The 70,101-nt window shown below is 46.1% G+C and overlaps 3 protein-coding genes across 3 annotated transcripts; all 3 read right to left on the bottom strand.

Moving 5' to 3' along the window:
- Positions 1–5,399: 5,399 nt before the first annotated feature.
- Positions 5,400–25,196, bottom strand: LOC118086831 (solute carrier family 2, facilitated glucose transporter member 5-like). The gene is made up of 12 exons (XM_060276475.2): positions 25,076–25,196; positions 24,287–24,382; positions 22,373–22,518; positions 21,042–21,166; positions 18,011–18,163; positions 16,214–16,339; positions 13,139–13,326; positions 11,861–11,971; positions 11,040–11,156; positions 9,838–9,913; positions 7,566–7,693; positions 5,400–5,659 (listed from the first exon to the last, which is right to left on the bottom strand). Exons 1-12 carry the CDS (start codon positions 25,142–25,144, stop codon positions 5,444–5,446), a joined length of 1,551 nt encoding a protein of 516 aa, XP_060132458.2. The 5' UTR covers positions 25,145–25,196; the 3' UTR covers positions 5,400–5,443.
- Positions 25,197–29,785: 4,589 nt separating this feature from the next.
- Positions 29,786–50,792, bottom strand: LOC118086832 (solute carrier family 2, facilitated glucose transporter member 5-like). The gene is made up of 14 exons (XM_088671564.1): positions 50,562–50,792; positions 48,437–48,520; positions 46,112–46,210; positions 43,255–43,421; positions 42,301–42,425; positions 41,639–41,791; positions 39,146–39,271; positions 38,234–38,421; positions 36,843–36,953; positions 35,994–36,095; positions 34,947–35,022; positions 31,911–32,038; positions 30,295–30,477; positions 29,786–30,170 (listed from the first exon to the last, which is right to left on the bottom strand). The coding sequence occupies exons 1-14, from the start codon at positions 50,661–50,663 to the stop codon at positions 29,922–29,924; spliced, it is 1,893 nt and encodes a 630-aa protein (XP_088527690.1). The 5' UTR covers positions 50,664–50,792; the 3' UTR covers positions 29,786–29,921.
- Positions 50,793–52,877: 2,085 nt separating this feature from the next.
- LOC118086920 (solute carrier family 2, facilitated glucose transporter member 5) lies at positions 52,878–68,784 on the bottom strand. Its single transcript, XM_035119001.3, has 12 exons — positions 68,718–68,784; positions 67,682–67,780; positions 66,315–66,475; positions 65,169–65,293; positions 63,529–63,681; positions 61,722–61,847; positions 59,033–59,220; positions 58,580–58,690; positions 57,223–57,324; positions 55,907–55,982; positions 54,699–54,826; positions 52,878–53,759 (listed from the first exon to the last, which is right to left on the bottom strand). Exons 1-12 carry the CDS (start codon positions 68,751–68,753, stop codon positions 53,586–53,588), a joined length of 1,479 nt encoding a protein of 492 aa, XP_034974892.3. The 5' UTR covers positions 68,754–68,784; the 3' UTR covers positions 52,878–53,585.
- Positions 68,785–70,101: the final 1,317 nt, after the last annotated feature.

Raw genomic sequence — 70,101 nt, 5'->3', positions numbered from 1 at the left:
TTTTACCTAGCTCTTCACCCGAAAAGGCTCCCAGATTGGCATGCATGGAATCAATTAAAATGAGACAGCCTCTGCCCCCAGGTGTACAATCTAAAAAAGTAAATTAAAAAAATGACTTAAACCAGGTAGCATCTATCAACCACTTATTTTTAAATATATACTTTTAATCAAAGATTTCCTTAGGTTACAAAAGTATGTGCCTTGTCTCTTTTTTTAGGTTGTGTTTTCAACAATCAGTTACATTTGTTGTGAGACATTAGTGTTACTGTATATGGAGTATTAAGGTTGGGAAGAAAGAGGTGGTAAAACTGATATTATTTTCCTTAGTGCTTGTGTGGGGTTTAGTGTCAGCATCACTTGGGTAGGTTCTATTTGTTATATTTGTTATATCTTGTTATATTTCCTTGGCAGTGAGAGAGGTTGGGGGTGACCTCTAGGACATGACAACCGTAGCTCATTTTATATTACTTAAGAATACAGCCAAAGGGTTAATTCCATGGAGATGCTTTGCCGGCTCTTGTACATAAGACTTTCGATCAGCCGCCCTGGTTCTCTGGTCCTCTGGCTCCGTCTTGAAGCCACAGAGCTTTCAAAAAATCACCTTTTCCTTAAACTGGTATAGGCTATTTGTGGATGTGAGAATTTTGTAAAGCAAGCCTGCACCCTAAAAAGCACTAGAGAGGACTGATTAGCAATAAATAATGATAATGAAAATACTGCTCACACTTTACCAGTAGGTCCCCAGGCAGGCTACAACAATTTAAAATTAGATTTTTAGCATTAGACTTGTGGACATCCAGTGATGATGAATGTTGGAAGATGGGCAGGGTATAAACAATTAACAACAACAACAACAACAACAACAACAACAACAACAACAACAACAGGACAGATAAAAAAAGAACTTCTTCATGCAGCACATAGTTAAACTCCCACAGTGATGGCCACCAAATTGGATGACTTTAAAAGAAGACTAGACAAATTCATGGTGCAGAAGGCTATCAATGGCTAACAGCCACAATGTCTGTGCTCTGCCTCACTGTTGGAGGCAGTAATGGATCTTAGCACCAGTTGCTGGAAGCTGCAGGAGGGCAGAGTTTTCTTGGGCTTGAATTTCCCACAAGCATCTGGTTCCCCCCAGTGAGAACATGATGCGGGACTTAAATGGACCATTGGACTGAACCACCCCCACCCCCATTTCTCTCCTACTATAGACAGTGTTTGCCAAAAGCAACGGATAACTGGACTTTTCATTCTGAAATCCAAGCTTAATTATGTGGATTGTGAATTGGATTATACGCTTGATTGAGGTTTGCCAGTTTAGACGGCTTTTGAAAACAATTCATGGAGAATAAGTCTTATCAGTGTGTATTAGCCACATAGAAAGGCAAAATAACCCCTAAAGGTTGTTGGCGACAGACAGCAGCGAATGTTTGTCTCCATGTTTGTGGGGGTTCAGAGGCTGTCTACTACTGGAGAAAGACTGTGAAATGAGATGGGTGGGTGAATTTCCCCAACGTATAAATGCCTTTTCATATGCTACCTTCTATAATAGGTACGTTTTAATGCACACTTTATATGCATTTTTGCACAATGCACAACAGCATTGCAAAATTCAGGAAATCGCCAACATCAAAGGATGGCTGTGCTTCTGTTTGTGAATTGTTTCTGAAAGTTGGGCGTTTCATCTTTAAATGTGAACGGAATCAAATTTCTTCCCTTCATCCCTAGCCTTGGGGAAAGTTATTCTGTTCTTATTGACTCCTGCATTGCAGTTCACACTGTGCAAACTACTTCAACGAGCAATGCTTTAACGTGACATTTTTTTGGATAATGTTTGCCGAGACACTTTGAAAGACGGGCGCTCTGGGTAATAACAAACAGGCCCCACACTTAACAGTGAACCTACAAAGAAGTTGCTGCTCAGAGGCCACTGCTCACGGGTAGAGCTCATAGTTCTCATGGGGACAATCTGTGGGTGAAAAAGGAATCTGCAGACCTCACCGTCCTGAGGAGACTCAAGGGATCTAATCTGGAGCCACTTCAAGGCACTCAAGTGAATGTTTAAAGCCCTAAATGACTTCGGCCCTAAAAATCTGAAAAACCACCTCCACCCTCTTAGTGGTTTCTCTCCCCTCAGATGCTCATGTACAGGGCCGTCTTTACCAGGGGGTGCAAGGGGTGCAGGGCACCCAGGCGCCGATTTATGGGGGACACCAGGTGCCCGCCGCTGAAGCCGCCTAAGCTCTTAACTATCTACCTGTTATGAAATAATAAACAATTTTGATCAAGCTAGAAAAACAAAATACATATATACCTAGGTATTACTGAAATGTATACCTACTGTTTCACTAAAGGACTTTTGACTTTGTGCACTTATTTACCAAAGGCTAGCGGCTTGTCATTCACAATGGCTGCACTTGTCATTCTCAGCGGCGCCGTGCACACGAAATTAACTCTGACATCAAAATATTAAGTCACGTATTGTATTGAGCTGCACTGCTATGCGACAGCGGGGTCAGCAGTACCTTTGACACGATTTGTGTTTCTCCTAAGTAGGTGCCTAAACAATACTTATAAGTTTAAGTGTGATGGTGTTGCATACTGAAGTAGAAGCGTATTGTAAATAAATGAGCGCATAAAAAGTTTGTTTCTCCTTTTCTTTTGTAAACAAGAGCTAAAGCGTAAGCGTGGTGTCTGACATAAACATAATAAAAGTTAATTTGGGGGCTAAACTAAATTTGGGGGCGCTGGGAGGATCTTTGCACCCCAGTGGCATGTTTTTTTTAAAAGTAAAAACCTTTATTGGCATCAAATAAACTCGCATACAAAATAATAACAGATTAAAACTGTCACTGTGGCAAACGCTGTGCCAAGAGAGGGAAGGGAATAATCCGCCATCCGCTTTCACGACAATGGGGCTTCCGACAACTCAGACGACTGCAGAGTACAACGCCGAGAAAATAGTAAATTAAGATATTGAGCCACCATCTTGGTGAGGACCGGGTCCTTCCCCAGCAAGAGGAACCGCAAGATTTCCCGCTCTGTTCTCCCTCTGGGAATGCAGAGCCGGTCCAGGAACCGTTGACGAAGGTCGACGTAAAGGTTACAATGAAAAACCATATGTAGAAGGCTTTCCACCTGAGGGTCATGACACGGACAGATCCTCTCATCCTTCGCCTTGCCCGAGAATCTTCCCCACAGGAGGTTCGATGGATTTGCATTGAACCTGGCCAACGAAAATGCCCTTCTTTCTTGTGGGTTCAGTAGGAAGTCAAGATAGTTAGGTTTTGTTTCATGAGCCCACGGGAGGTGGGGAACATGTTGTGCCTGCTGCCGCTATAAGATCCTGTCTCTCAATGTCCCACAACCTAGTAATGACTGTGGCTTTGGCAGATTGTAAGGACATTGAGCGGAGGAGTTCTACTGAAAGCCCCAGTTGCTGTACCTTCCTATTGAAGTGTTGCAGCCCTGGGGGGAGGAAGGTGTCCGAAAGCATTACCTGGAGGAAGGGATCTCTGTCAGAGTCGAGGCAGATTTTTAGCCAGAATATAAGGAATCTTGCCCAGGCGACAGATTCCACCTTGTGTTGAGCTCCCTCTAAACATAAAACTGCATATGGGACGCATCTGGGAACAGAGAAAATCTTGTAGAGGAAGGTTGATTGCACTTGCTCTACTGTCTGGGTGAACCCCGGGATCCAGATTGGAATGCCGTAGAGCAGTTGTGAAATGGTCTTGGCATTGAAGATCTTGAGCGCAGAAGGGATATGTGAGTTGCCCCTTGTTGTAAAAAAATCGCGCAATTGCCTGCGTGGATATCTTACTGGCGTTCACCGCCACGCCTCGTTGTATGGTGATAGGTGATTCCTAGATAATTGAATTTAAAGACCTGCTGGATGGGTTTACCTCCAAAAACCCAGCTATAACTTGTGCGTAAGTTACCAAACACCAGGATTTTGCTTTTTTCAAAGTTCAAGCATAAGTTCATTTTGGCCATGTACTCAATGCAGGCAATTACCAGTCGCTTTAGACCTATTCTGGTCCGCGAGAGCAAAACCATATCGTCCGCGTACAGGAGGATGGGAAGGATCGTCCGCGTACAGGAGGATGTGAGGCCGATCTGGCTGCGACATCTGTCACCCCATTGATCGCCAGGGTTGATTCGGCTGATCTGGCTGGCTAGGCGGGTGTCCCCTTCCTCCCTCACCGCTCCATGTGCGTCCCTCCCGAAGCTGCACGCTCGGTGGAAGAGGACGACCTTCCCAGATAGGAGTGTACCGTTCTTCGGTCAAGGGTATACGATAGCTGCGCTCCCCTGCTAGAACCTCCAAACAAACTCAAGGTCCAGTGGCATGTATGCTAAACACTTGCCTGCTCATGTAAGATAGGGCGACAGCCTTCTTTGTGTCCAGTGGCGTACCGTGGGTTGATGGCGCCCAGATAGGTGTAGGCACGCCGAGGTGCGTGAGAACATGGTGGGGGACGGGGGACAATGGGGTGGGGCAGGGCATGGAGGCTAGGCTGCTTCATAAAAAACTTTTAAAAAAAAATGCCTGCTCCAAAGGTCTTTTCTTACTACACTAGGGATTATATAGCTATCTCTGAAATTTCATGCATATCAGTTAATATCTTGATCCTGCTCCACTGAATTGAAATTTCAGCCTTCACGAAATAGGAAAACGGCCAAGTAAACAGCTATTTTTGTGGAGGAGGGTCAAGATATTAACTGATATGCATGAAATTTCAGATATAGATATATAATCCCTAGTGTAGTAAGATAAGACCTTTGGAGCAGGCTTTTTTTTTAAAAAAAAAGTTTTTTACGAACCGTCCTAATGGAGGCTGAACAGAGCCTGCTGCAACATCCCAGCCCTCACCACCGACGCCACCGGAGCGACCGAGCCACAACAGTGTGACCGGAGAACGTGACTGCCCTCTCGCCCTCCCTGTCCAGGTGGAGTCTCTCACCTATTTTCAGTGGGCGGCGGCAGCAGGGCCCACACTCCTTCCCTCTCAGCCAGCCCAGGGGTGGGGGGTATGCAGGCGTTCCTTTGCTGGTCATAAGAAGAAGGAGGCAGCCCTAGCACACCTACCCTGAAGGCCGAGCCCAGGCGCACCTTGCCTTGCCTCCCAGTGGCTCTGGCCTTGATGAAGGAGCCTGTTGTGGAATTCCCTCCCCACAGCGGTGTGCTTGGCATTATGCAGGTTCTATCAAATGCAGAAGAGGCACCTCTCTACTTGAGCTTTTGACCCTTGAGATGTGTATTTTTCGGACCTCACCTACGTTTGGAGCCCATTCTTTAGGGTGAAGGGTGGGCAATTAATTAATCGAGGCAAAAACCTCAATATTGGCGTGTCAACGGTGCTGAGACAGCTGAAGGACAACCGTAGAGATTCCCTTGGGATCATGGCTCGATTATAAAAATGTTTATAATGAAATTCTACACGGGGTTTTGCCCCTCCCCCAACGCCCGCCTGGTGTTTCTCCTTGGCGTTAGCTCCATCTTCATCTGCTTTTGAGGCACGTAGATGGGCAGTTGCTTCCTGATCTCCAGAAAAGTCAGCTGCGTAGTTTCTGGGATCATCTTTAAGATGAAAAGGAAGGTGGCAGCGCATATCGGACAGCAGATGAGGAAGGTGTAGTATCCGACGTATCCCTGGAAAGGAACAGGAGCAGCAACACACACAGAGGAAAACAGGACTCAGCAACATGAGTCAAAAAACTGAGTTTTAAATGTGTTATAAACTTGCAACACCAGATGGCGCTGTAGAGCAAGAAATTTTTGTATGCGATTTTACATAGAGGTTTCCCCCCCTTTTGTTATAAAGATTTAAATTTTATGACTTATCTATACTGTAGTGGGTTTTTTCCACCCACAGAAAGGCATAAGCTTATTTATTTAGCACATTATATTTCCCAGTGCTTTTTTTCTTCAAGGATCTCAAAGCCAGGTTATCTCGTAGAATCATAGAATTGTAGAGTTGGAAGGGACCCCCTGGCAAGGGTGTTCTGGTCCCAGCCCCTGCTACAATGCACAAGTTATAGCCAGAGAATCCTCCAAGATAGTTGGTTCTACTGTCGACAGTTCTTCCTGATGTTTACCTGGAATATTCTTTCTTGCCATTTGAATTAATTGGTTTGGGCCCTGCCCTCTGGAGCAGTGGGTGAGGGTGGGGAGCTTGCTCTGTATTCTATGCGGCAGCCCTTCAGATATTTGAAGATAGCTACCAGATGACACTTGAGTCCAACTCTACAATTCTCTATCACTGCTCTGTCTTCTCTTCTCCTGGCTAAACATACCAAACTCCTTCAACTGTTCCTCATAAGGCTTGGTTTCCATCTCCCACTCTCTAGGAACACCCCAGAACAGAAGTATTGGGACAAGGTGAGGGTGGGCATGGAATGTGCATTATCCATCCTGCTTAAGGCGGGGAAGGTCTGTGGCCATAGGCGTAGCCAGGATTTATTGGCAGAAACCTACCTGTCATCATCCTCTGTCTGGCTCTGTCCAGCAGATCCAGAATGAAATGTCTCAACAGCAGTTGTTTTAAATTCCTTTCTTTTGACACCAAGTGCTTGGAAAAAATCTGCCAGTATCTTTCTACAATTTATATACTTTTATTTTTATTTAATTACTTGATTTTTGAGGGAGGACAGGACAGCTGCCCTCCCCCCAGGCTACGCCCATGGCTGTGGCTCAGGGGTAAAAGGTAAAGGTAAAGGGACCCCGACCATTAGGTCCAGTCGTGACCGACTCTGGGGTTGCGCGCTCATCTCGCTTTACTGGCCGAGGGAGCCGGCGTACAGCTTCCAGGTCATGTGGCCAGCATGATGAAGCCACTTCTGGCGAACCAGAGCAGCACACGGAAACGCTGTTTACCTTCCCGCTGTAGCGGTCCCTATTTATCTACTTGCATTTTGACATGCTTTCGAACTGCTAGGTTGGCAGGAGCTGGGACCGAGCAACGGGAGCTCACCCCGTCGCAGGGATTCGAACCGCCGACCTTCTGATCAGCAAGCCCTAGACTCTGTGGTTTAACCCACAGCGCCGGCTCAGGGGTAGGAGGCCTCAAATCCAATCCCTAGCAAGTCCAGGTGAAACTGGGAGCGGCTCCTTCTCTGAAACCTTGGAGAGCCACTGCCAGTCCGTGTAGACACAACTGAGCTAGATAGACCAAAGGTCTGGCTTGATATAAGGCAGCTTCTTATGTTCTTATTCAACCCTTTACCTAGAATTAAGAGGACTAGAATCTTACATTTTGTTTGTTTGTTTTTACAGGAAATACCATAGCTCAGTGTCAGAGCATCTGCCTTGCATGTAGATTAGAAGGTGCTCAGTTCAACCCCCGACATCTGCAAGTAGGACTGAGAAAGACTCCCTATCTGAAACCCTAGAGAGCCTCTGGCAGTCAGTGTAGACAGTCCTTAGCTAGATGGACTAGTGAGGGACAAGGCAGTTGTCCTCAACATCCTTCTGCATGCCAAGCAGATGCTCTACTGCTGAGCTACAGCCCTTCGCTGTAGAAGGTTCAGAACACCCACGGACCACCGGAATCACTCACCTGTATATTGAGGAAGACCATAATGCTGAAGAAGTTTAGGAACCAATGCACAAATCCCCCGACCACATAGGCTGAGGACCGCGAGGACTGAAGGAAAATCTCTGCTGTTATCAGGTTGGCAAGAGCACCTGCGTAGAGGAAAGGGTTCACTGCTCGTTGGGAAGAGATTTTTTTTTTAAAAAAAGAGCTATTTTTAAAGTGTTTTAATCTTGCCTCTATCTTTACTGTATTGTTTAGTAACTGCTTAACTGTTTATATATTTTATTTTCTCGTTGTTGTTGTTGTTGTTGTTGTTGTTGTTGTTGTTGTTGTTATTTATTGGCTTTATATGCTGCCCTTCATGACACGATCTCAGGGTGGTTCACAGGATAAAATACAAGGTTAAAACGCAAGTAAATAGTTAAAACAAAAAGAACAAAACAATACAAAACAAATCCCTGTACATTGAGGTATTTTGTTGGGGTCATTTGTTGTTATATATATTTTTAACCAGAAAGCAGATTTTAACAAAAGTTTTACAGTTGGGCCATACTTTGATGCTTATTTTCTACACCACTTTGTGAAGTCCGCCCCTGAAAAGCAGATTAGAAATCTTTGAAACAATCATTAATAATATAAAATCATTGCCCTCAAAATGGCATTCTATTTTTAATGGGTTTTTCATGTAAAGTGCTACAAACTATTTTCATTCGGAGATTTTCTGAACATACCATTAACAAACATCAGCAGAAAACAGGATCGTGGCACTTCTGCGGTTCACTACAAAGCCCAGTAGATTAGTGTTCTTCAGTCTTGGAAACCCATTTTCATTATTATTTTGTACCATGCTCTTTCCACAGAACCTGTGACTCAAGGGCTCTTACAAAACTGTAATCCCATATTTAATCCCATTACAATAAACTGTAATGGGATTAAAACAATGAAAAAACAAACAAGCCCCAAATCTGTTAAAACAATACAGCACATCATCAGAGATCTACAACCTTTCCTAGACAATGACAGATCTCTTTCTCAAGCTCTGGGAGGAAGACCTTTCATTGCCTACAGACAGCCACCCAATCTTAAACAACTCCTCACCCACAATAATACAACCACCAGACGTAACATGGACACTGGTACCAGAGCCTGCAATAAACCCAGATGCCAACTTTGCTGCCACATACACCCGGACAACACCATTACTGGCCCCAACAACATCCAACATACCATCTCAGGACTATTTAATAGCTCATCTTCTAACATTGTATATGCTATCAAATGCCAACAGTGCCTTTCAGCTCTCTATATTGGACAAACAGGCCAAACCCTATGCCAAAGGATAAATGGACATAAATCTGACATCAGGAATCACAAGACAGAGAAATCAGTAGGAGAACACTTCAATCTCCCAGGACATTCTATACAAGATCTCAAAGTAGCTGTCTTATTACAGAAAAATTTCAGAAACAGACTGGAAAGAGAAGTTGCTGAATTGCAACTCATTACCAAGCTTAAAACCATGGAGAGACCTGGTCTGAATAAGGACATTGGATTCTTATCTCATTATACATGATAAAGCTTTCTTTAACCATCTCACCCTTTGTTTTTTCCTGCAAGACCAATTGCAGTCGTTAACAGTCGTCAACAGGTTTACCACTCCTATCAACCAATCACCCATTCCCCCCACCCTTCTGAGTAATACCCCTCCCCACCCTCTGACTATACATAAGGGTCTGGTGACTTCTGTTTCAGTGTATCTGAAGAAGTGTGCATGCACACGAAAGCTCATACCAGTGACAAACTCAGTTGGTCTCTAAGGTGCTACTGGAAGGAATTTTTTAAAAAAATTTTGTTTCGACTACATCAGACCAACACGGCTACCTACCTGTAACAAGCCCAAAATCTGTTTAAATGCAGATAATAAAAACACTAAAAACACCACAGCCCTTTCTTTAAAAACAACAACAAAACAGTCAGTTCCCAAAGGCCTGCCAGAATAAAACAGTCTTCAGCTGTCAGTGGAAGGAGAAGGAGGGAGGCAGCCTAACGTCACTGGAAAGGGAAAAATTGCTGGGATCATTAGGCCTGCGCTGTTTTGAAAAGAGTTTTTGCTGGCACCGTGTTTTTTATATTGCTGATCTACACCTGACTCTGGCTCCTGACCCACTGTAGTGGAAGGGGCTGAGGATAAATAAAGGCTTTGGATGCCTGACCACCCTCGATCCTTGAAACCTTTTGCTCTTCACATCCTGCACATCCTCCAAGGAATTCTGCGTATCACCTGAGCACTTACTAGGTCCGATGGCATGTCCCAGGAGGAAAATATTGATGAGAAACGAGTTGGCATAAGACATCCTTTTGGCATCTCCCTGTTGGAGAGAGTTGTGGGAGAGTGTCAAGCTTGTTAGGTTTGGGCAAAGCGCTTTTGATGTAATCCCTGATACTACTGGTCATTCAGACGCTGTTTACTCATGAGAGATCACTTCCCATTGGGAAGACTCCAGAGGACAGCGGCACTGACTTGCACCCAAAATTGTGGGGGGGGGGAATGACCGTATGTGCATGATGCCACATGCATCACGCCCCCCCCCCGCAACCTGGCCAGGTCGACTTGGCCTGCGAACATGCTTCACCATGCCACATCCCTGGCGATTCTCAAAAGGACACGGCAGAGCCAAGCATCTTCGTCCTGGCGAATCCTCTTGAGGATTGCCGCAGGGTTTGGGGGAGGCCTGGCCCCCCTTCTTGAAAATGTGCAGTGCCAGAGGAGCATCTCTGATGGGATAGCAAGGGAAAGATCCGGTCCTTTTCAAGCACCTTATGCTGCACAGAAGGGTTGTTAGAAGCCAAACCAAATATGACCATTTTGATAAGGTATCTACACTGGCTCCCAGTATGTTTCCGAGCACAGTTCAAAGTGTTGGTGCTGATCTTTAAAGCCCTAAATGGCCTCGGTCCAGTATACCTGAAGGAGCATCTCCACCCCCATCGTTCTGCCCGGACACTGAGGTCCAGTACCGAGGGCCTTCTGGCGGTTCCCTCGTTGCGAGAAGCCAAGTTGCAGGGGGCCTTCTCGGTGGTGGCACCTGCCCTGTGGAATGCCCTCCCATCAGATGTCAAAGAGAAAAACAGCTACCAGGTGTTTAGAAGACACCTGAAGGCAGAGGCTTTTAATGTTTAATAGATTATTTTATTTCATTTTTCTGTTGGAAGCCGCCCAGAGTGGCTGGGGAAACCCAGCCAGATGGGCGGGGTATAAATGATATATTATTATTATTATTATTATTATTATTATTATTATTATTATTATTATTATCATCATCCCCATGTATCAACTGTGTAAATAGGAGTGATGTTAATGTGAGGCCTTGAGTCACTCACGCTCCTTTATAGAGAGCTGCAACCTATTCCAAGGCCATATCAGCCTTGCTCCACACACCTTCCTTCTGTGTATTTTTGCCCAGCTGGAAATGTGCTCTTGAACTCTGATCATACCTCTTGCATGCCAACTTGAAGTTCAAGGTTCACGGTTAATACGATGCAGAAGATGGTGCACATGCCGAAACCAATGAGCAGCAGTAACTTTCGCCCCAGTAAGTCGACGATAAATATCTAGAGAATATAACAGCAAGGGAAAGAAAGAAAGGAAGAAGAAGAAGAAGAAGAAGAAGAAGAAGAAGAAGAAGAAGAAGAAGAAGAGAGGAGGAGGAGGAGGAGGAGGAGGAGGAGGAGGAGGAGGAGGAGGAGGAGGAGGAGGAGGAGGAGGAGGAGGAGGAGGAGTTTGGATTTGATATCCCGCTTTATCACTACCCGAAGGAGTCTCAAAGCGGCTAACAATCTCCTTTCCCCTCCTCCCCCACAACAAACACCCTGTGAGGTGGGTGGGGCTGAGAGACTTCAGAGAAGTGTGACTAGCCCAAGGTCACCCAGCAGCTGCATGTGGAGGAGCGGAGACGCGAACCCGGTTCCCCAGATTACGAGTCTACCGCTCTTAACCACTACACCACACTGGCTCTCTGTGGCTCATTGGCAGACCACCTGCTTTGCATGCAGGAGGGTCTCAGGTTCAACCCCCTGCAGCCTCTCCAGGTAGGGCCAGGAAAGGCTGAAAGCCTGGAGAGCTGCTGCCGGTCAGTGTGGACAATACAGAGTTAGATGCACCAAGGGTCTGACTTGGTATAAGGTGCCATCCTGCATTCCTAAGTGCTGGCACAAAACTGCTGCTAATGTTTGCAGCACAGGAACATCCTTTGGAGCAGACTGAGCTTTGAGACTTTAAGGGTCAGGAAAAAAAGGCGAAAGTAAGGCAGGCTTACCCCAACAAAGACTGTAATGATGATGGCAGTGCTTGACGCTAAACGGATGTACGGGACATATTTTAGGTCAGTTCCTGTAGACAGGTAGATTCTCTCTGTATAAAAGTATACCTGAAATGAGACCAAAACAACTGAGACTTTTAGCTTACTGGGCGATGGTCCCGTTGCTGACTCAGGGTTTGGGGGCACTGTCTACAAAACGAAGCCCAAGATCCTTTCTCTCCAACTCCAAACTAGGGGTGGGAAAATTGGTCCATTTTTGTTTCTTTTCCAGCCTTAAATCCATCTCTTCACATTTCTTCTGCACAGACAAGAACTGTTTGCAGTTGCCAACATACATAGGCAGGCAATCGCCTGAATCTCTGGCTATATGGGAACCGGAGGTCACTACAGTCGTGTCCAAGAGGGGCGGGTGTACCCCTCGTGGTACCTGTGAAAGGTCTCAAAAATCTACAGTCTGCTTGAGATTGTTTGCTCTTTGTGCTCAGTTCCTGCAGACTCGTGCATTGAACATGCCCCCTTAAACATGCCCAAAAGGAAGCCAGGACTGAACACTCACCCTTCCTCCTCATTCTGAAAACGGGGAAAGGGCATGAGAACATAAAAATACCCCTGTTCTCACAGTGGCCACCCAGATGCCTACAGGAAACTTGCAAGCAGCACCCAAGCTCAAGCATCAAAGAGCTTCTGTCTCGGAGAGAGTTGCTGATGTAGGTGCCTTCCTCCCATCCTCCCCGTTGGTGGGGCAGCTGTTGTAACAGCATCCACACACCATCTGCTCCATTTTCTGCTCTTTTGGATATGGCAGCCATTTTGTTTCACGTCTCCTCTCCTCCCCCCCCCAACAGCCATTTTGTGACTGGTATCCACACAGCACTCCCCTCAACATTCCAAACATGGCCACTGGGCCCCCCAAAAGGCTGGCGGAGATTTGATGCAAAACAAGCTCCACCCATACTGCTTGTGACCCTGCCTGCGCCACAAATTTCGCCCCATCCTCTTCTAAAGCCATCCAAGCTGGTGGCCATGGCGGCCTCCTGTGTGGGGCCATAGTTCCATTGTTTAACTATTAAGAAGTCCTTCCTTTCACCCGTCCTGAATCTTCCAACGCTCTGCTTCATTGGAAGTGCCCTGGAATTGCCCATCACTCTCAACACCCGCAGCCATTGGCCATCCTTGCTGGGCTTGATAGGAGTTGTATGTCAGCCACACCTGGATGGCCAAAGGTCCCACTTCCCCTCTCTTGTTCTAAGCGCTTGTGGATATTGCCTTCCTTACTGAGTTGACTCCAGAGAGCTGTTGGCCGCACATCAAGATCATGACTGAGATGACTTGCCACCGCAGGCTTGGGAAGCAAAGCAGCTTAAGTGAGTTCATGTTCTTCTCTCCCTTCTCAGCCAACTTCTCCTGCTGCAGCTCTTCTATCTCCTCCTGCACGTCCTCATGGTGCCTCAGCTTCTTCAAGGCTGGAAAGAAGCAGCAATGGAAAGCTTTTGAATCGCGGGGGACGGAGGCTGGTGGGGAGAGTTTCTTTCAATACCAAACACAAGAGGTGTAGGCCAAAGACCAGTTACAATTTCTGCAGCAGGTTCCCAATCTCCAGCATCCCAGCCAGCTTTTTGTCCACCGAGAAGACATTCTGCCTCACCCGTTGTGATGCTTGGAGCCAATCTGAGTGAAGAGAGGTGAGTCGGCCACTGAGAATTGGCTCCTAGGGTCACTCTGGAGAAACACACCGAGGAGGAGCTGTTCTGAATGCACCAAAGCTAAGTGTTTGGGAGCACTGCAAACATAAGCTGCTTCCGTGTCAAGAGAATGGTGTTCTAGTTCTGTTACCTGTCAATCAATCAATCAATCAGTCGATTGATGGGTGTTCTGCTACATTCAACGGAGCTTCACGGAAAACACTGTGGGAATGTTAAAGATAGTAGGAAAGGGTATATTGAATAAGTATTATCCTTCCTTCACTCACGCTAGTGAAGTGATGTAGCAGAGCAAATTCCCCTCAATATAGCTGGAAGCTAGTTTGCAGATTCACCTGAATCTTTTAGCCAAGTTTATTCCTGGTGTTCCCCCTTTGATCCCTCTTCAAAGAATAAAGACACAAGAGTCTTTCTGAGTAAAGTAACAAAACGTTTACTCACATTTCAGTTCACAATTTGATCCTAGAAAGGCAGGCTTTACTTAGTGGTTACACAATAAACTGTGAGTTCATCTCATAGGTAGACTGAACTCATGTGCTGCCGGCTGAGAGCTTACTACGCTTTTGACTGATCGCTGATCCACAGCCATTTGATGTACCTTTGGGGATTATTAATTTACTGATGAAGATCCATCATTGAAACAGTTCATTATCCTGGAAGAACTGTTCTGTCTGCTTCTGTGCTCAGAGCACCCTATTGTGACATTTGGAGCACCCATCACCTCACATTTGTTGTGTTGTGCCCATAGCACCCACCGTGCTTCTAACTATATTTTGGATAGGATATTGACTGTGGAAAGGCATTCTGCCTCTATTTCAGTGTTCCTTGACAGTGACTTACCAATCCTACCCTTCCTGGTTATGGAACATTTAATAATAATAATAATTTATTATTTATACCCCGCCCATCTGGCTGGGTTTCCCCAGCCACTCTGGGCGGCTCCCAACAGAAATATTAGAATACACTAATTTCTTAAAGATTAAAAGCTTCCCTAAACAGGGCTGCCTTCAGATGTTCTCTAAAAGTCTGGTAGTTCTTTTTCTATTTATCTGATTCTTATTAGTTTGTGACTCCAGGCACATATTATATGTCTTCTGTTTATGAATATCGATACAGTATAGTGTTCTAAGAAAATATTGTCAGTATATTATTAGCCGACATGTTGCTTGTTACAGGTAGGTAGCCGTGTTGGTCTGGGTCGAAGTAAAATAAAAAAATTCCTTCAGTAGCACCTTAAAGACCAACTAAGTTTTTATTTTGGTATGAGCTTTCGTGTGCATGCACACTTCTTCAGATACAGTGAAATAGAAGTCCCCAGGCACTTATGTAGAGGGTTGTAATTCAGCAACTTCTCTTTCCAGTCTATTTCTGAAATTCTTTTGTAGTAAGACAGCTACTTTGAGATCTTGTATAGAATGTCCTGGGAGATTGAAGTGTTCTCCTACTGGTTTTTCTGTCTTCTGGTTCCTGATGTCAGATTTATGTCCATTTATCCTTTGGCGTAGGGTTTGGCCTGTTTGTCCAATATAGAGAGCTGAAGGGCACTGTTGGCATTTGATGGCATACACAATGATAGAAGATGAGCAATTAAATTTACAACTTATCACCAAGCTCAAAACCATGGAGGGACCTGGTTTGAACAGAGATATCGGATTCTTATCTCATTATACATGATAAGCGATCTTCAGCCATCTCAACCCTTGCTTTTTCATGCAAAACCATTTGCAGTCGTTTTCGGTCATCAACAGCTATCAGTCAGTCAATCACCCACTTCCACCACCCTTCTGAGTGATACCCCCTCCCCTCCCCTCCCCATCCCCACCCCTTCTCTACATAAGTGCCTGGGGACTTCTATTTCACTGTATCTGAAGAAGTGTGCATGCACACGAAAGCTCATACCAAAATAAAAACTTAGTTGGTCTTTAAGGTGCTACTGAAGGAATTTTTTTATGTTGCTTGTTGTTGTTCACAGCTGGTTGAGAGCCAGCAGACAGCAAAAAATAACATTAAGATAACAAAATGACTGCATGACAACAAGAGAGCAGCAAGCAAGAGAGCAAATGAAGCAAGTAATCAAGATTGAGAAAATGGCTGCATGACTCAGCTCTTTTATGGAGTCAGGCAGAGCCACGCCCATCTCCCAGGTCACATCATCCCAGGAGGATGCTCCAGGCCAGCGGAACAGGACTGGATGTCCCTCTGCCTGTGCCCACTTTAGGGAAATAAGGAATGTTGCATTTGACTGCACCAATGGATTACATCCCACAAACACAACTGAGGTCACCTTGAAAGAAGACACTGGAGTACTCCACAAGAGGGGAGCCACCACTGAAAAGGCCCGCTGGGAAGGGTTAGATGAGATCCCTGCCTGAAACCCCAGAGAGCTGCTGCCAGTCAGTTTAAGCAGTACTGAGCTAGATGGACCAATGGTTTGATTCAGTACAATGATTTCAGCTGTTCTCTCTTTGAGAACCAAGAATGACGGATTTGGAGTGTTGCCTAAGAGGCCACCCAGACTCACCCCACCAAACATACAACACCATGTTTCAGCCAGAAAAGCACTAGGTGTTAGCAGTTGTAATTAAGACTGTCTTCTCAGGTAAACACTAATAAGACTTTGAATGTTACGACCCCTCATGTATATGGTTACCTAGCATGGTGCTTTCTTCATCATTTTTCTGAATCAGTAGATACCTGGGGCTTTCGGGGAAGGAAGGAACGACAATGGTCTGAAATAATGCCAGTATTCCAGGGACACTTGTCAGTATTGGCCGATCTGCGCAAGAAGGAACAATTAATTTTATTTAATACATTTACACCCTACCTTTCCTCCAAGGAGTTCAAGGTGGTGTACGTGGTTCTCTCCCCCCTCCCCATCTTATCCTCACAACAACCCTGTGAGGAAGGGTAGGCTGAGAGATTGGGAATGGCCCAAGGTCTGAGCTGGGATTTGAACCCTGACCTCCCAGGTCCTAGCCCAACACTCTTAACTCCCACGCCACCCTGGCTCTTGAAAGGTATCAGCTCAGATGGCACATCAGAATTCCCCGACGCTAACGGCCTTTCTGGGTCAGTGGGCACCTTTGGGGGAAGTGCCGTTGGTGCTAGCCATTGGCTGTCATGAGGGAAGGCGTGGCATGACCCAAAATAGCTGCTGTGGGGGTATAATACAAAATGGCTGCCGTGGGGATGTGGGGAAATGGCTGTTGTGGGGGCATGGCGTTATGGCGGCCACATTTAAAAGAAAAAACTAAACTAAACAGACATAACCATGGGTGTGCCCCACATCAATGGGCAGGGAGAGGCACCTGTCTCCGCCATCACTATGCTTGCTCACAGAGGTCTCTGTACAGTGGTACACCTTGGTTCTCAAACACCTTGGTACTGAAACAACTTAGAACCCAAACACTGCAAACCCGGAAGTAAGTGTTCTGGTTTGCGAACTTTTTTTGGAAGCCAAACATGCTCCGTTACACTGATTTTGAGTGCCACACTTCCGTTTTGATTGTTATGCTAAGGTCTGTTTGTTTTTGCTATTTATTTTGCGCTTTTGTTTTTGTGGCTCTTTTTTTGTTTTTGTGACTGTGGAACCCAGTTCAGCTACTGATTGATTGATTGTGTGTGGGCCTGCAGTACATTGTTTATTGCTTTCATTTTGTGGATCAATGGTCTCGTTAGATCATAGCTGCCAAGTCTCCCGTATTCCCCGGGAAACCCCCGTTTTTCCAGCCGTTTCCCGCTGGCAGCCCGGATTTTTTAAAAACCCCGCAAATCCCCCGGATTCTTACCGACCTGGGGAGGCTCCTTCTGTGCATGTCTGCAGTCTCTGGACACGCGCAGAAGCGATTTCTGGCGCTGCAGCCCTTTTGGAAATGGGCAGAGCATGCGTAGAAGCGACTTCCAGTGCCACTCTGCCCAGTTCCAAAATGGCTGCAGCGCGACTTCCGGTGCCACAATCTGGGAGTTGGCACCTATGCGTTAGATAGTAAAATTCGTGTTTAGGGGTTGTTTTCAAAAGTCTGGAACAGATCAATCCATTTTGCATTGCTTTCTATGGGAAAGCGTGCCTTGGTTTTGGAACGCACTTCCAGAACGGATTAAGTTTGAGAACCAAAATACCACTGTAATTCTCCTCTGTTCAAAACTGAATGGGTCGCTGGGTGTCCGATCCTGGGATCCAAGTGGGCACATGTAAGACTTTTTGTGGGCACCATAGGAGGTACTAGTGGGGGTCCACTGGTGCTTGTGAGCACCACATGGAACTGGAGGGGTCGTGGAACTGTCTCCCTCAGAAGGTGGCGGGCTCTTCTTCATTGGGAGTTGAGTCATCTGTTGGGGACTCTTTCCAGCATTGCAGGGTGTCGGACTAGATGACCCCTGGGGATACCTTCCACCTCTACCATTCTACTATGACCTTTAGGCTAAGGGGTGCTCCTCTCTGATTTACCTTCTTTGTTCCCCAACATGTCACGAAAAGAGAGTATCTGAGCCAGGAGCAAACCTACACCTAGAAAGAGGTGAGGCAGCATGCCAATGGCTCCCCTCATGTTCAATGGGGAGATCTCTATGAGGTACAATGGGATCACGATGGAGAAGATGCCTGGTTAGGGGATAAATCAAGGGATTATTCACAGTAGGCATGTGACAGCCATAGAAGCATATAAACATCTCCCACTTACCCGACCAGTCATTGTGTTCTGCAAGAGAGGGCATCCTGCAGATGCCATCCTACCAGGAGGTCCGTTCCACATGATGGCCAGAATCAGGCCTTTAGTTTGGCGGCATGTAGCCTCTGGAACTCCCTCCCCCTGCGTATCAGGCTTCTCTATTGCCTTTTTGGCACCTGCTATTTCAGTAGCTGGTGTCTGTCTTGGATCCAAATCTAGCTGATGTGTGGGCTGTTGCTCTTTCTAAATGGTCTTTTAAAAAATATTTATAATTGTGGGGCTTCTTGTTTCCGGCGGTAAGAAATGGCTGACTCCCATACGATCGGACCTCAGCCGTGCCAGTAATTCAGGGCTGATATGGGGGTAATTAGCCCTGGCATACTCCCCAGGGTGGGGGAGGACTGTCTCGTAAACCCGCAGATTGTCTGAGATTGTCAGCTTGCATCAAGGTGCAAGCGGCAGGACACTGGGTCCCAGAGCACAAAATAGCTGGCACTCTCCGAAGCCACTCTCAAAGCTGGAAATATCTGTTTGATAAAATAATTAGATTTGGACAATAAACAGACATAGTCTGGACCGAAGAAGACTGAGAAAAAACCTGCAGAATGGCACAGTCCCTGGTGTTTAAGCTCGGACTTCAAAGAGATTCTCATCATGGTGTTTGGATTACAGAGGTAATCGGTATGTTCTTTTTCTCTTCTCAATACCTACAATTGTTTTTCTACGCCAAGCCTCATTAAGAAACCTATTTTTTTCAAAAAGTACAGATGGACTTTTATTTATAACTAGCTGTACCCAGCCACGCGTTGCTGTGGCTCTGTCAGGGCCCCTGTTTCCCAGGACAGATGCATGACATAATGACACCCCTCCCTCTGTTGCCCTGGCAGGTGACGTCATATTCCCCCCGCGTGATGTCACCCTCCACGCCGAGCCCTCTCTCTCTCCCCCTTGCATACCATATGGACATGTTGGGGATGGTCTGCCCGGTTCCCCCGGCGGATTCCAGCGGGTGAGGGGGCAGGCGGTCCAGCTGCAGGTCCTTAGCGAAGGCGGACATGTCGAGGGTGGCGGGGAGAGCCGAGGCGCCAGTGGCGGAGGGAGAGGATCCCGCCCCGCTCTCCCAGAAGGAGCTGCTGGCCACCCGCTCCCAGCCCCCTCTGCTGCTCGCGTCGGAACGACGCCACTGCGTTCCCCGTGGCATCCTGGGAGTGAAGAATGTACTATAGCATCTGTTGCTTTGATGTCCAACAGTTGACGCTATTTTTACACAAAATCATGTTTTTACCTGTCACAGGTGTGACATCTATATAATCTAAGTATATGCAAACACTCGCATATTTGCATACAACGCTGTGTCAAAATTTCAAGGCAATCAGTCAAGCACATTTGGAGATTTTTGGTTACAGGTAGGTAGCCGTGTTGGTCTGGGTCGAAGTAAAATAAAAAAATTCCTTCAGTAGCACCTTAAAGACCAACTAAGTTTTTATTTTGGTATGAGCTTTCGTGTGCATGCACACTTCTTCAGATACCAAGAATCTGAAGAAGTGTGCATGCACACGAAAGCTCATACCAAAATAAAAACTTAGTTGGTCTTTAAGGTGCTACTGAAGGAATTTTTTTTATTTTACTTGGAGATTTTTGGTTATGTACAAAGGGATATTTACTTTTTCATTTATATAAATTTGTTTATATAGATTAAGTATTCAATTGCGCAGCTTTACTTAGAATTGAAAGACTGGATAAAGATAAAAGAAGAAACAAGATGGTGCTTGTTAATATGACACAGCACAGAAAAATGAGAGTTCCTCCCTTTTTCGAGGGAAGTGAGAGATGCTTGTTGGCTGACTTTGTAGTGACTTGAGACAATAATTTGGGATAACATACAGAGCATCTGTTTGCAGAATTTCTTCATTATAAGCGAGAGAGAAGGCTAAATGGATGCCTAGCAGCCCCCCTCTAGGGCCCAGAAGGGGGGGATTGTGTGGTCTCTGAAAGCTGATCGATTGCCAAATGACATATCTGTGGAATACAGTTCATTTACATTGCAATATTGCAAACAGTATGTGTAACATAAAACGACAGGCTTGGACAACAGTCCGGATTGGAATAACTTAACAACATGGGAGTTGCTGTGTCATTAAACTCTAAACAATAGACTTGGACAACAGCCCGGATTGGAAGATTGGAATGAAGTCAGGTAAAGCTGAGCTGGCAAATAGTTGGAAAAATACATATTTACAAATAAAGCTGTATTCGATGGATGGAAAGATATATTATTTTTGATATGATTGAGAATCGCATAGCCAGGGACGGAGAACTTTAAAGTGTTAAGATCAGAATGTGGAAAATATGAGAATAACAAGAAGAAGGCAGGAACGAAGATATTGGAGATATATTTCAAGAGGTCCAGACTATGGGGAAAAATTAATAATTAATAATTTGGACTGTAATTTAATGTTTTTTTTAGTTTATTGTTTTTAATTGGATTATGATTATGGATATGTTAATTGGCTATTTTTATTGGAAAATTAATAAAAATGATTTTAGAAAATTAAAAAAATATTTATAATTGCTACGGTATCATTATTGTTATCTACGTCCCTGCTGGTGGGCCAGGTTTGGCCCATGGGCTGGAGGCTCCCCAAAGCAGTGTATGGAGATGGAGGTGGTGGTGGTGAGGTTCTACATTTGAGATGTGCATAGGACGTCTTTGAATTGCAAGCACTGGTTCCTTCCCAACTCAGATTTCAGAACAGGGAATTTTCTCTTAACCCCACACCCTCGCTAAATCCAGGAAGTAGCCCGACTCACCTATGGTTATTCCAATGAGGAAGTGTGAAATCATCGTGAACAGGGAGGTGTTCACCACAGCGGCGCAAACCATAAACATAGAGGACACCATAGAGCAGAAGCAATTGATCAGCAAGGCACCTTTCCTGGAAAGAGTGGGGAAAGGAAGGGAATGACTGGGGGGTTGCCAATGAACATGTGGAATGATTGGAAGAGTTCCCAGCATCCTTTGGGGGAAGCAAGATCTGCTAGGAGGAGCAGTTTAGGAGGTTGTGGGTCTCAGCGGGCTGATTCCTGGCTTCGCCAGCGTTAAATCTCTAATCCTAGCTCAATCAAAGATACACCTGCGTAACTTGTTCATCCCAGAAGAATCGTCCAGGGACAGGGTGGGTGCAGGACCAGAGAGGGGAGGGGAATTAGTCAGGATCATAAAGCCACATAACCTGGCAACCCGGCTACTTATTTTCAAGACTTATTTAATTCTGATCATATATTTAGCTTAATTTTACACCAAAAGGGATCCCAGGGAGGCTTAGTAAAACCAAAGCAAGGCAGCCAGTCGCTATCTGCAGGCTTACAATCTAAAAAGACCCCTCACAACAACAACAACAACAACAACAACAACAACAACAACAACAACAACAACAACAACAAAAGTCACGGAAGGAAAAGGGATATGGAGGAAATAGGAAAATAAAAATAAAAACTTGGGCACTTTCTAAACAGTGGTTCCTGTAATCCAAAGAATCCTGGGAATAGTAGCTTGTTAAGGGTGCCAGGAAGTGTAGCTCTGTGGAAAGTAGACTGCAGTCTTTGGGTTTCTTTGGGGAAAGCCTTGTGCTTCAAATACATGGTGCGTACGCAGCCCTATTAGCATGGAGAAAGTCCACAGGACAAGGGAAACCATCAAGCAGAGGCTGGATACGTCTTTCCTTTCCCTTGATACGGTGTCTCATCCACACCAGCCATTTCAATGGCAATACGTCTTTTGCAAGATTCCTTGCATTTCTGATTAAAATCTAAGGGCAGTCATTGGCTGAGGTTTGCTCAGAGATGACCCACTGAAACCAGGGGGGGGGGCTTGCTGAGTCCGGCTCAGTAATTTGAATGGATCTGCTCTGAGTAAAAGCTTTGTTGAATGCCACCCAAACGATGGCATGACTTTGGCTGGCTGAATATATTTTGTAAAAATGTGGGGTGCCTTTCTACAGGTTGAACCTCCTCAGCCAGAAGTTAAATCGAGCCTCAGCTGGGGAGACGGGGCTCAGCAGAAGACCCACTCCCCTGCCCATCTGCCCCACGTCCAAAGTTAGGACTGGAAGTTCATTAACCACCAGGTCATCTACATATACCTTCCGTATTCATCCACCATAGCTCCTGCCATGAGTGCTCCAAGAAGGCCTCCAATAGGGAACAAACTGATGACAAGGCCTGCCTCGAAGAGCATATACTGATAGTTTTCTGGATTCTTCTTAGCTTTAGCCATGTCTTCCATGGTCTAAGAGAGGAAATCAAATCATGGGCAGGGTTAGTGTATCCACAACACATCCTAATCGAAAGGAACTGGCACCCTTGCAGGTGCCACATAATGTAGAACTTCTCTCTTATTAGAGTGTCAGCATTTGCACTTTGGAACTCCCTGCCTCTTGATATCAAGCAGGCGCCTTCACTGTATTCTTTTCGGCGGCTGCTAAAAATGTTTTCTTTTAAGAGAGCCTATACAGACACATAGAGCGTTGGTGTCTGTTTGAATCCAGTTTTCAGCTTACTGCTGATTTTAATTTTCATTTTTTTTAAAAAAGGTTTTAAATAGTTGATTTCAACTTTGTAAAAAAACAAAACAAAACCCTAAGCATTTCATTGTTTTCTTCTTTCTGTAAATGGCTCTTCCTCCAGCCTTGTCCTCCAAAGGCATCTACCAATGGTTGCTCAGAAGGGAATGTGAGCCTTGGGCTGAAGAAAGATCCTCCACACCTGTTTTAAAGTCCCATCAGACTCTTTCGAGTTTTTGCTGCAAGAGACTAAGGCTCCATCGTCACCAGATGATTTCATTTGTTAAGGATGCTGAGAGTTGTTAGGAGACCGACCCCTATGGCTCTACGCTGAGTAGAACTTGGTGGCAAGCCTATCTTATTTTAACTAATATATATGCATTTATCTGCACTAATATAGACTTTTTATTTCTTTGTATACACTAGCTGAAGCATTGCACCACAACATTCCGAGAAGTGCGAATTTTGACGGGCGTTCCAGTTGGCAACTTGTTCTGGAGAGTGTGTTCTAGATAGATGTGCCCTTAAAACACAAACTATTTCCAATTTCTTTTGAAATATTTTTACTTCTTTTACTGAATATAAGAGAACATATTCTTCTGCTCCGGAGAGTCAAAAATTGGCAAACGACCTGAATCAGTTTTATAGCAAAGTCAAGCATTATCAACTAGAGCAATTCACTCGGCGCCAGAGGCATCAACAACCACCTCAACCTGTTCTGAAGTCACTACAGGGACAGAAGGCAAAAGCTCCAGGCGCAGTCGGAGTGGCTCCTCTTTGCTTGAAATAGTATTTAACAGATATTTTGTATAAAGTACGTTTGCATTGTAAAATTAGCCAAAGCAAATTCCAAGTATGTAAGTACTTGGCGAATAAATTACTATTCTATTCTATTCTATTCTATTCTATTCTATTCTATTCTATTTCTCTCCACCCCTAGATACAACCTGAAAATATCTCTGATGACTTTAGCTGTGATTCCTGGATTGCAGGGGGTTCAGCTAGATGACCGTTGGGGGCCTCTTCCTACTCTAAAGGTAAAGGTAAAGGGGCCCCTGACCATCAGGTCCAGTCGTGTCCCACTCTGGGATTGTGGCGCTCATCTCGCTCTATAGGCCGAGGGAGCCGGCGTTTGTCTGCAGACAGCTTCCGGGTCATGTAGCCAGCATGACAAAGCTGCTTCTGGCGAACCAGAGCAGCGCACGGAAACGCCATTTACCTTCCCGCCAGAGCGGTCCCTATTCATCTACTTGCACTTTGATGTGCTTTCGAACTGCTAGGTGGGCAGGAGCTGGGACCAAGCAACGGGAGCTCACCCCGTTGCAGGGATTCGAACCGCTGACCTTCTGATCAGCAAGCCCTAGACTCTGTGATTTAACCCACAGCGCCACCTGGGTCCCTTCCTACTCTACTGTTCCATCATTTGCTGACTCCCAGAAGCTTAGTCAGAAGCCCCTGTTGTAAGAAACCACCTGTGCCGCAGGGTCATCTTACCAGCATTGGGGAATAGACCAACCAGAGGATGTAACCATGTTGGATAGATCCCAAGGTGGTGACCAGCGCTGTTCGTAAAAGCGAATTCGACACCTCCTGCAGGAAATCAAAGCAGCAGAGCAGCTGTCAGGCAAAGCATTCATCGATGCATAGAACATAGTTAATGAAAGACAAATGGCTTGGATCTTAAAGACAGTTTGGGCAGAGTTCTGCTCATAGGAGGAGTGTTTATGGTACAAGATGATATAACCTGTCGCCCTCCAGGTATTGCTGGACTCCATTTCCCATCAGCCCCAGCCAGCATGGTCCGTAGTCAGGGATAGTGGGAGCTGCGGTTCAGCAGTATTTAGAAGGCCCACAGGTCCCCCTATTGCTGGACTAAAGGCTTCTGGGAGCCGGCAGCACCATCTAGAAAAGAATGCAGCAAGACCTGGGTGCAACAGCAGAACGCTCCCCAGCAATCAGTATTCTGGTTGTGTGATGTCGCTTGTTTGATGTGGGAGGGTTGAATCTTAAAAATGGCCTCTTAGGTCACATTGGATGGGTTAGAGCATGGTGGGGATAATGCCAAGGTTGCAAGTTTGATCCCCATGTGGGACAGCTGCATATTCCTGCATTGCAGGTTGTTGGACTACTAGATGGTCCGCAGGGTCCCTTCCAGCTCTACGATTCAATGATTCTGTGATGGAGCAGACACTGGCGGAGCTCATCAGCACTGTTTTGACGTCACTTCCTGCCTTCCCATTTCTCACCCTGCTGGACAGCAGAGCCGGCCATGTCCAAACTCACCCATTTGGGGATTACGGGCTTTACTTCCGGCACTGTCTTGCTATCAATGCTTCTTCGGGTAGCTTTCATAATTGAGTCTCAGCTGTGGTGGGAAGAAGAGGGACATTTTGTCGGGTGGTTATTGAGTCTTGCAATTTCTTTAAGAACATAAGAATAGCTAAACCAGGCATAGGCAAACTCCGGCCCTCCAGATGTTTTGAGACAACAATTCCCATCATCCCTGCCCACTGGTTCTGTTAGCTAGGGATGATGGGAATTGTAGTTCCGAAACATCTGGAGGGCCGGAGTTTGCCTATACTGTACCTGACTAAATGGTCCACTGACAGCTCCTCCTGACAGCCTGTTTATTGGGCATCCCTCCCGATTTGTTTTTGCAGAGGTTTGATTATGGTACACACCATGCATTTAAACCCCATGGCTTCCGCCAAAAGATAATGGGAACTATAGTTTGCCCCTCATGGACCTACAGTTCCCTGAACCCTTTACAAGCTACAGTCCCCTTTAAATGTATGCCAATCACCAGTTTTTGCTGAGAGTTCACTTTGATTTATCGGTTTAATTTATTGCGTTTATATCCCACTTTTCTCGTGTGTGTGTGTGTGTGTGTGTGTGTATCATTTTCCATTTTCCATCAAACAAAAAAGATTTACATCAAATTTCAACACCCCATTTCAGCCTCCCTCCTCCCCTTTCTGCGGTTTCTTATATTTGTAGTATCTTTACTGCAACTCCCAGCTTAAGCCTAATTATTAGTTAACCCATATACTCGAAATTAGTTTTATCACACTGCACGTCTTTACATTAAACCTGCTAATGGTTGTATCTGTTTGCAATAATTTATAAAATATTCAATAAACAATTTCCACTCTAAATCAAAGACTCTGTCGTATTGATTTCTTATTCTTCCGGTGAGTTTCGCCATTTCTACATATTCCAATAGTTTTTTGCTGCCATTCTTCTTTGGTTGGGACGTTGTTTTCTTTCCATCTTTGGACAAATATCATACGAGCAGCTGTGGTCACATATAAAGTTTTTATATTGTTTAGGTATCTCTAATCCCTAAAACAAAAGCCTCTGGTTTCTTATAAAAAGTTATCTTAAAGATTTTTTCCAGCTCATTGTATATCATTTCCCAGTAGGCTTTTACCTTCTTACAAGTCCACCACATATGGAAAAAGGTACCTTCTTTTTCTTTGCACTTTGCTATCCATTGCCCAGTGTATCATAGAAGATTTCACTTGCTCATCTTTTGCTTGCGCATCTTATACGTTTCTGAAATTACCTTAGTATTACTATCTAGCAGGTCTCTCTCCAATTGGGATGTTTGGTTCCCAAAACCCAACTTTTAATCTGTTTTAAACAATTCATTTAGTTGATAATATGGCAACCAGTTTATTAACATACTTGGCAATTCTTCAAACTTTTTAAACTTAATTTCACCCCTCATTTATTTTTTTATAAAATAAATAAATTTCTGCTATGTGCTGGAAACCCTCCTGCAAAATGCATGTATTTATTCACTTACCTACTTACTTACTTACTTAATAGTGGTGTTTATAGCCCACTTTTCACTGAATATTTTCAGTCCCAAGGTGGGAAACAAAAAAAGTCTAAAAAGCTAGAGGTACGTCTTGTGGTAGTGAATGCTCGTGGCAGGGACATACTTAAAGCCTGTGAGTTGTCTCCTGAATGTTTAAAGAAATCACGAACACAGAGAGGCAGACTCCTGGGAGCTGAGAGCACCACCCAGACAAGGAGGCTTCCTCCTCAGTCTCTGCATGAGTGCCTGTTCTGGCTTTTTATTACAACTGATTAAGGCAGGGACAGGGAGCCTGTGGGCTCCATCTGTTCTTGGACTTCAACTCCCATCAGGCCCAGCCAGCATGGCCAACAGGAAGCAGGGGTGGGAGTCGTGGTCCAACCACACCTGGGGGAGGGGCGACAAGTTTCCTACCCCCAGATTTAAACCAAGTCAGAAATGATGGAGGGAAAACCAAAGCAGTTGTCCTCCAAGGTAATCCATTGGGTCAACAGTCCCAGAAGTGGGTAGCGGTGAAGTCTGTCTGTAGGGAGCCAACTCACCCCCTGGAAGGCACAGAAACTTACCTCACCTTTCTGTTCTTGGAAGTAGATGGGTAAAATCAGCCCCACCCTGTTTTCTCTTGAAAGAATGGTATCAAAGGGCAGGCAGTATTGGAAGAGCCAATCAGAGGAAAGACGCTGAAAGATTCCATTTGGAGGAGCTGTTGGCAGTTGGAAGGCCAGGTGATTGAATTAGGTAAAGCAGGATCCCATCTTGGTTGAGCAGCTGAGCAGTGAGCATGCCAGGCAGCCTTAACTCAGCCACATGCAAGATTGTTATTATTGGGTTGTCGCTAGCCGAGCCCTACTCAGAGTAGACCCACTGAAAGAGCCAGCATGGCGTAGTGGTTGGGAAGTTGGACTAGGTCACTAGGGCATAGGTGACCAGGGTTCGGATCCCCTGCTCTTGACCACATGAAGCTCATTGAGTGTGACCTTGGACTGGGCTCTGCCTCCTAGCCTAACCTACCTCACAGGGTTGTTGTGGGCATTAAACTGGTTTCTGATTTTTAAAACCCTCACAAAGATTCATCAGGGGTTTGGGGCAAATTTTCCCCGACAGACACATTTTTTTTAAGGCAGTTCTCCCGGATGCAGTCACAGGAAATCTCAAAACGACCCTTCCTTTGTACATTGCAAACAGGAAGCTAAGAGCTCCCAATACAATGTGCTGATTGGGGCAAGATAATGTTGATGCATGGCCCAGTTCTGGAAAAACAAAAATCTTCCAGCTACAGTAGATTGGGTGGGTGGGAACTGGGAAATTACGTAAATGACAAGGCTTACTGTTGTGGGCCCCTCAGTTCTGTAAGGATTTGGCAGGGCTGGCCCAACCACGAGGCAAGTTGAGGCAACCGCTTTAGGAGGCAGCATTCACAGGGACAGCAGATTCAGCCTCCAACTAATGCCTTGCCTGCTGCCATTGCCATGGGGAGAGCAACAGCCCCAGCCTGCTCATTGGAAGCCAGCAGCCCCCCAATGCCACCACTACAGAGGCATCTTGGCGAATAAGGAGGCACTGCTCGTCTCTTCCCACCCTTGCTTTTGATACAGATCTTTATTTCGTCCTTGTTCCTGATATTAGATCTTCCCTCACCCCTTTAGCCCTGGTTGGGAGGTGCCCCCCACCATTTTGTGGTTTGCCTCAGGTGTCAAAATATCCTTGGCAAGCCCTGGAATCTGGCCTGGTTTGGCAGCCCAAGATGGGAGGAAGAAGGAGGAGCAGGTGGGCGGGCTGTAAGATTGGCACCTAGGGATGGTGGAGGAAGGTCCCTGTGTTAGGTACAAGGGGGGGAGCAGAACTGTTGGCTCTCTCCCCTGCCCCTCTTGACCAGCGAGGGGAAGGGGCTGGAGGCAGAGGTAGGGCTGGAGGCAGAGTTGGAGACTGATGACCAGAGAGCCAGGCTGGTGTTAGAGTGTTGGACTAGAACTTGGGAGACATGGGTTCAAACCCCCAGCTGACTATGAAGCTTACTAGGTGACCTTGGGTCAGTCACCATCTCTCAGCCTGACCTACCTCATGGGGTTGTTGTGAAGAGAGGTAGAATTGTGTACACCACAATTGGAGGAAATGTGGGCTATAAAGGTAATAATAATGATAGCGGCATTGTCTAACCTGGGGACTCACCCACCCAGAACATTGGGCAAGAGAGTATTGTGAATGAGCTCACTCTGCCTTGTCTTTAAGAGCTTGGCGGGAAGAGCACATCAACTGTTGGGACATCTTTGTAGTGTCTCTTCAGTTATGAACCTCTTGCCATGCCCACTCACCTTGGGATCTTGACTACCTCAGAATCCTGACTTCCAGACCCAGTGCTTGACTGTTGAGCCAATACTGCTGTTATCCTATATAAAGATCTCCCCTTAACTCTCAAGTAAGAGACGTTGTGTTTTGAGATGGGAACCTGACACCGACTTAGAACAAAACAGCAATGAGTAATACTCGGTGTGCGATAATATACCTCCTTATAATTGTTCTTTAATACCTTTTAATCCTTGAATGAGATAGAACAATAGTACTGTAGGAGAAGTAGATATGGAAAAGAGTAACTGCTCATTTTACACGTGAGTTCAATCCTGGGAGGTTGAAATTGCACAAGGGAAGTCCCAAGCAGAGTGAAGAGTTTAAAAGCTCTGTTTGTGCCAGGTCTATTCGGGGCCACCTGGTCTGAAAAGTGCTTTTAAGCTTGCTGGGCAAGACCCACTGGGCACACCAACTCTGGAAAGCTCTGGGATGTTCTTACGAGATATTGCGGAGCAATGCGAGTTCCTCGTGAGGTCTCATGCGAGCACCCCTAGCCTTCCATAGCCAGCGTACTGAGAGGGCCTTACCCCGCAAGGAAGTCAGAGGGCTTAAAAGCTCTTTTTGTGCCAGGTAACCCTGAGTGGACCCGGTGCAAAATGACCTTTTAAGCTCTCTGCTTTGCTGGAGGAGTGGGGCAGCTCCAAGGATTAGATTTGATTGTCATGTGTACATGAAACCCTTGGAACCGAACCCCTGAGTAAAGTGAGGGATTGCTGTATAAAATATTGCACTAGGGTGTTTGCAAATGATTGTCTTTTGTTACCTGTTTCTAATGTGATTTTATATACATATAAATATATATATATATATAACTGACTCTACAACTAGGTGTGTATTTGGTAATATAATAATAGCAGTAATTCATGGTAGGAGAGTAGAAAAGTCTGAACAGAAAAAGAGTAGGCTTTGGATAGGAAGGGAAGCAACCGTCATTTGTATACCAACGAAGGGCAGGCAGCATTAATTAGTGACAGTCGGTCTTCGTTTTCTTTTGGGGCTTTCTTTGTGTTTCTCGCTATCCCGTCTGGTGCTGCTCTCCCGTCGTCTGTCGCTGCTCTCCCGTCGTCTGTCGCTTTCCCGTCTGCTGCTCTCCCTCCTGCTTCTCTCCCTTCTGAGGCTCTCCCTTCTGACGCTCTCCCTTCTGACGTTGTCGCTTTTGACACTGTCGCTTCTGATGCTGTGGTGTGTCGACCGCCTTCTGTCCCTGTCCTGTAATAATAATAACAATAACAACAACAACAACAACAACAACAACAACATTATTTATACCCCGCCCATCTGGCTGGGTTTCCCCAGCCACAGTGAGCGGCTTCCAGCAAAAGATTAAAAATACCTTTGACATCCGCCGCATTGGGACCTGGACCTGGACCTTCACCTTCTTGGCCATGGCTGACATGTACTTCTTGATCTCCAGAAAGGTCTTGCCGTTGGTTTCTGGGATAACCTTGAAGGTGTAAATGAAGCTGAATACGCAGAGAGGCCAGAAGAGGAGGAAGGTGTAGGAACCAATCCGTGTCTAGAAAGGAATGTCGAAATGAGAAAATGAGAAAATGAGAGGGGTAGGGGTGGGAATGGAGGTGGGCATGACCACAATATATAACAGGCATCTGGTTGGCCACTGTGAGATGAGGATGCTAGACTAGATGGGCCATTGGCCTGATCCAACAGAGGTCTTCTTATAATCTTATGTTTATGTGATGATGATGATGGGAGCCAACGGGCCCCTGATTATGGGTGCCCAGCATGCGTGAAGTCATGATGCCAGGTATTGCGGGCCAGTATTTCCCCACCACTGGTCATGACGTCATGCAGGCACCCCCCCCCCGGCCTCGGAAACTGATTTGTGGTGGCAATCAGGTTCCGAGACCTCGCAAGACCTCGGAAAGCCCACTGAACCCAACTTCCGGTGAGGAGCAGATAGGACTCGCACACCTGGGAAGGCAACCCATTTGGGAGAAGGAAAACTGTTATCCTAAACCTCTGCTGCCTTGTGGGATATCTTCAGGAGAAGAAAAGGCTAAGGAGAAAACCCTACACAAATCCCAAGTGGAGTCTCTAAGATGGTTGGATGGTGCCTTGTACGCCTCCTTCTGGCAACTCCTGGAGCCAAGCTGGTGCCTGGCATATTACTTTGCTTTCCTTTGGACCACGTCATTGAGGCTGAGGTGTGTGTGTGTGTGTGTGTGTGTGTGTGTGTGTGTGTGTGCCTTGCCATCTCAGCAGCCCAGGAGCTCCATACACTCTACCCAGGCTTGCACCCCAGAGAGGTCACTTTGGTGCTACTAATGCAGCAGTTTGACTTCACCTCCACTCCATTGTCTCTCGAGATGCCAGCAACAACAAATATACAGATAGTCCTACTCGAAGTAGACCCATTGAGGTGAATGGACATGGCTAACTAAGGTCCATTAATTTCAGCAGCTCTCCCTGGAGTAGGACTTATTTTAGCAACATCTTGTGGGCCAGTATTTCCCCACCGCTGGTACACAGCCAGTGGGGTGGAGTGGTTATAGTGTCGAACCAGGAGCTGGGAAAGACCGGGGTTCAAATCTCCACTGCTCCATGGGGCTCACTGGGTGACTTTAGGCCTGTCATGAACCCTCAGCCTAAGCTACCTCGTAGGGTTTTTGTGAGGATGAAATGGAAAGATGAGGGGGAGACCCAGGCATGCTGGGATAGGTGGGATATAAATGCAATATATAGGTAAGAAATATTCTGTCCACTTCCAGGTAGTTTCATGTTAAAAATCGACATCATTTGCAGTTTCTGGAAGATGTGCGGACTCTGGTTTGACGAGCCTATAAGGGAAGACCTTCAACAACACCTGGCAGGCCAAAAGATCCTCACCTGGGTGAGTTAGATGGACCAATGGTGTGACTCAGTGGAAGGCATCTTCCTGTGCTCCCGAACCAGTTCAGACCACCCCCTCTTCTCATCTAAACAACTCACCTCTATCTGAATGAATATCATCCCCATAATGAAGTGCATGAACCAGTGCACAAAGCCCCCAAGCATGAAGGCAACGGAGCGGGATGGCTGGAGGAACAGCTCCAGTATGATCATGTTGGGTATGGGACCTGGGCGGGGAAGAAAGAATTCAAGGCTGTTTTTCATGGACTCACTCATTCATCCACAGTGATTCGAAAGGAACTGGTGCCGTGCAGTTAAGGGCTCACAAGGGCCTAGTTCAAACCTTGGGTGGATCTACACTGACCTTTTAAACATTATTAGAACGATATATAGTTCTAAAACGTCACAGGGCATACTGGTAAATTAAAAACGTTGCTTCCTTTTAACAATGCAGTTTTCCTATTGCCAGGTCCTGGTTGCTCTGCAGAGTCCTCGAGTGTCACATTTTTATAACGCGTTATTCACGTGACGAGAAAAACTTAATGTGTCCATTACGTTATGAAAATTGTTCCTTAACCCTTCCTTCCTTAAGGTTATAAACCATAAGTATAGATCACTGGGTGGGAAATAGTAGCAAAGTTCCCTGGAAAACTCCCACCATAGTTTGCTAAGTATGGTAGCTCACTGAGGGCACAGTTTCCAGGATTCTTTTTGCAGGGGAGCCATTGCCGCCATTATTATTATTATTATTATTATTATTATTATTATTATTATTATTATTATTATTATTTCTGATTGGGTTGTCCCAGCCACTCAGGGCAGCTCTCAACAAAATATTAAAAACACAACAAAACATCAACCATTAAAAACTTCCCTAAACAGGGCTGCCTTCAGATGTCTTCTAAAAGTCAAGTGGTTATCTGTTTTACATCTGATGGGAGGGCGTTCCACAGGGTGGCTGCCTCTGCCGGTGCCCTGTAGCTTCACATCTTGCAGTGAGGGAACTGTCATAAGGCCGTCAAGAGTTGGATCTCAGTGTCCGGGCTGGACAATGGAGCTGGAGATGCTTCTTCAGGTATACTGGGCCGAGGCTGTTTAGGGCTAGAACAACACCAACACTTTGAATTGTGCTCAGAAATGTACTGGGAGCCTGTGTAGATCCTTTAGGACCGGTGTTATATGGTCCTGGCGGTCACTCCCAGTCACCAGTCTAACTGCTGCATTTTGGATTAGTTGTTGTTTCCGAGTCACCTTCAAAGGTAGCCCCACACAGAGCACATTGCAGTAGTCAAGCAGGAGATAACCAGGAGCTTCTGGTGGCAGGGGGGGCTTCAGGGCTGGGGGGGGCAGGGGGAGGGGAGGGACCCAATTGGAAAAAGAATCATCCCCTTGCCTCCTTTCGCCCTCTGGGACTCTTCGTGGCAGGGGGAGTCCTGGGGGTTGGGGGAGGGAGGGTGTGAGAAATGGGAATAAAAGAGAAGTTAATAAAGACTTTGGATGGTATATGAATATATGATTGGAAGGTTGAAATAGAATGAGGAAAATGATAAGAAAACTGTTAAATGAGATTTAAAATGAAAATCAGATAGGGGGGAGATCGGGGAAGCCTATATATAAACAATGTTTATGGAAAATGATTAGTTAGTAATTATTATTTTTTATGTATTTTCTTTCTTTCTTCTTTTTTTTCTAGTTTTTGTTTTTTATTCCTTTTGAGGGGGGATTAAGTGTGGATAGATGGTGGGATGGATACTCACTTTCATCTCTCCTGCCAACCTGGAGTCTCTTGGTGGCAGAGGGGGGTTCCGGGAGTGGGAGGGAGGGGTGGGTAGAAATTCAATCATAAAATGAACCACTGTCGACTGCCCGCTTTTCGGGGATCCTCTTGTGGGAGGAGAGGGCCCGTGGAGGGTGGACAGAAGTAGGTGGAAAATTGGTTATGTATTTTTTATGTATGTTCTCTTTATTATGCAAAATCAATAAAATATTTTTTTTAAAAAAAGCAGGAGATAACCAGAGAATGTACCACTCTGGTGAGACAGTGCTCAGGCAGGTAGGGCCTCAGCTCTTGAGGTAAATGCATTCTATGATGTGGATGTGACGTATTTGGACACTGTGGGTGAGCATTAGAAATAGGGAGTTATGCTCAGGACTAACTTTTTGTCCTGTTTGCTGGGCGGACGCTAGGATGGTATGGGCTGCATTCAGTGCTATACCTACTCTGGAGCAGACCTACTGAAGTCAAGAACGTAATAAGAGGTCTGCTAGTTCAGTATCCTGTTTGGACAGTGACCCACCAAACACCTGCGATGGGAAGCCTGGAAGCAGGAAATGGGCTCGGCTGCACTCTGCTCACCTGTGATTCCCAGCAGCTGGCATTCACAGATATCCTGCCTTGCAGGGTGGAAGTGGAACATAGCTGTCGTGTTCAGTTAATGGGTATGACTAATGGTTCATGAATTTCAAAGGCTCTACTCTGAGTAAAACTCAGTTAAATTGTTATGGAAATTCTGACTCTGCGTTACTTTTTATTTTCTGTAATATTTATTGTGTCATGGTATTTTTTTAATGTAGTAGTTTCTTTACATTGTTGTAAACCGCTTTGGATGGGCTTTCCCTACAAAAGCGGCATATAGATATTTCAAAATGAATCCAGATTTCTTGCTCGTTGACCAAGCAGGCCACAGACATGCTCACACAATAAAAAGAACCAAAATAAGTACATACAGAATACATTACCATGATAAGATCTAATTGTAAAATGTTCCTTCACAAAGGCCATACTTTTAATGCACATTTAATGTACCGTAACCCAAAGTGTTTGTAACCCAAGGTACCACTGTATTAGGTTAAGGTCTGGTTAACTACAATAACAATTTTCTTTTTCTTTTTTTCTTCTGTAATGTATAGAATATTATTATCTCCATCATCATCATTATTAGTTTTGTTTTCTACATGAGTACCATTTTTTCTTCTTTTTATGTCTAATCTTACTCTGTGCACTTGTAATTATGTACTCTTTGTTTTTCAATAAATATTTTTTTATTAAAAAAAAAACACTTAAAGAGAAATAAAATAAGCGGCCTGCTCTGTTTGCCTCTTTGAAGGAACTCTGTAGGTCACCTGAGTCCTTACCTGGCCCAAGGACGTGCCCAAAGATCAAGAGGAGGAAAAAGACTGAAGTGATGTAATTCATCCATGGCATGGTGTCCTGTTGAAGAAAGTTGAGCGTGCTTCAGACATGTATGAATGAGAGTGCCTGGCACGCCTTGCTTTAAAGCAGGAGGGAGGAGTGTTTCTCAGATTGAGGGCCACATTCCCTTCCAAACCACAAATCAGTGGCAGGTGGGACAGAGGCAAAAGTGTGTGGAGCAAGGGGTTATAGAGTTGGACGGGTCCCCCCCGGCCATCTAGTCCAACCCCTTGCAATGCAGGAATCACAACTAAAGAAGCCTTGACTGGTGGCCATCCAACCTTTAAAAGCCTCCCGGGAAGGAGAGCCCGCCACTTTGCAAGAAAGATTCTGTTCTACTGTTGAACAGCTCTCAGTGTCAGAAAGTACCTAGTGAAAGTTCTGAGGGCCAGGCAAAGAGAGCCAGAGGGCCGCATTTGCGCCCCCCCCCTAGCCTGAGGGACCCCACCCCTGGATTAAGATACAGGCAACTCAGCATTTATGTGGGGGTTATGTTCCAAGGCACTTGCTGCAGAGCATCAAGGTTTGGGAATGCACTGGGAATTCAAGAGCCAGATACCGGTACATTTTTGCAGCAAAGACCTGCCAACAACATTCCTTCCCGCTCTTCCACCTGACACCAAATCTGAGTGGATTTTCAGCTGCCTTATCCTGAAGGAGACCAATGCTCCATCTGGCTCAGTTTGGTCTACACCAGGGTTTCCCAAACTTGGGTCTCCAGCTCTTTTTGGACTACAACTCCCATCATACCTAGCTAGCAGGACCAGTGGTCAGGGGATGGTGGGAACTGTAGACCAAAAACAGCTGGAGACCCAAGTTTGGCAAACCCTGGTCTACACTGACCAGCAGCGGTTCTTCAGGGTTTCAGATGCTGCTGTGGACTGAACCTGGGACCTTCTGCATGCCAAGCAGGTGCTCTGTGATGGAGCTACAGCTCTTCCCTTGCTGGGTGACACTCGCTAAATCACACCAGGTTTTGAGCAGCAAACCTGAAGTTCAAGGGTCATGGTTAACAGAATGCAGAGGATGCTGCATATCCCAAATCCAGTGAGGAGGAGGATCCTTCGCCCCACAGAATCTACTGTATAAACCTAGAGGGTATAAGAACAGAGAGAAAAGGGAGAGTTTGCATGCAGAAATGAGAAAGAGAATAAAATGAGCCCACCAGGAATCAACAGGTGTAACTTCCATATACAGGGCTGCCTTTGGATGGCCCAGGGGTCCCATAACTCCATATACCCTCCAACGCGGGTGGCGCTGTGGTCTAAACCACTGAGCCTCTTGGGCTTGTTGATAAGAAGGTTGGCGGTTCGAATCCGCCTGACAGGGCGAGCTCCTGTTGCTCTGTCCCAGCTTCTGCCAACTTAGCCGTTTGAAAGCACATCAAAGTGTAAGTACATAAATAGGTAGTGCTGTGACGGGAAGGTAAACGGCGTTTCCGTGTGCTGCTCTGGTTTGCTTGTCTCGGTGTCCCGTTGCACCAGAAGCAGTTTCGTCATGCTGGCCACGTGACCCAGAAAGCTGCCTGTGGACAAACGCCGGCTCCCTGGGCCTGAAAAGTGAGATGAGCTCCGTACCTCATAGTCACCTTTGATGGGGCTTAACTGTCCAGGGGTCCGTTACCTTTACCTTACCCTCCAATATTTCTCTGATGAAAATAGGGACGTCCTAAGGAAAACCAGGGCAGCTCCTGTAAATTCAGGACTGTCCCTGGAAAATAGGGACATTTGGAGCATATGCAGATGTCCTATGCGGGCATGTGCAGAAAGTTCCCCCCGGGATTCTTTGAAGTGACAACAGCGCAATTTTAACACCGTTTGAAACAGATTGGGACTTACCACGATCATCAGCGAGACTGTGAGGAAAATACTTGACAACACAGTGATATACCGGGCTTCCTGCTTCTTGATCCTCAAAGTTGCATAGATTCTCTCTGAGTAATAGAACACCTGGAAGCAAACCAGAACTATGGCAGAAGATGGGACAAAATCATGGCTTTCAATGGCTGCTCACCATGATTGCTCTGCCCTGCCTCCACAGTTGGAGGCAGCAATCCTTCTGAATACCAGCTGCTGCAAACCACAGGAAAAGAGAGGGCTCTTGGGCATGGGACCTGCTTGCGGGTTTCCCAGAGGGATCTGGTTGGCCGCTGTGAGAACAGGATGGTAGACTGCAACATGTCATTAACCCATGTGTGCACGAGGAGGCCTGGGGCCCTCCAGATGTTGCTAGACTACAGCTCCCATCAGCCCCAGCCAGCGTGGCCCAAGAATCAGGGAGGATTGTGGGAGCTGTAGTCAAAATCCCACCAGTGCTTGTAGTTAGGAATGGCTGAATCTGTCCATTTTGGTTTCTCCTGGTTTCTCATTTTTCCAACTTGGAGTTCCAGTTCTACACATTTATTCTTCACCAGCATGCTCCCCCCCCCACAAGTCCTCCTAAAAATTCATCAGCATTTTAGTGCATTTTTCTCCCAGTTAAACATATTTTTGGATACAGTTTCCCCTAAAATGCACATACCTGCAAGGCACTTTTAATATAATACATATTTTTGTGTTATTTTCACCAATAGAGGCACCTTAATGCACACTTAAATCCTACTGTATGCACTTTTGGACATGTTAGTTAGTACAACAGAGAATTGCATTGCAAAATTCAAAGGAGTGTAGATTTTGATGGAGGGCTGTCTTTTGGTTCTGATATTGCTTCAGAAAGTATGAATCAGGCAAGTCCGCATTGAAATGAAGGCCAAATCAAATTTCTCATCCATCTGTAGATGAGAGGTGGACAAAAACTTCTATCTACTTTTTGCACACATTGCATAATTTTATGTAACTCTATTGAGCCACCTATGGCTTGCCTTTCTTGCAAGCCAAAGCAGCCACTCATACAGTGACACAGCAGGGAACCCCTTTTTTCCTGGGAGATGTTCTCAGCTCCCAGGAGCCTTTAGTCCAGGGATGGGGAAACTTTTGCCCTCAGGATGTTACTCAACTGCAACTCCCATCAGCCCCCACAATCCTGGTCAATAGCTAGGGATTATGGGAGCTGTAGTTCAGCAACCACTGGGAGTTCACAGGTGCCCTAGACATGGACCAGAGTCTTCTGGGAGCTGGGATCACCACACAGAAAAGGAGGTTCCCTGCTGCATCTCTGCATGAGTGGTTTTTCGGATGACTATTAATACTCGCTCAGCCTTCTAACCCAACTGGGAAGCTGCCTCTCTTACCGCATTGACACCTGTGAGCTGTTGGCCACTCATGAGGATGACCACGGAGATGATTTGCCAACGCATTGCTTGGTTGCACAGCAGCTTCACCGCATTCATCTCCTTCTCCGCCCTTACCGAGACGTTCTCCTGGTGGAGCTCCTCGAGCTCACTTTCCACATCATCCTTGCATCTCAGCCTCTGCAAGACTGGACGGGAGCGGGGAAAGGATTTATGTTGAGCCACCAGGGCAGGAAGAGATGAAGAAACAACACTGCAGAAGAATAGTGGTAGAGCTTTGTATGTCCCAGGTTCAATCCCTGGCATCTCCAAGTAGGGATTGGCAGGGGACGATGACCCCTGCTTGGAGAGCTGCTGCCAGTCAGTGTGGACAACGCCTCTTCTTACTGAGCTAGATGGGCCAATGGTCAGACTCAGTATAAGGCAGCTTCCTATGTGTTGCCCCCCTGCCCTGCTGCTGCCGCTGCCCCCACCTGCTCTGCCACCTCCATGCAGCCTGCCACCTCTGCCATCGGCAGAGAAGTGCCGCTGCCACCAGCGCTCATTTCAGGCAAGATTGCACTGATTGGGGGGGTTTGACCCCAAATCGTGTGAGATCTTGCGCACTCCACAAGATCTCTTGTGATTTTAGGCGAGATCTCACCCCAGATGGAGGCAATCTTGCCTGAAATCAGTGCCGATGGCAGGGCAGGCAGGGTGCCCAGCTCTGGCCACAGCTTTGCATGCAGAAGGTTAAAGTTTCAGTCCCTGGCATCTCTTGGTGGGACTGGGAGAAGCTTCCTATCTTCCTCCACCCCTCGTGTCTCCTGGGAAGGTCTGAGGAAGCACTTAGCCTTTGCTCAGAGACTCCCACAGGCATCTATGTAGGGTCCCCATGCCGTAATGTTCCTGTGCAGCTCAAGGCGATTGTACCTTGCCTGGCTTTTGCCTCATCATTCCTCTGAATCAGGAGAAACCTTGGGCTTTCGGGGAAGCTGGGCAAGATGATGACTTGAAACACTGCCAGGATTCCAGTGAAGCACAGCAATAGCGGCCAACCTGTACAAGAAGATGCAGTTATGACTAGGGGTGAGAGAAGGCATCACTTTCCTTTCCACTCTCTTTCCAACTCAAGCGGCACTGTTTCCTTTCTGCTGCAGTTTGTCTTCTGCCAAAAATGATATTTTCCCTCTCACTGTCCACTGTGTGGGAGTTATGTAACCCACGGCATTTGTGCAATTAATGCCGCAAATTACGTTGCCCTTACGCTACTACATTTTGTTCGTTTTGGTGCCAAGGAAACTTGATGCAAATTGCGGCATGGATTGTCAAGGACTGGGCAGAGAAGGAAGGGTGGAAACCGCCTCCCCAGCCTGACCCTTCCAGAGAAGAGGAAGACAGTTTAGATTTACAGCAGGGGTTTGAGGCAGATGAGGGGGAAAGTTGGGAAATCATAGAGTTGGAAGAGACCACAAGGGCCAACCAGTCCAACCCCCTGCCAAGCAGGAAACACCATCAAAGCATTCCTGACAGATGGCTGTCAAGCCTCCGCTTAAAGACCTCCAAAGAAGGAGACTCCACCACACTCCTTGGCAGCAAATTCCACTCTCGAACATCTCTTACTGTCAGGAAGTTCTTCCTAATGTTTAGGTGGAATCTTCTTTCTTGTAGTTTGAATCCATTGCTCCGTGTCCGCTTCTCTGGAGCAACAGAAAACAACCTTTTCCCCTCCTCTATATGGCATCCTTTAATATATTTGAACATGGCTATCATATCACCCCTTAACCTTCTCTTCTCCAGGCTAAACATGCCCAGCTCCCTAAGCTGTTCCTCATAAGGCATCATTTCCAGGCCTTTGACCATTTTGGTTGCCCTCCTCTGGACACGTTCCAGCTTGTCAGTATACTTCTTGAACTGTGGTGCCCAGAACTGGACACAGTACTCCAGGTGAGGTCTGACCAGAGCAGAATACAGTGGTACTATTACTTCCCTTGATCTAGATGCTATACTCCTATTGATGCAGCCCAGAATTGCACTGGCTTTTTTAGCTGCTACATGATCACACTGCTGACTCATATCAAGTTTGTGGTCTACCAAGACCCCTAGATCCTTTTCACATGTACTGCTCTCAAGCCACGTGTCACTCATCCTGTACTTGTGCCTTTCATTTTTTTTTTGCCCAAGTGTAGTACTTTACATTTCTCCAATGGAGAAATGGGAGAGAAGGAGGATGAGGAGGAAGCAGCAACAGCAGGGGCGACAGCTGACAGACACAGTGTCTTTTGAAAGCATTCTAGACCCACCCTCTCCCAGAACCCAGCGAGCCTTGAAAGTAGGAGAGCAAAGAGCTCAAAGACAGAGGGCACATAGCAGCACCCGTAGAAGTGACAAATGAGGAAGTGGGAGAGACTGGGCAGAGATTCACTCGGGACAACACCATTATCCAAGAGGCTGGGTTCTATAACCTCTCTCTGTAAATACTGAATAAAAATAGGACAGTAAGAAACATTCCCTTGTCTTTGTACATTCCTGGACAACCAGCAGCCTGACATGGATGGACCATAATCCACGATGCATCATTTGCAAATAGAAAGCCACGACAACAATAAGTATCCTGTTGGCCAGATTGGTTGATTTCCATTCCAGTCATGGGATGGATAAGCAAACATCACTGATGTTTTATTGTGCTTTTAATACTTTGTTGGGAGCCGCCCAGAGTGGCTGGGGCAACCCAGTCGGATGGGTGGCCTATAAATAATAAAATTATTATCATCAGGGGTGCCAAGTATGGGGGGCTCTGGATGCCTCAGTACCCACAAAAAAATTGTTGTGGGTGCTCAGCACCCACACCGCAACCCCCCAACAACTTCTGAGGTCCTGCAAGGCCTCGGACAGCATCTCCGCCTTCTGAGACCTCGGAACCTGACTTCCAGTGGCAACAGAAATTGGGGGGCTTTCTGAGGTCTTCTGAGGTCTTGGAACCTGACTTCCGGTACCACCACAAATCATGTTCTGAGGCCTGGGGACAGGCGTGACATCATGACGTCACATTACAACCTGACATCATGACTTCACACACGCTGGGCACCCATAATCTGGGGCCCAAGTTGGCTCCCCTAATCATCATCATCATCATTATCATCCTCATCACCACATAAACATAAGATTATAAGACCTCTGCTGGATCAGGCCAATGGCCCATCTAGTCCAGCATCCTCATCTCAGAGTGACCAACCAGATGCCTGTGAGAAACCCACAAGCAGGATTCAAGCCCTCTCCCCTCCTGTGGCTTCCAGCAACAGGTATTTGGAACTGTGGAGGCAGATCATCGCCATCCTGGCCAGCAGCACCCACAACAAGTCCTGCTTCTTTTCCCGTTTCTGCTGAAACTTTCCAACATCCCTTGTGATGACCTGCCAAAGTTACCTTTCTCAGTCCCGAGGATCTCTTTAAGACTAAGGATCTGTGAGACCATGATGCCAACGGTGACAAAGATCATAGGAACCGTCATAATGGACCCCCTCAAGTTTTTAGGGGATATCTCTCCAAGGTATAGTGGGACGATGCAGGAGAACAGTCCTTGTTAGAAGGTAGATAAAGGGACGATTAACAGCACAGAGATTATATATATATATGCTGAGACACAGCAACATTTTCAAGGAACATGGGAGGTTCTCCAGCTGGGTGGAGGTGGCCAATTGATATTCACCCCAGCATTGGGTGGCATTCTGCAGAGTGGCATTCTGTGCCCCTGCACGTCAGCTAGCGGAGATAGGTCCATGATGTAACGTGCATTTAAATTGCTACCTTTTTTTGGGGGGGATAGACATTGCAATAATCAATAAATATTTGAAGGCGAGGCAAGGAATCTTTGGGCTGGGGACCAAATGCAACATCCAAGCCTCTCTACCTGGCCTTCAGGACTCTCCCCAAGATGCACCCCCCCTCCCCAGGGCACACCCTTCACCAGCCCAGCTTTAAACCCTCCTCTAGTGCTTCCTGCCTGGCTGGAATTGAACCCTGATAATACCCCTTGCATTGTTTAAAGTGGCTTTGCTAAAACCACTAAGCCCAGGGCCCTCTCTCACCTGAGCATATTCCAGTGACCAAGCGTGAAAATATGGTGTACTCATAGGCATGTATCACGGCAGAACATCCCATGAAGGCAGCAGAGAATATAGACATAATGTTATTTATTACCAAGGCCCCTTTCCTGAAAAGACAGTGAAAAGGGGTAGGAGAGGTAGAGGGTGGCAATACATGTACAGTAGCATCAAACAAATAGGAGAGGAGCTGTTGAATTGCAGTAGGGTCTTTGGGTTGGCAATTTGGTCTATTCTTACTAGTTATGGGAGGGATCCAAGGAACTATGCAAGGCAGGAGAGCTCCCGGAAATCCCCAACTATTGTAAACCCCATTCAACCCTCTCCTTGACATCTGAGACTTCAGCAGCCAACTTCACATGGAATAGCAATTTGCTTTTGCATCTTGGCTAGGATTGGGCAAATCTGTTTATTTCCATTTCCTGTTTTTTCAGCTCTCCACATTTTCACATCTGTTTGCATCCCCCCCACAATATCCCCTAATAAACACCTCCTATCCCACTACACAGGGGCAGGGAATCTCCAGCCCACAGGCCAGACTTGGCCTATGAGGCTGTTTCCCTCAAACCACACCCACTTGTCTTTGCTTGACCTCATATGTAACATCAGGTGTGGGGCAGATAGAGACATGGCTGCCAATGACATGGGGAGGAGCCTTAAAGCGGCATTGGCAAGGGAAATAAGACATTGGTTCTACCACCCATCAGCTTTGTTAAAACGGAAGCCTTGGGCACTTCAGAGCACCACCATGGGCTCCTGTGTGATGCTTTGAAGTCCTGATATTGGGACTTCAAAGCACCCAATCACCTAATGGTGTTGTGACATTTGGCGACTGACAGGTAAGCAGCTCCAAGGCTAGAACCAGAGAAGCATCTGTCCTGCAAAGCCTAAAAGGACCCACCCCTGTGCCATAGCCCCATAAACATATTCTCTCTTTACCTGCCGTATCTGTCCACCATGAAACTGACCAGAAGGGACCCAATCAGGCCTCCAAGGGAATAGATTGCAATGGTGAAAGTGTAGAGGAAATCAAGATATTCTTCTTCTTCTTCGCTGATCTGCTTCCTCCTCTGTCCATATGAGCTATTGTCAAAGTTTGATATGAGCTAGGAAAGGGAGGAATAGATAAGAATGGTTGCACTGGGGGAGCAGAGCCCTTTAATGGGCTTTATTTGCCCACAAAGAAGGTTCTGCTATGCGCTCAACTCCTTCCTGTAATAGTGTCAGGGACCTTAGTGAGGAGCAATCCCCCTCCCCCTCCCCTGATCAGGATCCTGAAACTTCCCAGGAGCAGGAGGACAGTATAGATTTGGAACAGTGGTTTGCAGAGGGACATGGTTCAGAAGGCAGAAGCTGGGAAATATTGGATAAGGAACAGCTAGGAGAAGAAACACAAGGAGAGAGAGGGGTAACAAAATCACTGTCTCTGGAAAACATTCCTCTGCTCTCCCCAAGGTCAAGAAGAACTGAGAAAGTGGCAGAACAGAAAGCACAGTGGTTATAGCACGGTGGTTATGAGATCAGGTTACACGAAGCAGTAGTGACGTGGGTGACTAGGGAGGTAAGGGGGTGGGACTCTTCCTTGGGAGTACCGCCATTCCTAGGAAATGGATTCTTTGTTCTCTCGATGTGGTCATTAAAGTTTCTAACTGGTAAGAAGACTCATTTTCCTTTCTTCTGCTCAGCTGCTGCCAAGGGGGTGGGGAGGAAGCCGGTTCCCTGAAGGCTGAGGGGCCCCCACCATGGAGATGCAGAAAACCCATGGAATTGTGAAGCGTTCGGATGGTACTGTTCGTAACCAGCTCCCAAGCTAATCTTCTTCACTGTCACTGGAATGCCTTTAGCTCATTATTTCCAGGGATGAGGATGGCTCACACAGTTGCCTTGTGTTTTGCTCATTCCTATTTCACCTAATGGGAGTGGAGGCTCTAGAACAGGCATGGCCAAACTCGGCCCTCCAGCTGTTTTGGGACTACAATTCCCATCATCCCTGACCACTGGTTCTGCTAGTGATGGATGTTGGGAGTTATAGTCAGACAGCAGCCGGAGACCCAAGGGTGGGAAACCCTGCTTTAGCATGCTCACAAAGCTTACAGTACAAAAGCAGCCTGAGCAAGCCTCAAAATCAGGCATCCCCAAACTGCGGCCCTCCAGATGTTTTGACTTACAACTCCCATGATCCCTAGCTAACAGGACCAGTGGTCGGGGAAGATGGGAATTGTAGTCCAAAACATCTGGAGGGCCAAAGTTTGGGGATGCCTGCTCAAAATGAACCATGGAGTATGCTGCTGAAATGTGGAGTATCAAACCGCAGCATGATCTGATGGGAGACTAGCGCTTGGGTGATTTTCCTGGCTGGTGCAACCCCATTTGGGTCCTCTTCATGCCAGCCGAAAAGTTGGGATTGTAGCCTGCCATAAAATTGGCCAATTGTGTGGTTGGCACCACTCAGGGGGCAGGCTGGACAGGGCCAGCAAGCTACACTCCGGTCCACTTCTTGAGAGTAAAATTGCAGCCGGCCTCCACTCCTGGCTCAGTTCTTTGTCAGATCTCCTTGTGAAAGGTACAGCGTTGGCCACCCAAGAGGCCAAAGAACCCAAGTGCCTGGGAAGAGGTAAAAGTTAGGACTGCCTGCTGAACCATCGGGGGGAGTGGCGTTAGGTTCCCCTTCCCAAGCTTGGTCCTTCCTCCTCCTCCTTCACCACCACCCCTGGCCTATTAGCATCCCAGGGCTGTTGGCATTACAGGGTTACCAAGTTTCATGGCATTAGCAGGCTGTTAGCTGCCCCCTTTTCGGGCCTGTTAGTGTGCCCCAGCTGCAGAGGCTTTATCTGATATCACTCCGCAGCAAGTCAGTGATGGACTGTTAGCTGCCCCATGGGTTCCTCCAGGCTGCTGGCTCCATGGTGTGGGGAATGTCAGCCACCCCCTTTTCCGTCAAACTTGTTACTGCAGCTGCCTTCTCAGTTGGGTTGAAGCACTTGCTCCCTCCCTTTGGAGGTGGCGCAGCTTCCCGAGGCGCCTCCCCTGCTCACTCCTGCTGTGAAGCAGAATCTCATGGGACCTAGGACGCATGACGTGGGCAAATGTGACACAGAGTCGGCATTTTGGGTGCTGCCCAAATGCCCATTCGCCCACAGAATTTTCGCTGGCTGGGTTTTAAATTTGAGGGCAAATTGGCACTGTAGCGGAAATGCAGAAGATGGAATTGCTACCGACGAGGTGTAGGTGGCCTTGCACAATTGACCCTTCATATCACCCTAAGCAGCAGCCTTTCTGAGGCTGACTCCCTCTGACCTGATTGCGGAGAGAAGTCTGGAATCAGAGGCAGAAGCTGAAATCAGCAAGTGGGAGGGGAGAGGCTAAGAGCCAGGTTGGTGAAGAGCCGTGTGTGTCTCTCCCTCCTGCTGCGACAACCTCCCCTCCCTGCTTGTCTCCCAGAACCAGAAGAGGGCTAAAATGGGTGGAGCAGCAGCAGGTTGCATGCAGGAGTAGTCTCTGATTGCGTGGGGAAAGCCCTGGAGAGGATGGGACTTAGATGGCTGTGGAGAGGCAAGGATTTGATGGGATGAGACCTACCAGAGATGAGCTGCTGTGCTCACTAGGCCTGACACTCAGCCAATGCTGTGCAGATTGTGTTTTTACTAATAAAGAATTTGCTGCTGGCTTGCTGTTTGACAGGAGGCTAAAAAGCTCCTGTTTCATGCTGTTTCAGATGACACAGGGTCCCTGCTGCAGAAATAGTAACAGATCTTTGACCCTCTGCAATCCTAGACCACCACATGTCTGATCTTACCGTAGATGGATGGCTGGCTACCCAGAGATTGTAACCATATTGTAGAGATGATCCAGAGGAAGTAAGTAATGTAACCAGCATAAGCTGCCTTGTCAGCGCCTATGGGAAGGAGCAGAAGCAGAGGCCTTTGAGTGTAGAGGGCGAAGCATTAATAGATCCTTTAAAATTGATGGTTTGTTGAATACATGTAGAACTTCAGAAAAATAAACTTAAGCATGTAATAAAAGAGTGGTCTGATTCTGTCCTGGTTTGGTCTAGCAGAGAAATCCAAAAAGCAAGGATCCGGGCCAGACATTTCAGCAGCACAAACATCTCTAAGTGGCAAAGGCTAGATGTGGGTTCTTCCTGCAAGGAAACATTTCCATAAGCTAAGGAATTCACATACAAATGAAGGAATGAAAAGTCGACATCATTGTTTCCCTTGCTTCCCAACTGCTAGTACTCCAACAGAAATTTAAAGACAAAGAATACATGTCAACATAAACATACTTTCACAAAAATCCACACCTTGGGATAAACAGGATGCCTCGTACAGTCATGCGTGTCTTCATTTGTAAATAAAATAAAGGCGTGCTGTATTGCAAAAACACTGGTTTCTTGCAGTATGTTTTCCTGTTCTTTTCTTTTGTTTGCATGCCCAATTTTTCCCCCTTTCTTGTCATTATTTACAGACATTAATAAGTACTTTAAAAAGGGAGGAAAAAGCAAACTAATAATTAGAATTAATTAAAGAATATGTGACTAGATGTGTCAGCGGCTTGATCCAGGAGGCTCTTACATTTCTACCATTAATTTCTGGCGTGGTGGATTAGAGGATCCATGGGCAGTTTGTACCCAGTAGTACATTTAAATCTTTAATCCAATTAGCAGTGCTTTTCCCCCTAGAAAAAGAGGTGCCGGGACTCGCCATGAAGTTGTTAAAAAGTGTAGCACTTACTGTAACAAAAAAAAGAGAGAGAGAGGTGCCAGTACCCTTGAGTATCTATCCCCTGAAAAAAGGCACTGCCTATTATAATATTCCAGAAAGCATTATTAAATGCTGACATTGCAAGCGTTTATGCTTGAAGGTTGTAAGAGGACTTCATACAAATAAATGTCACCAGGTTCCAACACAGGTGCCCCATGATCTTTACGCGGGATGTAGAGAAAGTGTACAGGGAAAAGAATACAGGGGACTCCTCACTTGTGCAGCTCTGGGAAATAATTAAGTAATTTTAATTCATACCAGGAAATGGAGTGAGAAAGCTGGAGAGTCACAAGCAGACCCTCCCCAGAGCCCGAAGGGGACTTCTGTGAGGGTGGAGAAGAGACTGGAGATGTAGCACACATCCTCCAGCACCCAGCCAGCTCCAGAGCTCCAATTCCAATTGCGGATATATTGCGGTACGGCATTTTTTTAAAATCTGGATTGGATAGAGAGTGTCAGAGAGGGCATTTAAAGGGTGTTTGGAGGGTGTTCCCCACTTATGCAATTTTCAGTTATGTGCATGGGGCATCAGAATGCAACTGCTGCAAAAGTGGGGAGCCGCTTATATATGCATCTGATCTGAGATGCATGTACAGTCGTACCTTGGAAGTCGAACAGAATCCGTTCTGGAAGTCCGTTCGACTTCTGAAATGTTCGGGAACCAAAGCACGGCTTCTGATTGGCTGCACAAAGCTCCTGCAGCCAATCAGAAGCCGCGGAAGCCCCACCAGACGTTCGGCTTCCAAAAGAATGTTCAAAAACTGGAACACTCACTTCCAGTTTTCGATCGTTCGGGAGTCAGAACGTTCAACTCCTCAGGCGTTTGGGAGCCAAGGTACGACTGTATTTTAAAAATGTCCTGCTGGTCTCAGTGAAAGAGACCCAGAAGCATTTTCTCCTCTTACACCCTGCTCTGCTACTTTATTTCCTCAATTATTCTCCTTTGTTTCTAACAAGTTTTAGCAATAATATTGTATGAGGCAGGCACCCTCGCTATTTCATTTTAGACAGCAACCTGACCCAGACAAAAGGATTTAGTTAGGCATGATAATAATAATAATAATAATAATAATAATAATAATAATATCTTTATTACGGTCGTAGACCAGCAAATTAGGCATATTTGGTTTGAAACATTTTGCTCATTTTAACTGCATTTTACTATGTAACCCATTTAGCCTCTAAGTCTTAAAAGAATTTTTGTATTAACATCCCCCCCCCAAATAAATAAATAAATAAATAAATAAATAAAATACATTTGATGGGATTTCCTGCCAGACCTGTTTGCAGTCTAGAAACAAACAGACATCAGTTTGTTTAACAAAACCTCGCAGGGTGAACAAACTCTCTGAACTTACCCATTTTCGGGATCCTTGGGACTTTTTTCTCCTTTCTGAAATGCTTGATATGGATATTCGCTGCTCAGTAAGTGTCTGGCTTACCTGGGGGAGAGGAAAAAGTTATCAACTGCTGCAAATTACTTTAGAACATAGCATCAGCCTTGCAAGAAGGCATGGGTGAATTTGCTACTTTCAGTTTGCGTGTGGAGACCTTTTAACCACCCCCCGGAAATAAATTCAGACAAGACTCAAATTTTAGGTTTGGTTTTTAGCAGAATTTAGGCCACAACTTTATTGATTACAATCAAATGAGTGGTTGCATAGGCTCTGGTTCGACTAGCTCCATGCACCCTTGCAGGCAGCGCTGACCCTGGGCACCAACCATAGGTCAGCCTCGGGTGCATAAGGATGGCTAGGCATCCTGCCACCCCTATCCACCTGAACCAGATCCTATCCGCAACCTTACAAGTTGTGACGATTTGCTACTCAACAGGCGAAACCCAAGTGGCACCAGCCAATCAGCCAAGTGGGGAAAATTCCTGCCGTGCCCCTGTCCCAACGACAGCCGACACACGACGGCATAGCAAGGTCAAGCGCAAGGGGGAGAGGAGAGAGGTGGGCAGGTGTTCCGATGCACAGAGCCCCAAAGAGGAAGCTCAGGGACACGTGCATCGGCTTAAATAGAGGTCCCTTAATCGTGTTGACTGGCATCCCTCTTGCCCAATTGCTCCCCAGATGGAGGGACCACCAATAGGGTGTTGCGGCTATCCAAACGTTCCCACCCACAACACTGGTTGCCAGGTCCCACCGCAACATGTGCCCTCTTGTTAGGGAGGACCCGATTTCTCTCGCTTTCTTTTGTTGTTGTTGCCTTCTTGGTAGTTGTGCCCGACCTGTGGAACGCCCTACCGTCAGATGTCAAGGAAATAAACAACTAAGTTGTTTAAGTTGTTGGAAGCCACCCAGAGTGTTGGTTGGGTGGCATATAAACAAACAAACAAACGAATGTTGTTGTTGTTGTTGTTGTTGTTGTTGTTGTTACCGTTATTGAATATATTATAAGGTAAAATATTATAATGTATAAATGTATTATATCCTGCCTTTCTCCCAAGTAGGGATTCAAAGCAGCTTACAACATTTTAAAAGTTCAGTTATAAGATACAGAGTAAGAAATACACACTGGTTAAAATAAATTAAAGGGCGCCACAACAGAATTAAAACCAGCGATTAAAATACCTGTCAGGCTTCAGGGAAGCCGATCCCTCCTCCGGTGGCAGGCAAAAAGCAGATAAACAAGAAGAGTTCTTACCATGTAATTTATTCAGTATTCACAGAGAGAGAGAGACAAAGGATTGCAGTCTCTATTAAATAATGGTGTTGCTCCGAGTAAAGTCCAACCCCCTCCGTCATCCCTGTGACGGCTGAACTGAGCTTTCTGCCTCTGAGTTTTCTGTTCTACTACTCTCAATGCCCGCCTAGTCCTGGAAGAGGGGGGCTCAGGAAGGCTTTCCAAAGACACTGAGTCTGTCAGCTGTCTCTGCCCTGGCGCTTCTTCCTGCTGTTCCTCTCCCAATATTTCCCTTCTGCAGCCTCTGAGCCTTCTGCAAACCACTGTTCTAAATCTATACTGTCCTCCTGATCTCGGGAAGGTTCAGGAGAAGGGGGGTTGGCCCCTACTATTCCTCCTCAGTCCAGTCCCTGACAATACCTGGACACCATCAAGGCCAAAAAGCACTGATAGCCTTATCCCCCATCAATTTGCCATCGGAGTGTAAAGCATCCAAGTTGGTGGCCATTGTACAGCTTGTGACAGTGAATTCCGGAGTTTAACTATGGCTACTAACCACAATGGCTATGTTCTATCTCCTCTGTTGGAGGTAGTATGCCTGGGAGTGCCTGGGAACCACAAGTAGGGTGAGTTGCTGCTGCACTCAGGTCCTGCTTGTGGGCTTCCCACTGGGGCAACTGGTTGGCTATGGCGAGAACAGGATGCTGGACTAGATGGGCCTTTGACCCGATCCAGCGGACTCTTCTTATGGGATGTCACTTACAGTTCATCCTCCCCTGTCCTCCCTGTTGAGTTTGTATGCAGAGATAACCTTGTCCCACTGAATATCTCATTGGTGTACATCTCCTATCATACCCGAGGATCGGCCAAGGTGGCAGCCGAGGGTTCAAGTCCAGGTTCAAATCCAACATTTGGAACGTCTAACTGGTTCTCCAGTTCTAGGTTGTTGGCAGTCATCCTTGCTTCTTAGGCTGGGTAGGGGGAAGAGAGGCGAAGGACATGCAGACTAGCCCAAGCTTTCGGAACTGGTGAACGGCGGAACAGGCAGCCAGGCTCTATTTCCCATTGAAACAAGTCATTCGGAAGGTTCACGGTGTTGCAAGAGCCAATCAGGGGATGGGAGCTGGAACATTCCAGGGGAAGCTGTTGACAGTTGGAAGGCCCAATAAAGGACGTTCATGTCAGAGCATATCAGATCTGAATGATTTCCAACCTGAGTAATACAGCTGGGGTAGCAAGCTGCTCAGAGGTTGCCTGCAGAGTATTAACAGGATTATGTATCCTCTCTGCAAGAAACCAGGGTAAGGGACCATCAGCAAATCCTGATTTAAAACCACCTTTAACACAAGCACACTAAATGGCCTTAGGAAAGCCACACACTCTCAGTTTAGAAGAAGAAGAGGAGGAGTTTGGATTTGATATCCCGCTCTATTACTACCCTAAGGAGTCTCAAAGCGGCTACAACAATTAAATACAATATTAAATATATCGATTTACTTCACATGATGGTTGAAGATATAAGAAGTTCATCCTGGTAGGAATGGAATGGAGCTGTTTCATTGCCTGGAGCTACTCTTCTTTTTGCTAGAATTCCCCAAAGTTCACATTAAATCCCGGAGGATTTTAAAGGGTAATATAATCATTAGTATGGGGCTTTCAAGTGTTCAGCATTTGTGTAGTGCTTATGGGAGGAAACATTACATTTGTGGGTTTGTTACTTTAGAGAATAAAAAAGAGGTGACCTGACAAGAGATGTATAGAACTACGCATTATGATATGGAGAAAGCGGATATAGAAAAGGTTTCCCCCCCTCCCCCTCACATAACACTAGAACCCAGGTCCACCCAACGAAGCTGAGTGTTGGAAGATTTGGAACAGAGAAAAGAAAGGCTTCATGCAGTGTGCAGTTAACCTGTGGAACTCCCTGCCATAGGAGGCAGTGATGGCCACAAACCTGGATGGCTGTTATAAGAGGTCTAGACAAATTCATGGAGGACAAGGCTATCAATGGCTACTAGCCAAGATGGCTGTACTCTGTTTCCATAGTTGGAGGCTGTGGTGCTTCAAAAGTCCAGTTGTTGGGAGCCACAGTAGGATGCTCTTGCACTCGGGTCCTACTTGCCGGTTTCTCACAGGGATTTTGGTTAGCCACTGTGGGAACAGGATGCTGAACGAGAGGGGCCATTGGCCTGATCTAGCAGGTTGCTGTTAGCAAGGTAAAAAAGTAAAGGACCCCTGGACGGTTAAGCCCAGTCAAAGGCTACTATGGGGTTGTGGCGCTCATCTCGCTTTCAGGCTGAGGGAGCCGGCGTTTGTCCACAGACAGTTTTCCAGGTCATGTGGCCAGCATGACTAAACCGCTTCTGGTGCAACATAACACCGTGATGGAAACCAGAGCGCACTGAAACGCCGTTTACCTTCCCACCACAGCGATGCCTATTTATCTACTTGCATTGGTGTCCTTTCGAACTGCTAGGTTGTCAGGAGCTGGGACAGAGCAACAGGAGCTCACTCTGTTGCGGGGATTCAAACCGGCAACCTTCTGATTGGCAACCCGCGGGAACCTTCCCGAGAATCCAGCTCCTGACACTTTCGATCCCTGGTCACTTCCGTAAGCTCCAACATTCCCTTACGCCCCAATTCCGCATCCCTCACCTCACAAATGCCTTCTCCTGGGCCATCTAACTCTACCTCCATCCTTGCTGCCCTCCCCCACCTCTTTGGAATACAGCCATAGTCTCAATTGGATCTCCTCCGCAGGCCTCATGACTGAATTTAAGAAACCTTTGGGACACTTTTACCTCAGGCCTTTGAGGCAAAGGCATCATTGTGGCTTCTCGGAGCAAAGAGTACGCGGGAGCTCATTGGGATGGCCTTGGGACCATCTCTCAGCCTAACCTACTTCACAGGGTTGTCGTGAGGGCAAAATGGGTGGGGGAAATAACTATGGATGCTGCCTTCAGCTCCTTCGAGAAACAGGCAGGATTGTAATTTTGTGGTTGTTAGAACCTAGATAGCTCACTTGGTTAGAGTGTGGTGCTGATAACACCAAGGTTGCAAGTTTGATCCCTGTATGCGACAGTTGCATATTTGGGGTTGGACTAGATGATCCTCAGGGTCCCTTCCAACTCTACAATTCTATGATTCTATGAAAAGAAACACACAGTCTTCCTGGAAACAGGGATATACAGCACACGTGGATTTATTATTATTATTATACTTCAGTTTATACAGCATGTGTTATTATCAACAAAAATGTAATAATGATAATTAAGGCTGAGCAATAAGCACCAATAGAAAAATAGCCTGAGGTTAGACAGTTTTTTTTCTTTTAAAAAAGACATTGAGGAAACCAAGTTCATTAGTTTCAATGGGCCTACTCTGAGTAGGGTGGCCATTGGACATAACTCTATATCTGTTAGAGGAGGGATGGGGAACTTGTGATGTTGTGGGAGGGATGGGGGACTCCTGATGTAGGAGTCCAACTCCCATCAGCCCCAGCCAGCATGACTAGTGGTCAGGGGTGATGAGAGTCATAGTTCAGCAACATCTGGAGACATCTGGTCCCCCATACATGGACTACAGGAGCCTGAGAGCTGGACGCATCATCCAGAAATGAAGTTCCCTGCTGTGTCTCTGCATGAGTGGCTGATGCAGCTTTTATTAAGACTTTTTAAAACATGGATAGGTAGCCTATGACCCTTCAGGTAGGTGCATAAGCCAATAGTGAGAGGTGGTGGCAGTCAGAGTCCAGTGTAGGAAAAAGAAGGAATAAAGTCCAGGCTGTTCAGTCAGACCAGAAGGGAAACTGCTGCTATCACCAAAGGGCCAACCGAACAGAATATCTCCAAATCGCTGCAAGGACCGTCTCCCAAGTTTCTAGTCCTCTGCGATTTGCATGAGCAGGAGGGTCCTGGTCATTCGGATTGCCTCGGTCCTCCTGATATCCAGGAAGGTCTGGCCGCTGGTTTCTGGGATCTGCTTGAAGGCATAAATTAAGGTGGCTACGCAGAGAGGCCAAAAGAGGAGAAAGCTGTAAGGCTCAATGTGCATCTGGAGAGAAAAAAAGAGAGAAAAGCAGAGAGAGAGAGAGAGAGAGAGGACTTGGGCATGTGTGTAAGAGAATGTCATCAAGCTACAGAAAGTAGCAGCCACACCAACTCAAGCATAATAGGCAGGCAAGCAAGCGAGCAAGCAAGCGGTATGGGTGGCAGGCAGCCCTTGCAAGCTGTTTAACAGGCCAGGGATTGGAGGCACTTCTCAGAGCAGTTTGGCAAACTGCTCTCTGAAGCACCCTTGTTCAACACAGCTAGAGCAACGTTGAATGGAGGGGGTAGGTGCTTCAGAAAACCAGTCTCTGAAGGAGGAATGGCTTCTGAAAATAACGGACTATGCAGAAATGGCAAAGCTGACAGCAAAACCAAGAGAGCGAAATGATGAACTTTTTAATAGATGAGTGGAGGCCTATTTGAAAAAGCATCATAGCCAAATGAAATTGCAGGGAGGATTTGAGATATGAGCAGCGGACGAAAAACCATAAAATAATTGTACTAGAGGGATTTTTTATTTGTAATAGATAAGAGTTTGTTATGTAACACAGCAGAAAAGGGTTCAAATAAAAACAATGGGTGGGTGGGTGGTTGGGAAGCCAATCCATGAAACATAGTCGTTATGTAATTATCAATTTTGAGAAATTTTGGAAATCTTTATCTTAATTGCAAAGGAGGCCAGCTACAGAATGCACATTTAACGCAGCAAAGTTAACACACACAAACATTTCAAAAGAAAACATTACTAAAGGAAGTCAAGTATCAAATGCACATTTAAAACAGCACAATTAGCAGGAGAATAAAATGTTATCATAAGCATATAGAACACTGCCGCTGCTGCTGCCAATGGTGCCTTATGGGAGGTGGAGTCTGTGGAAGCTCAGGTTCGATGACATGGGACTCCTCTAAGAGAACCTTGGATGTATTAGCCAAACCCACTTACCTCCGTCTGAAGGAACACGATTCCGATAACAAATTTGCAGAACCAGTGAACACAGCCCCCAGCCATGAAGGCAGTGGAGCGGGATGACTGAAGGAACAGCTCTGCTATGATCACCACTGGAACTGGATCTGGGCCGGGAGAGAAAGAATGCCCCATTTTCATTTTCACTGATGATGATAATAATAATAATAATATTTTTAAATGTATACCCTGCCCATCTGGCTGGGTTTCCCCAGCCACTCTGGTTGGCTTCTAACAGAATATTAAAAGTACATTAAAACATCAGTCATTAAAAACTTCCCTAAACAGGGAAGTTTATCTATGCTACTCATCTCTTGTGCTTCCTCAAGGAGCCCTGAACATCCTGGCCATATATTTAAAGCGCTACGATGCCACTTTGAACGGTCGTGGCTTCCTCCAGAGAATTATGGGAGCTGCCATTTGTTAAAGGTGCAGAGAGTTGCTAGGAGGCCCCTATTCCACCACCACCCCAGCTGAAATTTTCAGACCAGTTTAACAACCAACCCCTCTTCTCAGAGAACTCTGTAAGGGGTGTAGAGGGTTCTCCCAACAACTCTCAACACCCATAACAAATTACAGCTCCCAGAATTCTTTGGGGGAAGCCATGACTGTTTGATGTGATATGATGCTGCTTTAAGTATATGGTTGGGAATGCGGCCCAGGTAAAGACTTAGGGTTGTAGCCAGTGAAATCCTACTCAGAAAAGACCTACTGAAATTAGCGAACTGAAGTTAGCCACGTCTGCTAGCTTCAACGGATCCATAGCACAAATGTTGGATATAACCCTTATGATGATGTTTGGCAACACACTTACACAGCTGTTTGGGGTGTGTCTGTGTAGCATTGAATATATTTTTACTGAGTATATCTTTGTCCGACTATGTCAGTACAGTGGTACCTCGGTTTAAGAACAGCTTAGTTTATGAACAACTTGGATTAAGAACGCTGCAAACCCGGAAGTAGGTGTTTTGGTTGGTGAACTTTGCCTTGGAAGCAGAACATGTTCCACTTCCTGTTGAGTGTAAATTGAGTCTCCCGCGGCTATGGGAAAGCATGCCTTGTTTTAAGAGCGCAGCTCCCCCACTCTCTAGGGCACCCCTGAGAGGCCGGCGCCCTGGCGCAACGAACCACTAAGACCAATGGGAAAGACAGCTCTGCTCATAAATCATCTTCATCAGAGAGCTTACCTGGCCCGATGGACTGTCCAATGAGGAAGAGGGTAACAAAAGATGAGCTGACGTATGACATCCACCAGATGGTCTTCTGTTAGAGAAAGGGACTCACAGTTCAGGCAGAGAAAGTGCTGTAGTTGCAATGTCATTGACACTCCACTACTGCAAGCATCATCATCAGAAAACCCTATTTAATAGGACCGTGACTGTGTTCCTATGCCTGGGCATGAGCTCCATTGAACTCAGTGGTGCTTTCTTCTCCCCAGTATCAACCATCTCAAACCCTAAGAACAGCAGGTGAAGCCCTGTTGGTGGTGGTGCCTCTGGGGACTACCCGGTTGGAATTGACACATAACAGGGCCTTTTCAGTGGTGGCTCCTTGACTGTGGAATGTCTTCCCTGGTGTGGTGCGTCTCTCACCCTCTCCCTTCATTACTTACTTTCAGGAATTTAATAACACTCTTGTTTAACCTAGGCATTTGATGGCTGAAAGACACTGCTCCTGGCAACCCTATGATCACTAGCCAAGAGTGTTTTTAACTGTTCTTTTTATACTGTACATAAAAAGGGTTTTGACTGGTTTTAGAGTATTTTAAAACTGCTTTGAGTTGCATTTTTTAAAAATTAAAAAAATTAATCATTGTTGCATGTTTTACCCTGGGCTCCTTTGGGGGGAAGGGAGGAAGAAAAATCAAAACGACAACATGGTTTAATTAACAGCCTATCTGCTCTGTCCTGCAAAACTCCTCAGTTTTATACCAGTTCAATTGTCATCACCTCCTGCAAGCAATTCCTGGAATTGCAGTTTGGTGCCAGAAACTTCTGAGCTTCCCCAAATAGCGCTACCATTCCCTTAATTTCCATTAATGCACCATCCACTACACAAAATCAGCATCATTCATCATTTGAGACCCTTCTCCATGTGCCGTATCCAGAGAGTGGCAACAGGAGAACGGCCTTTTCAGTGGTGGCACCTGCTTAGGAAATGCTCTCTTCCCAGGGAAGTTCACCTAGCACCGTCACTGACTACTTTGGGGCACCAGGCAAGAATGTTTCTTTTCAGCCAGGCCCGGGGAGTTTGGGATATTGTGGCCTCCTTTGTTTCATGCATAGGAATGCTTTCAGCTTTTATTTTATTTCAGTTTTATGTTGGCTTTCATTCTTGTGTTACATTGAGTCCCTTTGGGACTTTACTTTCTGCAAACAAAAAAGACTAACAAATGCAATAGATAAATTACCATTACCATTATCATTATCCCAAGAACTGAGGGCACTCCATTGGTGGGTGCTTAGAGTCAGACATCAAGAGTTTGTGGACTTGCAATACAGACCTGTAATTCAATTGCCATGGCTAAGAGGACGCAGGTGATGCTGCAGATCCCCAAGCCACTGAGTAGGAGATTTCTGTGCCCCGAAGAGTCAGCAAAACGGATCTAACGGATACAAAAAAGCAGGGAAGTTAGAAAGAGAGAGGAAGGGCGCTTCGAGGTGGCCTGTCTATTACGCATCCATTCTGATTTATTTGCAGGGAGATGAGGAGATGTCAGTTATTTAATGGGTGACCATGTTTATTAGCTTACAGGGAGATTAGATAATTCCAGTGTATTTCCTTGTTGCTTCCAGCATTTTTGGGAAGAGGGTTTGTTGCGCTAAACCTCCCAATCACCTCTTGCTGCTCGATGTGAATTGGCTAGTATGTGATTAGGAACCTAAGAAGCTCCCTTGTGCTAAGTCAGACCATTGCATCCATCTAGCTCAGCAATGTCTGCACTGACTGGCAGTAGTTTTGCAGGGTTTCAGCCAGGGTGTCTTCCCCAGCCTTAAGTAGAGATGCTGGGGATCAAACCTAGGACCTTCTGCCTGCAAAGCAGATGCTCTACCCTTGAACTATAGCCCTACAGACATAGGAACATAAGAAACTACCTTATATTGAGTGAAGCCCATTAGCCAATTGAACTCAGTATTGTCTACGCTGGCTGGCAGCAGCTCTCCAGAGTTTCTGGCAGAGTACATTCCCATCCCTACCTGGAGATGCAATTGGGGATTGAGTCCACCTGAAACCCACCCGAAATTAGCAACAGCCTGGATGGGCCCAGAGGCGGAAGTTCTGTTTTTACTTAACCCTAAGCCAAACCAGGGACTCAGCTATACAGCTGCAAATAAAATGTTTAAACTGTGTTGTAAAGTGCATTATAAAAATGTGGCACTAGATGGCAAAGGTGAGCTATGACAAATCCAATATATTTTTCAAAACTTTTTTCAAAAGCATTTCCACAGCGTTTTTTACATGTGTCTCGATTCCACCCAGATCTCTGGAGAGGTGATGGCAGCTGTTTTGCCCCTTCTCTAATCCTCCTGCTGTGAGCAAAGCTATGGTTTGTCTTTGCATTCCATGCAAACCGGGACTTGTGGTTTGTCTGGAGGAAACCGAACAACTCGGCCAGCTTAACACAAAAGCACACTATAAAAGTGGTGGCCTTTGGAGCAGACCAAGAGTAGAAGCATTACAGGGAGGAGCTAAACATTCATATCAGGGGAGACCAACATGGTGCCTTCTAGACATTTTGGACTACAACTCCCATCAGCCCCAGCCTGTGTGACCAATGCTTAGGGATTATGGGAGTTGTAGTCCACAACATCTGGAGCTCACCATGTTGGCGTTGATGTTGAAATGAGAGAGAATCTTACCACCAGGAGAGTTATGAACATAAGCGAAATGTATATCGTTATGCTGATATACCCGACAATTTTCTTTTCTAACCCCATAGACATGTAGAGTATCTCCATATAATAGCTGGCCTGAAAGGAGAAACAGACATTCTTAGCTGAATGATGACCCCCTATCAGGATATAGACAAATCTGTCCTTTTCAGTTTCTGCCATTTTTTCAGTCTTAATTTCCGTTCTCCACAGAGAGCCAGTGAGGAGAGGGATTTTTCACTGCTCAATATCCCACCCACTAGAGGAGGCCACAATATATACAGTTCTCCAAGCTAAAGGCCAAACGCCTGGCTGCAAACATTTTTGCCTTGTGCCTCAAAGCAGCCAGCGATGGCGCCAGGCAGGCCTCCTTGGGGAAAGCATCTCACACGCAGGAGCCACCACCGAAAAGGCCCGTTCTCCTCAGGGAGATTGCCCTACCGCATTAATGCCGGTGAGCTGCTGCCCGCCCATCAAGACGACGGCAGAGACGAGGTGGCCCCATATGTCATTGAAGTGATACATCGTAAAGATGTCCATATCCTTTTCCAATTCCTCGGAGAGGTCCTCCTCGTGGAGCTCTTCAATTTCATCCTCCACGTTGTCGCAGCCCCTTAGCTTCACCAAGGCTGTGTGGAAGGAGACGACTGGCTTACTAGTGCCACAGACCACCTATCTCGGCTTGGCAGCATTTGGAGGGTTCTTAGCGCCCCCCACCCCCAGTCTGTACACACAGCCTCTTCCAGCAGTGGAGGCTGGTGCCCGCTGGAACTGATATGGCAGAGGTCAGGGAGGTCAACAGTAGGGGGTGCCAGAGCAAATGGCTGGTGGCGCTAGAGCTAATGGTAAGTAAAGCTGTAAATAAGGAAGCAGGCAAGCGGGAGCTGGCTGACCTTGGTGGGGCAGTGACCCACTTGACTTAATGGACTAGCCTCCATGGTTTCCGGGGTAGACAGGTCTTTCTGGTGTGCCTGCAAGAGGTTGAGCATGCAAACAGCCTATCTATTGAGCATTCATCCCACTGTCCAAACAAACTCTCCGTCTCACAATGAGAAGAGTTCCTGGAAATGACAGCAGTCCAAAGGGGGTCCAAAGTATGGGAAGAGAGCTCCCACTCACAGCTGTTTCCTCACCCTCTGTCCTCTCCTCTTCCATGTCATGTGTTCAACATACAGTACAGGAAGGTTCCACTTAACAAAACAAAATAAACAAAAGCTCTAGCAAAGCAATGCAAATACATGATCAGCCAGGATGAGATTTTGAATTTGTTGAACCTTCGACTTTTCCGGTTGAGCTCAGGCCCAGTTGGGGCTCTGCCAGCCTAGGTCTTTCAACTCAGCTGAGCCAGAGATATGTCAGTTAAATCTGAGGGATTTACCTAGGGATTTGCCCAGCTCACCAAGGGCTCAGTAGGTAGAACTTAAACCAGGGAATCCTCAAAAAGGGAAGAGGAAACAGGGCGAGGAGAGACTTGTACAGTATCTATTAAAAACCCCTTTCAGATCGATCACGTGCCATATAAACCCAGTAGAACATAGCCAGTTTATGCAGAGATTAGACTATGGTATAAAATCAGTCTATGTTTAACATACTTTCAGATATGTTTACGGGGTGGTTATATGACAAGGAGCATTCTCTGGTTTGCTTTTGGGTTGTTTTTACAATTTCCCTATAACCATTCGTTCATTCCATACCTTCTCCCATCACTTTCCAAACTACCAAAAGTGATTTAAAAGAAAGAAAGAAAGAAAGAAAGAAAGAAAGAAAGAAAGAAAGGAAGGAAGGAAGGAAGGAAGGAAGGAAGGAAGGAAGGAAGGAAGGAAGGAAGGAAGGAAGGAAGGAAGGAAGGAAGGAAGGAAGGAAGGAAGAGAAGAAGAAGAAGAAGAAGAAGAAGAAGAAGAAGAAGAAGAAGAAGAAGAAGAAGAAGAAGAAGAAGAAGAAGAAGAAGAAGAAGAAGAAGAAGAAGAAGTGGAAGAAGAATTGTTGTCCTAGGCAAAAGAGCATTTTAAAATCACTTTCAATGTGCAAAACTGTTCAAGGATGAGAAATCCCTCTTGCAAAGTAGCAGGAGTCCAGAAGGAAGCACCCTCGAATTCTCTCGTGCTACAACTACGTGTGGCATTGGGCAAATTCATGGAGAGGAAGGCTATAGTATCAACGGCTACTAGTTTTGATGGTTGTGTTCTGCCTCCATGGTTGGAGGCAGGAATGCTTCTGAATCTCAGTTACTGGAAACCACAGGAGGGGAGAGGGCTCTTGTGCTCAGGTCCAGCTTGTGGGCTTCTCATTGAGGCATCTTGTTGGCCACTGTGAGAACAGAATGCTGACCTAGATGGGCCATTGACCTGACCCAGCAGGCTCTTATTAAGCTACTTCACACAGAACGTGAAAACAGTGACTGTGACGTTTGCCCGTTCTTTTGGAAATGTCTGTACAGGGGGAGAGAAAAGGTTAATAGGTAGACCAATAGAAAAGCCCAGAGGTGGAGCCTACCTGCTTTTAAAAAGGCTCAGAGATTTAGACAGTGGGGAAGACAGTTGGAAATAGAGAGACAGTTTGGTTGGTTTCTTGTGGGTGGGAGGCATAGGAGTCAGAGTGAGTTAGAGGCAGAGGAGAGACAGAGAGAGTGAATCGGATTACAGTGGTACCTCGACTTACGAATGACTCGACTTATGAATGTTTCGAGTTACAAACAGAGTTCCATCCGCCATTTTGGATGCGGTTTAGATAGGATTTTTTCGACTTACGAATTTTTTTTAAAAAAAATCCCCATTGGCTTCGACTTACGAATTTTTCGACTTACAAAGGTCCGTTCGGAACAGATTAAATTCGTAAGTCGAGGTACCACTGTACAGTGTTTCAAAGTATTTAAAACTTGTTTGTGTTCACAATAAACTGGAATCTTTGTTAATACGTTACAACCTGTCTGAGTCTGAATATATTACTGGGGAAACCTGGTTGGTGGCAGTGGAAAAGAACAGATGTGGTGGCACAGGGTCAATAGTCTGTGGAACGACCGGGAGCTCTGTGTGAACGCCACAGTGGCATACAACCCTGGGCTTAAAGGTTTGGAGCATGAAGACTAATGATAATAACCACATCCAATGTTTTTTTCCATTCAAGTTTCTACCTTCTCTGGCTGCTTTTTCATCATGCCTCTGAATCAGGAGGTACCGAGGACTTTCGGGGAAGAATGGCAGGAAGATGAGCTGAAACAATGCCGGAACCCCAGTGAGGCTCAGCAGGAACGGCCACCCTGCACACAGATGGTAAGAGGCATGGAATGTGTTGGCACAGCTAGGTGGCTAATCCATAGAGCACAGGCAGTATCTGCCCCGCTCCGAGGTTTGTGTTGCCCCCCACCGCCACCTCAGTGTGAATTTCTTTTTTTAAAATAAAAAAATTCCTTCAGTAGCACCTTAAAGACCAACTAAGTTTTTATTTTGGTATGAGCTTTCGTGTGCATGCACACTTCTACTGTATCTGAAGAGGTGTGCATGCACACGAAAGCTCATACCAAAATAAAAACTTACCAGTAGTTGGTCTTTAAGGTGCTACTGAAGGAATTTCTTTCTTTTTTAAAATCATTTTTATTGTCTTTTAGTTATAAACAATAACAAAGAAAAAGCAAACAATGACTGCATAGGAATAACCAAATAATATAAACCAAGCGTTGTAGGAGCAAGACATAAATCTCAAGACCATTGTTATAAGAATTTCAAGGTCTCCAATACAGAATAAATATCCATAAATGCACACATATCTAAATATATGAACCATGTGTCTGAAATAATACAGGAAAGCAATCCTGAAGCCATTTTGACTCTCAGTGACCTCAAATATTCCTCTGCTCTAAGGGAGGCAAATGAGGAAAGTCTTTTTCAGGGGTCAGCAAATATTTCAGCAGGGGGCTGGTCCACTGTCCCTCAGACCTTGTGGGGGACTATATTTTGGGAAAAAATATGAACGAATTCCTATGCCCTACAAATAACCCAGAGATGCATTTTAAATAAAAGGACACATTCTACTCATGTAAAAATATGCTGATTCCTGGACAGTCCGCATGCCGGATTTAGAAGTTGATTGGGCCTCATCCGGCCCCCGGGCCTTAGTTTGGGGACCCCTGGTCTTTTTGCTTGCAAATCCTGTCTTTAGGGCATATTTGCGTATGAATAGGGTGAGCCTGTGACCCCTGGATTCAGGAACTAAAGTATTAACCATCACAAAAGAATGCCCAGGCTGCCCAGGTAATGCAATCAGCGACCATCACCAGGTATCCTGGCAGGCAGGATTTCTGCTGGAGACCACCTCCTTCTGTGATGTATGTATGATGTTTTAGGGGGGTGGTCTTGGGCTACAGGGTGGGCAATTTCAAAAGTGGGGACCCTGTTGCAACAGTTCCTTGAATAAAGATCAGGCTTACTAGCCACTTTGCTTCCTCTGTTATTTTCTCCTACCAATAGAGAACCCACTTAAGGACTCTATACCGGAATACCCCATAAGGAAAAAGGAGCAGGTTTTTTTTCCCATATAACACCATGTTGCACACAAGATCCAAATCCACACCATACATTTAAAGTGCTATGATACCACTTTAAACCCTCATGGCTTCCCCCAAAGACTTCTGGGAGCTGTAGTTTGCAAAGGGGGCTGAGAGTTGCTCGGAGGCCCCTATTCCCCCTCACAGAGCTACTGTCCCCAGAGTTCCCTATGGAGGCAGATTGGTTGTTAAACCACATGTCAATAACTACATGTCTGGACAGGATGCCAGGTGTGTGTGAGTGGGTAGGTGGGTTTAAAAATTAAATGGGTCGGCCATGCTCACATTCAAATTTTGTGGGCGTGTCCAGAGTGGGCATGGCTAAAAGGTTGACCCTTGAAGAACTGTGAGCCGCCTCTGTGTCAAGAGGCCAAAAGGGGGCACCTCTCAGACTTACCTTCTTGGGTCCCTAGGAGTTTGTCAAGCCCAAATATGCGAGCCATCAGGCTACCAAAGATGATAAAGAAATGGCCAGTGATGGCTATGGCTCCTCGCAGGTTCTCGGGGGCAATCTCTGTGAGGTACATGGGAACCACGCTGAAGGAGATCCCTGTTGGCATGGTCAACAAAAAAGACAATTGAATGTGCATAGGCTACGTGCAGAAGCATCTGAACATATTCCTGGGCTGGCAGGCAATGCAAAGTCCTACTCAGAGCAGACTGTTACGAAAGCAGGGTTCCCTGCCCCTCTCTCTGCCAAGCTGTGGCAAGAGCCCATGGGGTCCCACTGGCACACACGCAGGGTCTGTATCCCCCAGTTCTATAACAAGACTCATTGGGCCGTAGCCAAGCAGGTGTTTTAACTTCTTTTCATTTCTGAAAATATTTAGGGGCCGTTATTTCATTAATATATACATAAGTGGTTTACAACAAAAATACATAAAAACATACAATACAAACTGTGTGCAAAAAGTTAAAAGACACAGAGTGTTGTTCAAAGTAGACCTGTTGGAATTTATTTAATTATTTCACAAAAATTATATAATACTTAAAAAAACCCCACCTTAAAGTAGTTAAACAGTTCCCTGTTTAGGGAAGTTTTTTATGTTTGAAGTTTTATTCTGTTTTTAACCTGTGGGGAGCCGCCCAGAGAGGCTGGGGAAGCCCAGCCAGATGGGCAGGGTATAAATAAATTGTTGTTTTTGTTGTTGTTGTTGTTGTTGTTGTTGTTGTTGTTACTACTACTACTATTACAAAAATAATAATAATAGAACAGTGAAATTATCAGTTAAAACCAACCGTTTATAAACTTAAAAAAAAAGGATTTAAATCAACAATATGCTAAAAGCCACAGAGAAACACACATGCCAAAAAGTGTCCACCTGATATCAATAGGCAAGGAGTTCCAAAGTATAGGTGTTGCCACAGTATATCAATTGCTTGGCAAATGCAGAATGAGTATGAAACCTATAACAGTGCCAGTTCTGCAGGTCAAAGTGATCAAGTGGGCATATATGGGGTAATATGATCTCATTAGGTACTAATGAACCTAAGTGAGCCATGCCCATTATCTTCAGTGGGTCGACTCTGAGTAGGACTCGTCTTGGACCAACAACCCATTGAAGTGAATGGACACGGCTCACTGGATTTTTTAAATTTCAATGGGTCTCCTAGGAGTATAACTTAGCTGGGAAAACCTATGCAATATACACTTGAGAGGTTGTGGGCTCTCCTTCCTTGGAGGTTTTGAAAGCAGAGGTTGAATGCTAATTCGTTACAGATGCTTTACTTGAGATTCCTGCGTTGCGGGGGGTTGGACTAGATGACCCCTGGGGCCCCCTTCCAGCTATGATTCTTTTCCTGCCCCTATGACCACGGACCACTATACAGCTGTCTATTGGAAGCAAAGCAGCCACACACACCCCAAAGCATTTGCAGGCGCGAAACGGTATTGTAAACAAGCCAATACCACCCCAATACCATCATGATCACAATAATTGTGAATGCACGATATACAGGATGCCTGGAGAGGCCCAGGTCAAAGGACGTGCATCCCCAAGCATATATATTTAACAACACATCCTGCCTCCGACTCACCTGCACATATTCCAATAACCAAACGTGAAAAGATGATGAACTCAAAGGAGTTCATTGCTCTGGAGCAGCCCATGAGAACAGCAGAGATGATGGCCAAAATATTATTCACCTGCAAAGTACGTTTTCTGAAAAGGCAGGAGGGAAAGTGCAGGGTGGATACTGAGGGATGTATAAAAGCAGATGGAAAGCATCAGGGAGAGGAAATTGCAACTGGAATCCTGCTAGGCTACTGTTACTGCTATTACAATTTAATTACTGGTACTTTGTCCTGGTTTCGTTAATTGCTGGAAAGGCCAAGGAGGTTTGCTCCCTAGCATCTCCACATAGGACTAGGAACGCCCCTGTTCTGATTCCCTCAGAGAGCTGCTGCCAGTCAGTGCAGGTCGGTCTTCTTTGACCATTGATTAAACTGGCTTGGGAATGATGGGAGTTGTATTCCAATGACTTTGGGGGACCAAGGTCAAAGAACACTAGCATAAAACACGCTGGGCTGGGGAGCTGCTGCCAGTCAGTGTAGACAATACACTGAGATAGGTGGACCGATGGCCTGACTCAGCATAAGGTAGCTCCCTAGGTTCATTTGCCTTAAAGGAAGGGCAAAGCTCAGCAGTATGAGCACCTGCTTTGCAAGCAGAACCTCCCAGGTTCAATCCCTGGCATGTCCAGGTAGGGCTAGGAATCTCCCCTGTTTGAAAGCCTGCAGAGCTGCTGCCAGTCAGTGTTGGCAATACTAGATAGGCCAATGGCCTCATTGAGCATAAGACAGCTTCCTATGCTTTGATGTAGATTCTTTTCCTGTAAAAGGGAGATTTGGGTCAGGAGAAGCCACACAGCCTTTCCCGTCCAACACCCTCCCCACAGTGCTTTCATAGGCCCTGGGATAAGAAGTCCATTCACTAGGATTGCCAGATCTTCAGGATCGGCCCATCCCCCTCCAGGTGGTCGAGGGAAAGCTTGAATCTCCAGGCGGCAAGAAGGCAAGCAAAATAGAGAGACTAAGAAGACTATGTGTGTCGCTTGTACACTTCAGTTTCTGCAAGACTGCGAGTTATTGACAGATTCTCATTGGGGGGTATCTGTCCTCCTTCGCTCCTTCCTTTTCTCTCCCAATTAACCTCCATCTCCAGGGTTGAGTTATCACTGTACCTGCCACAGTTATCTGCCAGGGGAGCCACCAAAAGAGACCCAACCATGCCTCCGACTGGGAAGAATGAAACCGTCAGCCCCCACTGGAACAGGAGCAAGCTGTGGTCTATGCTGATGTGATTCCTCCATCGGTAGGTCTCGTTGTAAAAGCTTTTAATGAACTAGGAGAGAGGAGAGTGTAACAGTCAGCATCAGGGTCTTCCTGCACATTAAGCCACAGTAAACCATGGTTTGGGGGCCATGCAGATCTGACCAGGAGGGGCAAGGCAGCCCTGACTACCGTGTTTGTGGTTCTCGTTCAATATCCTTGTTTGCAAACACACTCTCTCTCAACCCCCGTTTGAAGCACATGGCTTTCCCCAAAGCATCCTTGGAACTGTAGTTGGTTAAGGGTTCTGGAAACTGTAGCTCTGCAAAAGGGGAGAACAACAGTTCCCAGGATTCTTTGGGGGAAGTCATGTCCTTTAAATGTGCAGTAAATATATAGTGCGGATCTTTCCACCATGAAGGGAGAAAACATGTTTAGGTGTGGATTAGCGTATTGATGGACCATGTTACTCACCTGAACCTTCTGTCTCTCTGCTTTTTATTAAACTTATTGTGTGCAAGCGGTCCAAGGTCCCATCCCACCCCCATCTTCCACAAAATGACGGAACAAATACCGGAAATGTTGGTGCTAAATAGGGAAAGGTAGAACATTTGCACTGACCCTCTGTAAGGAGTTGCCCACACTGCAGGGCTGTTGTGCCTCCTCTCCCTCAGCCATTCTACCAGTGGGAGAGATGGGAAGCTAAGCTCACTCCTTCAGCTTTGCTCCAAAGCTCAGCTCCATCCCCCTGCCCCTGAACTGTGACACAGTGTAGCGGGGGGGGGGGAGGGGAAGGGGTGGTTGCCCCGGGGGCAAAATTGTTAGGGGTGCAAAATTTTGACACCTGGTGCTGCCTCAATACAGCTGTGTGCTCCTGTCGCTTCCCCATGCGAACCAGGAAGTGACCTCCCCAGGCAAACTATTCTTCTTTTCTTATCTCAGTGACTACAATCTCCTGGTAGGCAGGAGATTGTTAGGCAGTTGAATGTGCATGCCATTCCCCTCCCTCCCTCTCCCACGAGGTCCCGGGCGCTGGCAGCCAATGCTACGCCACTGCTGTGCCCACTGGTCATTAGATGAACTCCCATGGAATAATTGGTGCCTGAATTTTATTTCCCCACGCCCTTCCCTCCCTGTCCTTTTCCCTTGCATGTTGTGAATTTATATTGTAAGCCTGCAGGCAGGGATTGTTTTGTTCTAATCAACTGCACGCAAGCCACTCTGGGAGCCCTAAAAGAATAGCGTGCAAATACTCTGAACAAATAATAACAGACCATACCTCTGCTGCGTAGTTGATCACAAAGACGTTGTAGCCATATTGAAAAGACGATCCAAAACCAGCAGTCATTGCAGCTAACACTAGGAGTCTTGTCAGTTTCTATTGGAACAGAGCAGCAGAAACTGTGAATTTTAGCATACAGGGTCCAACCTCCATAAATATTTGTTAGATCCTGATGCATGACACGTTTGCTTGAAAACAGGCCTTGCTGGTCTCGACGATAATGAAAATTCGATCTTGCTAGAATTTAGGGTTGCCAAACGTCCAGAATTTCCCAGATATAGCTGGGATTCGGCCATCTGTAACAGCAAAAAAATGCAGAAAAGTCTGGGAAAATCTGGACATATGGCAAACCATGTCGGAAGTGTAGTTTTTGGTGAACTTCCTTAAAAATAGCTCAAAAACATCATTTTTGTTTCGAGATTTTGCAAAGAAAGCTCCGCAGCTTTGACAAAAAAAGCTCCACAACTTTTATGTCCGGATTTTCACTTTTTGAAATATGGTGTCAGGCTTCAAGGAATCGGCTTCCTCCCCACCACCCTTGGCAGTAAATAAGTAGAACAAAGGAAATGAGTATTCTTACCAGTTAGAAACTTTAATGATCACAGTGAGAGAACAAAGAGTCCCTGTCCTAGCCATGGCGGTGCTCCCAATTAAGGGTTCCACCCACTTCATCCCAAGTCACCCACATCACTACTGCGTCATGTAACCTGATCTCATAACCACTGTGGTTTCTGTGTTGCCACCTTATCGGCTCTTCTTGACCTTGGGCTGAGCAGACCCCTGATCTAGAGTGTGGCAGATGTTCCCCTTCTCTGCTTTACAGTAGATAGGGTTGCCATATTTCAAGAAATACAAATCCGAACACAAAAAATTGTTGAGCTTTGGGAAAGTTTCAGACATTTTGCTGATTACCCAAAATCCCCCCTCCCCCCGGACACTGATTCAGTCATTGGAATCCCGGATGTATAGCAACCCTACTTTAGATGGCCAATGATTTATAAATACAACTGGATAGAGCACTCTCCCAACTCACCCTTTCAGTGGGTTTGTCTTCCCCTTCTCCTTCCATTCTCTCTGAAGCAGGGCTCAGAAACCAGGGCTCAGCTGTGGAAGAGGAATTAACAGTCGATGTGAGCAATATTCAGAAAAGAAACTGTGCAGATCTATAAAACAATGCCAAACCAAACAGAAGGGTACAGCAATAAAATTACTAATAACTGTTTCATGATTTAGAATGCCAGGCATAGAAAACAAAACTATAAGTTTGCTTAAAATAAATAAATAAATCAGCCCCAGGCAAGATTTACATGCTGCAGTAAATACAATAGCAACTCTGGAAGAGCTGGTTGCATTCTGATCTGAAATGAGTGAAGAAGCATAAAACCCATCCACCCTGGCAATTTCCATAACAAGAGTTTGATAAAAATAATAATAATAAATTGAATACATCACAATAAAAAGTGTAATACACAAGACAAGAGCATGCCATGCAGGGGACTGGGTTAGGTGATCCTTGGGGATCCCTTCCTAGTCTATAGAATTGCTCTATGTGTTATTGATTCTCACTCTCCAGATTCACAGGGTCATTTGTGTTGACGATAGGATTTGTTTGTTGGTTTGTTTAGCCTCCCCTTCAGTGCTCCAGAGGAAAGGCTCTGCAATGCTTTTGAACAGAGAATGTTTTATAGCAGGGGTAGGCAACCTAAGGCCCGTGAGCCGGATGCGGCCCAATCACCTTCTCAATCCAGCCCGTGGACGGTCCAGGAATCAGCGTGTTTTTACATGAGTAGAATGTAAATGTGTCCTTTTATTTAAAATGCATCTCTGGGTTATTTGTGGGGCATAGGAATTCGTTCACCCCCCAAAAAAATATATAGTCCGGCACACCACATGGTCTGAGGGACAGTGGACTGGCCCACAATTGACAAAGGTTGCTGACCCCTGGTTTATAGGATGGAGAAGCAGGGGGATATTATTAGGAGGTTGTTGAGTAAAAGAATAAAAGTGTGGAAACAAAGGCCCATCTGGTCCAGCATCCACTAGCAAGCCACCTCCAGGAAGTTCATAAGGAGGGCATGGATAATAACTTGGACCTCTTCTTTGACCACCAGCATCTTAGTCCAGTGGCCATCACACATATGCGGTGAAAAATCTCAAATTCACACTTGGGATATTTAAGCAAAGCCAGGAGCTTTGCCAAGTAGTCAAAAAGGGGTGGCTGGAGCCCATTTGGACTGGTAAGGCTGAAGGCCGGGAGCCAAATACATGAATTAATGGATTGCATGGAGAGTTGCAAAACCTGACTACAGGGCTGTAGCTCCATAGTAGGGCATCTGAATCCCATCTAGAAGGTCCCAGGTTCAACCTCCAGCATTTGCAGGCTTGGCTGGGAGGGACCCCTGCCTGAAGCTCTGGAG

This window comes from Zootoca vivipara, chromosome 6 (assembly GCF_965207765.1).
Source record: "Zootoca vivipara chromosome 6, rZooViv2.hap1.1, whole genome shotgun sequence".
In the NCBI taxonomy this organism is placed as follows: Eukaryota; Metazoa; Chordata; class Lepidosauria; order Squamata; family Lacertidae; genus Zootoca; species Zootoca vivipara.
Note: the sequence above shows the minus strand (reverse complement) of the source record. Positions and strands in the feature narration are given on the sequence as shown.

What these genes read in the sequence shown, in the direction of transcription:
- LOC118086831 (XM_060276475.2), bottom strand. Translation starts at nt 25,144, where the DNA reads ATGAAAGCTACCCGAAGAAGCATTGATAGCAAGACAGTGCCGGAAGTA. An exon ending in TGGTCTATTCCCCAATGCTG is followed by an intron (nt 22,519 to 24,286) that starts GTAAGATGACCC and finishes TTCCTCTCTTAG; the next exon opens with ACCATGGAAGACATGGCTAA. An exon ending in CCTCATTGGAATAACCATAG is followed by an intron (nt 18,164 to 21,041) that starts GTGAGTCGGGCT and finishes TCCCCTAACCAG; the next exon opens with GCATCTTCTCCATCGTGATC.
- LOC118086832 (XM_088671564.1), bottom strand. Translation starts at nt 50,663, where the DNA reads ATGACTGCCAACAACCTAGAACTGGAGAACCAGTTAGACGTTCCAAAT. An exon ending in GATCCTCGGGACTGAGAAAG is followed by an intron (nt 39,272 to 41,638) that starts GTAACTTTGGCA and finishes CTTCTTGTACAG; the next exon opens with GTTGGCCGCTATTGCTGTGC. An exon ending in TGAGGCAAAAGCCAGGCAAG is followed by an intron (nt 38,422 to 39,145) that starts GTACAATCGCCT and finishes GCTCCCGTCCAG; the next exon opens with TCTTGCAGAGGCTGAGATGC.
- LOC118086920 (XM_035119001.3), bottom strand. Translation starts at nt 68,753, where the DNA reads ATGGAAGGAGAAGGGGAAGACAAACCCACTGAAAGG. An exon ending in GGTTATTGGAATATGTGCAG is followed by an intron (nt 63,682 to 65,168) that starts GTGAGTCGGAGG and finishes CCATGCCAACAG; the next exon opens with GGATCTCCTTCAGCGTGGTT. An exon ending in AGCTCACCGGCATTAATGCG is followed by an intron (nt 58,691 to 59,032) that starts GTAGGGCAATCT and finishes TTCTCCTTTCAG; the next exon opens with GCCAGCTATTATATGGAGAT.